Below are 65,475 nucleotides of genomic sequence, written 5' to 3'. Positions count from 1 at the left end.
ATGAGAAATTGTATGGCCTGTCGGCACACTCAGCAGTTGAACAGTAACACTCTTGTGACTGCGTTAGAAATAAGGCTTGGTGCGGCTCGAACCGCTTCTGACATAGACCAGATCCTAGCTTGGGATTAGTTAGGAATGATTGAGGCTTCTGCCTGCCTACACTTGGCCGAGGGTGAGTGAAGAGAAGCAGTCACTGAGTGGAAGCCTTCCCACTCTCGGGTTTACTATCCATTCAAACGTATATATTTTTTCTGGTTGACTCAATTGAAGAACACTTCAATTTGTGGGCTTAACTTTCGTGCAAGAAAATTGCAATAGCCACCGGAAAAGGTGAAAATAACATCTGACGTCTGATAAGAAATCTAGGAGTTTGATGAGAAACATTGGCTTCAGTGCATGTTTTTGGGGCATGGTGGCACAAAAGATACCTAATAAAAGAAAGGAACTGGACCTATATTGGAAATGGTCTCTAGGAGACCCTTTCTTATAGTATACTATACACTATATACTTTCTATGAGAACCAGCAACTAAACCGCCTTGCCACATTTACAACACAGTTTATTTTCCTTGATAAGCCATTTAACTAAATCCATCTTCCTCAACGGGTAATGTTTTTTTTTTGTGTGTGTGCATGTTTGTGTGTGTGTGAACGCAAGAGAAAGCAGACATGTGTATTTGTGCTTTTGGATGCGTGAAGCCAACACAAGCTTTTGAGATATCTAAACGGATACATCTTTAAGGTGTGAGACAGATTGGATGGATGACAACGTCTGAATAGGTTTATTGTGCATAATTGTGAACCAGTTCTGTAACAGTATCTTAATTTACAACCACAGTGGAAATGTTTCTAGTGGAGCAAAGCAGGCTGCTATTGTCAATATTCAACCCGATTTATTCAGATACAAATCCCAGACACCCTTTTTGAAATGCCATTTCTTACACTGTGCAGCTGTGGTCACGCAAGACTACCTGGAGGGAGTTAAAGGGTGGGCAGACCATTTCTTGACTGGACTGTCCTCATAACGGTTTGGCCAATGTCAACGTGCAAGTTTTCAGCAGGGTTTGTGTGTGGGTGTAAGAGTGTCAATGGGATAGGAAGTATCTGTTGCCATAGATAAATATCACAATGACTGTCAATATCAACGCATCCTGTGTTACGCGTTGTAATAGAGTAACGGTGAGTGTCCACTACAGCGGAGCGGCACGGAGCGGCGGCTTCCAATTCATTTTCAATGAAACCGGGCGTTGACGCTCGTGTAGGGCATTGTGGGAGCGTACGCGAGCATCAACGCCCGGTTTCATTGAAAATGGATTGGATGCCGCCGCTCCGCGCCACTGCAGCGACGCGAATCGCTTGCCATCGCTCGCCTTCCCACAGTTCAACACGCTCGGGGGCGTATTAAACAGAATTCTACTATTGTAGAATTGTAGTTCTCTTAAGTCCACTGTTGTAGTTGTAATGGCCAAGTGTGCAGACTTGGGTTTACGTACTCGCAACATCGATTAAAATACAACTTATATACAAAATACAAAAAAGTCTCTGCTAATCTGTCGATACGATAGGGAGTTCCAGCTGGGCTAGCTAGCTAGCTAGTTACCACAGAACGAAGTTACGTAATGTAATTAGACTGAATTTGAAAGTACAAGCACCAACAACTTCGGCAACCTTGCGCCATGCATCGTTTTTTTTTAATTAACATCTCTGTCCGAATACAGCTATGTATCATACAGGACTGGGTAAGCAGCCACACAAACAATTAGTTTCTCCTCCACCTTGAAACCTAGAAAGCTAGAACTGTTTACCATGGTTGCTACGTTACAAGAAACAAGAAAACACTCCGATTGGCCATCACTAGCGAAAATCGCTGCTCATTTGCATAAAGTTGTGAAACTCTCAACTCTGTCGCATCGCGTCTCTACACACAATGCACCACGCAAGCGATTCGCCTGGCTCCATAGAAAATGAATGGAAAACATGTTGTCGCTCGCATCGCGTCGCTCAATTGCTTGCCATCGCTCGCCTTCTCATAGTTCACCACGCTGGGGGGCGTTTCAAACAGATTAATGTATAATGTAGTTCTCTAAAGTCACTGTTGTAGTTGTCATGGCCAAGTGTGCAGACTTGGGTGTACGTACTCGCAACATCGATCAAAATACAACTTATATACAAAATACACAACTGTTTAACAAACATACACGTTGACATGTGTAAAAACGTTTTATGATATTACTCAAAGTCTCTGCTAATCTGCCGATACGACCAGGGAGTTCCAGCCGGGCTACTACTGTAACTAGCTAGAACAAAGTTACGTAGTGTGACGAGAGACTGAATTTGAAAGTACAAAAAACCCACCAGGAGCACTGACAATGTCGGCAAACCTGCACCAGGCCTCATTCTTTTTATTAATGTCTTTGTATAAATACAGGGACTTATCGTACAGGACTGGATATGCAGCTACACAGGCGATTAGCTTCTCCTCCATCTTAAAAACTGAAAGGAAGAAATGTTAACCATGGTTGCTACGTGACGAGAGACAAGAAAACAATGTGATTGGCCATTGCTAGCAAAAATCGCTCCTCATTTGCATAAAGTTGAGAAATTCTCAACTCAGTCGCCACCCACAATGCACCACGCAAGCAATTCGCCTGGCTCCATTTACTGTACAAAGAGAAAACCAGGCGACCGCACCGGAGACAAGCAGGGACAGAAAGCCCAGCCGGCAAACACACACGGCGCATGCGCCAATACAGTTAACAATAACATGCCAGCAGACTGGCGAAAGATCTTCTTCCTAAACTTCCTCACATTGATGATTTGAGAAATATAACAATACACAAACATTTAAAGACGATTGTCATATTGGCCAAAAATTCTGCTAAAAGAAGTGTCATGAGACACAGGTGTTTTTCCTCAGTCAGCTTGTTGGTTTACTTCTTTCGTACGGCCAAAAGATCTTGTATCCATGACCCATCCATGAAATTCTATGGCTAACAAGGTTTGCTACACATCACATTACTTGAAGCACCGCAAAATGTTGCTGATGCAATTCCACTCGTATTTTTGGAAACCACTTACTGTGCTGGACTGACACTTAATTGCCACTCAATAGAAACTCATCTCATAATTCTACTTGATTACTCAGAGACAGAACAAGTGGAACACAGTAGAAAGTAGGGACATTGGGAGCAAGCAAAATAGAGATTTGTTGAAGACTTTGTTGAGAGAGATGTGAACACTGCTGCTAAACTGTGGCAGTCATTGTCTGACTGTGTGAGAAAATGTTTGAGAATGCTTCTTCCCTTAAGGGAAGCCAAAAGAGACGAGTTATCTGAGCCAAAAACATAAGAACACACCACTACAGACATGGGGTTAAACTGTAGGTCAAATAAATTACTACTATAGCTCTTCTGAGTTATTTCATCATAAGTCAAGGCATCATGAGGTCAATACAGATCAAACAGATGCTGGTGGTGTATGATTGTAGTACAACAACATACATTCAGGTGAAATTACAACCAATAGACACAGACTTGCTGTAGGAGAGAAGAGACCAAACACATGAGCCAGGAGGGCTAGAGGAAGAGACCCTGGAAGAAGAACAAACACACCAACATAACTTGTTTGGTACCAAAAGGTGCTATTTAAAAACCCTTCGGCTTGCCTTCTCTCTTGGAGTCTTTCTCCGTGCTTCACAAAGGATGTCAAGGAGATGTAAATAATAGAGTATCATTTCAGCTGTCAGTAAATTACAATGTTTAAAATTTACTGTTGTCAATCATTGAGTCAGCAACATGCTGTTGTCAATCATTGAGTCAGCAACATGCTGAACAGAGATGTAAGAAACTTTTTGTGTGCAAAGAAGGATACATGGATGCATGCAGTGCTTAGAGAGAATACTAGGAATTAAAAAGAAGACTCAGCCTTGGAGGGAGGGTGGGAAGATTTTTATTGATGGCCTGGAGCAACATGATGGTGTTAAGTTCCCATTGAGTGTTGGCATGAGCACCCCAACACAGACGAGCCAACAGCAGCAGGCTGCAACAGATGACTCAGACAATCACACTACTATTCACAAGAGCTTTATAGTTCAAACTCCTTGTAACTGAACACTTCAAATACAATATTATCCCATGCCGGAGAAATGCTATTAGAATTAGGAAGAAATTGGATTTAGCTAGAAAAGGTTGAAAAGAAGAATAGGATTGACATGTAACATTGAATGTCCACTGGAAAATGTCTTGTTTAATGAATAGTCTGGAACTGTTATGAACTGTAGACAAATCTTTTATTAAACAATATTTTTATTAAAAAAGATTGACTTTAGACATAATTGATATAGAACTGTACAGGAGTGTAGTTCACATCCTGCATTAGATTAATCTTGGTGGATTTCACAGCACCACCTACACCTTGATGCTTTGTTGTTTTACTAGTAGAATTGCCATGTCAAATGTGGAACACACATTAAAAATATCATGATGATTTGCTAGATCTTCTTATACTAAGCTAAATCTGCCAAATGTATCAGGGATCTTGTGAGCCTGTTGTGGAATGTGTGGACTAATGTTTAGACTTACAGTAGTGTTTGAAGAAGGGGAACACCATTGAGAGAGACCAAACATCATACATGACTGTACTACAGTTGCTTTCCTACTAATTCCCTCTCAACATGTTCACTCAAAGGGTAATAATGTTGAGACCTGCAATAATTTCCACTACACTTGTATTTACAGCATTCTGATCTTTAAATGTATAAAAAATTACCAAGCTAGTTCATATCCTATCTGGGTAAAGGGTAGAGAGAAATCAATCAAGCATCTAGGACCGCTGATTCATGCCCTCTATCTCCCATGATCGCTCAATCACCCTGGGATCTGCGACGGTGACCCCTTCATCCTCTGCCAGGAACCTCGGGGTGACCATGGATGACGAGCTTTCCTTCACAGCCCACATTCCCTGCGTTTCCATGATGGTATCCATTCGAATCTAGCTTTATTCGGACAATGCTATTTTGGGGGGCAACTGCTATTATCCTAATATATATGGCAGCGAATAAACCGAATCATTGGCCGAAAGCATGTCATATCCCAGTACGAAACGTGGCGCTGTTTTCATTACAAGTGGTGATACAGCCCTTTCTGCTCAACCTCTTCACCACTACCAACAACAACAACATCAACATTTAGAGAAAGACGGCAAACAGAGAGCAAGGTGATTCGCCGTTTACAAGTATGCAATGTCCTTATTATCAACCGACTCGGACCGAGTTATCTCGGGGTGTCGATCGGATTGTAGTCGGACCACAATTATTTGAACAAAGGTGTTTACAAAAAAGGGATTATTCAATTTCAATCCAAATAAACCAGTAATTTGAATCCATGTAACCATGGTGATTGCTGCGGTCTCCCGGTCGTGTAACCTTTGATACTTGTACTGTAATGTACAATTTTACCTTTATCATGATATAAAACACTGACATATCCAATTCCATGGAAGCGTCGACTGCAAACCATGTAAGAGAGTACTACATATTTCTGTACAGTATATCACCATCTGGTGTCACCAGTATGCTGTACCCAAGTGTTTCATTGTTAGTTTTTTGAACATACATTTATGTGTCATGTTTATAATTTCCGTCGGTAGTTCCATGACTTCATGGCCCTGTATCCCACAGTTCGTTTAAGAAAATTGGTATTAGCTCTGGGGAGTGCGAACCTACCTTCTATTGCTCGTCTAGTGGCATAACTATGCGAGGTTACATTTGTATTTAGTTGCTTATAGACCAATTATCACCCTACGTCACACAACTGTCAAGCAGGCTCAACTGCGCATAAGGGGTTGCAAAAGACGAACTTCTCCCCGTTCTATTACTCTTGGAGTGTCGTTCAGGTCATCATATATCTCTGGCCACTGGTTGCAGGGCTTGATATTAACTTTTTGAGGCTCTTGGCCTTTGGACAAATACATTTACGTTCACTTGTCTATGCACAAAAGTCACTTGACCCCGATACCCTTAAATAGCCTGTCCAAGTGATCGGGCAAAACTAGCCTGGCTAACGGAGGTCGCTTTCTCAGGCAAATGACGAATGAAACAGACAGGTTAAAGAAATCCGAGATTCTGGCTATCTTCACCAGACTCGTATCTACATTAGGCAGTCCTCCCTGACGTTTCTGGTGTAGAATGGAGTGAAATACAACATTGTGCACACTGCCAGTGAGCGAGTCTGACTGAGGCTAACGTCAAAACAGTGTAACTGGGATGTAGTTTCACTCAGATTGCCAGTTTAAACAAATCAGAAAAATAATCGGACCAGCTGACTAAAAGCAGAATTCCCATATCTCTTGAAAGCTGCCCTGCTCGACTTTTTAAATATAGAATTGACTGTAAAAGTGTAAAATTATGAACTTTGTGACATGACGTGAAGACATGGTTGCCGCTCGACTATGCGGTCTGGACCGGGCGACATTGTCACTCAAATTTCAATACTTTCGTGACCCAAATCAAAATTCTGATGCGACAGATAATTGGGTAATCGCTTTCTCTCCTAAAGGCATGTCCTCCTTGACGCTTTTGGTCTTTTTAAATCGAACTATTTGTATTATCCGTGTGGTCCTTTTGCCATTTAAAATGCTATCCTTTCCCGGTTTTCTGCAGCCACAGTGCGCGCGCATCCCGATTGTTTACAAGCAAATAATTGGTCTATAGAGGGTTTTCACCGACGCGTCATCAGACCGGAAGTCGCCATCTTGGAGGCACTCCGCATAACAACAAAGCATTGGCACTGAAGTATATCCCGAACGTCGTCAAGGAAAATTGTGAATTATTACCGTGTTTCAGGTTGTACAAATAGGACAGATCGTGAAAAACATTTGGTATATTATCGACTTCCAAAAGTTTTTAAAAACCAGAGAATGGAATGCCAGAGATTGTCAGAGGAAAAGAGGCGCTTGTGGTTGGCAAAGCTCAACCAAGATCTACGAGGGAAAAATCTGGACAACATACGGATTTGTTCGGCACATTTCTTGTCAGGTATTGTGAAATGTTTATTTCAGTGGCTCAAAACAAATTTTCTATTGTAATGATAATATTTTAAATAGTAAAAACAATTACTGCTTTTATTGTTTTTACTGTGCGCTTATTTTACTGTAAAGCTGACATTGACATAATATAATTCATATCAAACTACTGCATGTGTATGGATTCGGCGAGAAAACCAGGTAGTTAACAATATCGGGATATCTAACTGAAGGCAGAATCACCGGGTCGTCACGGATCCAAGTAGACAGAGCTAACTGGTAGGGATCTGCACCGCCAATAAATCCTAATTTATCAAAATATCGACCCTTTTCTTGTGGTCCAAGTCCTTCCCTATATGCCTTTGGATCTTGGACGCGTTTTGATGACCATTTCGGTCGTTTAAACATGGCTACAGTTGTACCAAAGAGTCCAGAAATATACGTTATTTGGTTGTACTCCGTTCAGTTGTTTACACCGAGTGCCTCCAATATGTCCGCGCATCCGGGTTACCACCCAGAACGTGACGTTGGTGAAAACCCTCTATACTGGTCAGCTGGTGTTTTAGACTGCAAGAGGCGCGATGTTGACAAAAGTAGTGCAGCTATCATCCTGTCTTCAACTTTTAGCCAGTGGAGACTGGCATACATACTTTGTATGCTGGGTCTGTAAGGACACTGTAGAGCAAAGTGTGCAGCCCTGTTTTGTACAAGCTGTAATCTATTCAGGTCTTTCTTGGAGGCATTTGCGCATACTATCTGGCATTAATCCAGCTGTGACAGAACAAGAGAGCTAACTGCCAGTATTCTGAAATCAGGTGTAAGATGATTTCTACATCGTCTAACTGCAGCTAGTGCTTTGCCCATTTTATTGACAATAGTGTCAATATGCTTTGACCAGGACAGTTTATCATCCAGGGTGACTCCCAATAGCTTAGTTACCTTTACTTGTTTGATGGAAGTTCCATCTATGCACAGTCTAAGCTCTGGCTCTGCTCTAAGAGAATGATTAGACCCAAAGATGATGCTTTTTGTTTTAGCTAAGTTGAGAATCATCTTGTTATCAAGGACTCACTTTCCAATGGAACTTAGCTCCCTATTTAGGACAACTGTCAGTTCTTCTACTGTTTTTGCTGATGAACATACAATAGTGTCATCTGCGTACATACTTAGATTTGCACTTCTTAATACTAGAGATAGATCATTAGTGAAGAACGAGTACATTAGTGGGCCTAGACAGCTTCCCTGTGGAATTCCACTATCCACCAGCACGCTGTCCGAGTGACTTCCATTAAAGAAGACTCTTTGTGATCTATTTAATAGGTAACTTCCCATCCAGGTAGCTGCAGATGGTTTAAAGCCATAGCACACCAGTTTTTCCAGAAGAAGCTTATGTTCAAGGAGATCAAATGCTGCTGTAAAGTCCAAGAGGACTGCTCCACATAACATATTGTTGTCTAGATCTCTGTACCAGTCATCTGCCATTTGCGTCAGTGCTGTGCACGTGGAATATCCCTTTCTGTAAGCATGTTGGTACTTTGTTAACAGATTATTTACTGAGAAGTATTCCTGTATTTGCTCAAATACAGCCTTCTCAAGAGTCTTACTCAGTGCTGGTAACAGACTTATTGGACGACAATTTGGGCCACTAAATGATGATTTCTTATCTTTAGGCGAGGGAATGATTTTACCTTCTTTCCAGGCTTGAGGGAAGATTGACAGTATCAGACTGGTGTTTAATATATGACAGATTGGCTGTGCAACATCATCTACAGCCATTCCAATCAGTTTACCATCTATCCCATCCATCTCTGGTTGTTTGTCACCACATGCCACTTTCACCAGCCGAGCTACTTTTTCCACTGTTAGTTCACTAAACTCAAACTGGCAAAGTTTGTCCTTCATATAGTCTTGGATGTTGTATGGATCACACTATGGACCACAGTATGGACCACAGTATGGAAATACAGTATGGACCATAGTATGGACATACAGTAATTAGCATTATGCCCTCTTACCCTGTGTCTGTTATCTGTGTCATATCTACAATATACATTTTATTGACTCAAATCAAGGCTTGAGTGGATGGATGATTCGTTATAGACATGAATATGCAAGATATAAATAAGAAATGGGCAAAGTGTAGGGTTATGTCTCATCTATTTGTTAATCTTTTTGGTATGTGTTTACAGAGGACTGACATTGAATCATAGAGATTTGCAGTTCCAAATTTGAATCACCAAAACTTGAACATGCATATCAATTCAAGGTGCTCATGTAAACCTAGTGTTCATCACTAATGGCTCCATTGATTTTCAATAGACCCTGTTATGTTTGTCTCTTGGTATGCAAATTGAAGTTTGTGGATTTAGATAAGGGAGCTAGAGGGATGTGACCTCAGTGCACTGGCGCATGTGAACGTTTCCACTGTCATCAGTTCTTATCACACCCTATCTATTTGGCTACATTATAGAGAGCAGACCTTTATCCTTCACATGACCTTGGCACTAAAAGGGTCAATACCATTTAGATATTGACTGTTTTAGTAAAACAGAAATTATCTGAATCACATGAAGTTGACAACCAAACATAATGAAGAAGTTATTTTAAAGCAAGTGGCTTTTATTTTTGCCTCTTTTGAAGGTCTGGAAAATGTATTGTACATAAAAGTACAATGAGGACAATTAAATCTTAAGTCTCTAAATATTGCTAATGTAGCCTGCTACTTAAATTAACTTCACCAAAGGCATTTGGAAAGTGCATGCTGGGACTCTTTAGTGCCAAAACCGTCAAAAAGCAAACACTCCCATTGTTTAATGTTTTTCAAGGCCACCACGTGCGTTTTGCATCGCCTCCTTAAAGTTTGATGCAGCATGAGCGGAACAACTTATAGGAGTGTTGGGAATAAGGAAGATTATCGTAAGGACTGGGGGCATTTAAAAATAAGTATGACAATAGCATAGACAATTTGCAATGCAGAAGTTCACATATTTTGTCAGCTACCATGTGTTGACTGAATATTATAATTTCATAAGTCATAGCTTGTGATATATTTTTCTTATCATAAATGTGGATTTTTGAAGAAATACCTCTTTATGTCCATTTTGCCAGCACCCTTAGTCATGTGACAATAGTGCTTGTACCCCATTGCAGAGGTTTACTGTTTGAGGTGGGTGTCACCAGATGCCAGGGTGCATGCTGGGAAGTCAAACACATGCCAGGGTTCTTTCTCCCTATATTCTATTGATCACTGTTACGACTCATAGGTGCCCAGGCTCCTGGATGAATGGTCGTTAATATCCATGGGAGATGGCTGCTTTAGAGGGCCACAGCGAAGCTTAGGGGAAACACAACAATGCACAACACCACCATCCCAGCTGCTGCTGACTCTGCCTGGTAGTCTTGTGAGGGCTTTAAGAATTCCCTGGATTCACAACCCCACTAGGTGATGGGGAGCATTCAAAACCCCACTAGTGTGAGAAGGAGATAAGAAAGAGTCAGAGGATAAAAGACAGAGAAAGAATGAAGGAGTGATAATACACGTGAGAGACACACATGAAGAGTTTGTAGATTTTTAGGAGTATTTAGGAGTGATAGTGATAAGTAATTGCCCTGGCTTCACCACCTGAATACGTTTGCAGGTATTTGTTTTAGCTAAAGGCCGTTTTAGACACAAGCACTCTCTGTCATACTAGGCTTCAGAGTAAACGTTTCAAAGTGAACGTTTTTCCCTCAGGTACTTTTTACTTTATATTGTGCATGTAGTGGCCAGCCTGTCCCACAAGGCTTTGCTCCACGTTTACCAACCCTGAAGCACAGGGGAGGGAAATACAATGGCTGCAATGACAACGTCTCTGTTACGCCGCAAACTATTTACATGGAAGAAGAGCAGAAAAACTGCATCACAAGCAGTCGTCTTTCCCTCAACACCACATGGCCACACATGACCTGCTATGAAGTCCAGCGCACTCTGAGCATTAGGTTTGTCTCTTTTAAAGTTCTCAAAGGATGGACCACACAAATACACAGATCCACAGCAGCCACGCATAGTAGTTGTTAAACATATCAAACTTAAATTGAGATACATGCATGGCCAGTCTGTGAAAAAAATTTGGAAACTTTTTAAAAAGTTTGACAAAAGTAGGGGAATAAAGTGGACTCCAAAATTACAGGCACCTCTGACTGGCAATGCACAACCGATACTCAAACAAATATTAACAATATTATTAAAGAGAAAAAACTCAAAATACCAAAATGTGAGAAATACTGTACTATATTACTATTCTAATAGAGCACATACAAATTATGTGTTGATTTAATTTCAAAGTAAATTTCCCCCAAATTAAGGTTTCACATATAAAAATTATGACAACAAATAAAGATTATTGCAAATAACATTGACCAAAATTAAACCCTGAATTCAGTTCTACTTTTTGGCTGGAGCCCCCCCAAAAGTTTCATTTGCCCCCCCCAAAAAATCATAAAATATCTAAATTTTAATCTAAATGTGTTAATTTATCTTCCTAAAACCCACTAGAGGACACTATTTAAAAGGATATTTAAAAAAAAAAATTCTGGGGGAACATGCCCCCAGACCCCCATAGTTTTGCTGGGTCACAGGAAAAATAATAGGTTTTATAAAGGGGTTTAGCCCCCCCAAAAGTGGGAACCTAGATTCGCCCCTGGAGTCGTGACATCACTTCCTGTTTCACTGGAGTATAAAAATGTGTGCGTTAACCCTGTTAAGAATGAGGTTGATATATGATGTTGTTATATGACAACAGTCATACCAACTGACGAATGCATACCTCAGCGCCTCCAGTCTGAAAGAGCTTCGCCTATTTCTATGGCACTATAATACGACAAGTCGTCCATGACGACATGTAGTCCATGACTGTTGCACTTGCAGCCCATGATAATCTGCTGCTCTCCCTATAATATATACACTAAGTCTACGTTGCTCTGGATAAAATGTCCAAAAGATGAAACATTAACACAAACTGACTCCTTTTTCTGTTCTGTACTTTAGAACTTGACCACTGCCATTTACTTTGTGTCATAAATTTCTATTCACATTTTGTAGAGCCAATTTAACTATCATACTTTACAAATATACTAGTTTACTATCAGTAACTGTAGGATGGCCAACTTTGCGGCGGTGACAAAAACTTGGAGGCAGTGATTCAAGGTTTTAGAATCAATCCCAGAAAATTTTATTAATAAAATAATAATTACAGAGGTGTGGTCGGCTGTTCCACTTAACTAAAAATAAACACCTTCCCGAAGATACTACAGACAGGTATATACACCTACCATCCTGCTACACCATATTCTAGCCCGCTAAATAGCTCCCCAGCGCTCACCTTATACAAACACCACTGTCCTTCCACCACCCAAGTCTTACGTTCCATGCGCTCCCGTTTTAAAACAACCCCTCCGACTTTCGGTCGGGTCTTCCCTTCGTCCGGACACAGGATATCACCGTTCGCCAAGCGGTGCATGAACGGCTTCCCCTCGACGGTACGTCTCTTGCTAGCGGTAACGGGCAGCCGCACCGTTAGAGTAACATAACATTATTTAGTAAGTAGACCCAATATTTTATAACAGTTTATAAATAAAGCACACTGTTTTTGAAGGTTATTTTGCAGTTACATAAAGCTCAAGTTTGGAAATGTTTCCCTGGTTGCTATGGGAGTACCAGCTAACACATGACGTTGCGGCAACGTTGCCAGTAAGTGCTCAGTTGGTAACCCGCGACGTTACCTTCTGGCAACGTCGTGGCAACGTCGTGGCAACGTCGTGGCAACGTCGTGGCAACGTTATAAAGGGAATGTTGCCAGTTGGTCCCATGGGCAACGTTGCCACGACGTCGTACCTTGGTCGGCTGGTTACGTTATTTTTAGACCAGTGGGCAACGTTGCCGCGACGTCGTACCTTGGTCCGCTGGTTACGTTATTTTTAGACCAGTGGGCAACGTTGCCGCGACGTCGTACCTTGGTCCGCTGGTAACGTCATTTTTAGGTCCGTGGGCAACGTTGCCGCGACGTCGTACCTTGGTCGACTGGTTACGTTATTTTTTGGTCCCATGGACAACGTTGCCGCGACGTCGTACCTTGGTCGGCTGGTAACGTCATTTTTAGGTCCGTGGGCAACGTTGCCGCAACGTTGTAGGCCTACCTTGGTCAGCTGGTTACGTTATTTTTTGGTCCCATGGACAACGTTGCCGCGACGTTGTACCTTGGTCGGCTGGTTACGTTATTTTTTGGTCCCATGGACAACGTTGCCGCGACGTTGTACCTTGGTCGGCTGGTTACGTTAATTTTGGTCCTGTGGACAACGTTGCCGCGACGTTGTAGGCCTACCTTGGTCGGCTGGTTACCTTATTTTTAGACCCGTGGACAACGTTGCCGCGACGTCGTCCCTTGGTCGGCTGGTTACCTTATTTTTGTCGCAGGACAACGGATCTTGAGTGCAATAGTGGTTTATACATATAAATGTAGACACTGCATGTAATTCATGTGCTGCTCAGCCCCAGCAGGTCATTGGTCATCAATGTTCTCATATGCAGACACATAGCGTAAATTAAAAAAGACAGAATGTGGAATATAATTTAGTCTTTCATTCTTTACTATAAACATGTACAAAAGCAATCAATGTGTGATGAGTAACATGATTAAGCAAACATTATTTGTAGGCTATAGCACACCAAAGCTGTATGACACACAATGCAAATTTGTGCTCCAATAGTTTTGTAATACAAAATTGTTAAATGTGACCAAAAGGTAAGCGACTCTTAAGAGTTTCATTTTCAAAGACAAGTCATCACAGAATATTACAATTCTTCCTTAGCAAACCTGCCCCTCAGTCTGCCCCTGAGCAACAACTTTGCGCATGCCCATTTCAACGCATAGCTGAAACTGGGCTTCCTAAACAGTTTTTGCCGGGGTCCTACCGTCTTTCACACAATGGATTTTACCTGGAAATAAGTTACTTCAAAGGTGAGTTTCTTTACAGACATAATTTTAAATATATAAATATATTTTTAGAAATTGGATGGGGCATATAGGTTTAAAATTGAGTTCAGTGAATCAGTGAAAATAAACGTTCAGAACTCTTAGAAAACCTTGTCCCAAAATAGTTTATTTAGCTAGCTAGCCCTGAATTTTCAAAGACGCTAGCGCGTGGCTGATCACGTTCACAGTCGGTCATGGCATGCACAGCAATGGCGTCTGTAAAAGTATCATGTCACTAATTCTTCCAATTTGTACATGACATTTGTTTTTGGATAAATTTATTCGTTTTAACCTTTAGATGCGTGAGTTCTAAATATTTCAGACACTTTCACCAGAGTACGTGAGTTATTTTTCCAAAACGGAAGCTATGTAGCTTTAATTAGCTTCCGTTACCTAGCAACCTAAGATAATACTCGTACCAATGCTACTACTTGCTAGTGTTACTTGTTAGCCTACTAATTGTACATTTTGAAGCCATACTGTAGTGTTTATCATATAGTTTCTGCCCATCGGAAAATAGTTGGTTGGAATGTTAAGAATCACACATGTGCGACGCTACGCTGTGGGGCCTGCTTTCGAACGATCACATATGTGCGATGCTCCTTCAATATCAATATACTAATAGGCTACTATGTACGTAAACTACATTCCACTTTCATTTCTGTACAGGTGATCCGACCACCATCACAAGTACTGTGTCCCTTGGAAATTATGGTAAAGTAATGAATGACCGTTTATAACAGTGACAATAATTGTATGAGCCATGGCAACCCTAAAGGCTATGCTTTGAAGCAAAAGTATGACTTAAAACGTTTGCATCACCAGATGCCATACCTCTAGGTGTCAACTCTGGTCTAGTGGAGGAGAACCCATAGGGCGCCCCGGAAAACAGCTGGCAGCCAGGCAAGTGCAAATATAAGACACTCAAAAAAATACTCATACCATTGCCATTGTAAGGCATACCTAATTGTAAGGCATACATAAGTTGTTCGTGGGGGGAAACATATTTGTCAAAACAACAAATGTTGTCTTACTAATGCTTTGTATACCCCATTCAGCTGTACCATCTTGGGCAAAGACCAATCAAGGTAACATTTGTTATGTACATCAATGTTACAGCTAATCTAGAAGAACCACAGTGTATGCCAATCATGCAAACTCTTGTAAACTTGTTTTACTTGTCTTTAATTACAGACACATTACAGGTTATGCTCCGGAAGATGGAGACATTGGAAGAGAACCAGCGAGAGGCTCTCCTGTTCAGGCGACCACAGGGCAGACACACTGAAGAGGTGCCAGTGATGGACCTACAGGTGGCCCAAACACAGGCTGAACTTCAAGACCTTGAGGAGCGCCTTAAGGTGCTGGAGTTGCGAAAGAGAGCGGTAAGTGTTTGGAGATCCCACAAACTATGGCTTACACGCATTCAACGTTCACATTGGTGCTGACAATAAGTTCATGACTTCTAATTCCAGACGCTGTGATGAAGTAGAAGACGGGACTGGGAGAGAAAGCTGTGGAGCTCCGCATAGAGGAAACACTCAAACACACCCCGGCAGCCCATTCAAAACCAGCCAGGTGAATGAATCATGTTTGCAACTTCCATATCCAATCTTTCACATGGCTATGACACAAATCTAGAATCACATAATATTTTAATTGATGATGTATGTTATTTTAGATGTGATTTTTAAAGACTTGTATAGCCCCTTTTCACACGTGCGATTATGTTAATCTAACACTAACTTATTTTGTGCTTCCTTGTCAGGGCCAACAGACAGGACTCATAGCGGGGACTGGAAGAAGATTTTAATTCATTTTTTGCACTTTGTTTGTTTGGCACTTTTGTTTTGCAGTGTTTGTTTTGCAGTGTTTTTTTCTTTGCAGTGTTTGTTTTGCAGTGTTTGTTTTGCAGTGGCACTTTTTATCACTTATGTATATATTTTGGCCATTTTAGTTTTTATTGTAAATGTTACATGCATACTTTGTGCTTTGTCATTTTAGCAGACGCTCTTATTTACAGTAAGTACAGGGATATTCCCTGGAGGAAAGTAAGGTGAAGTGCCTTGCCCAAGGACACATCATTTGGCAACCTTCTGATTTAATAGCCTGATTCCCCAACCGATCAGCCATCTGACTCCCCTTTAGTATAGGTAGACCACATATTTAGGATTCCTATATGGTGAATGTATATACCTTCCTGCCAAAGTAAATTCCTTGTCTGTGCAAACTTTCATGGCGATTAAAACACTTTCTGATTCTGAAATGCTGCCTCGTTTATGATTTAGCTTGAGTCAGGCTACACATCACACAAACATATTCCTCCTAACTTGGCTATCTATTATACCAAAACAAGTAGCCTTCTGGGCAAATGAGGTCTGCATATGAAATATAGGTTACTTCATAATTAAGTAAATTGTTGACGTCGCAGTTACGGACTAGCAACGTCACAAAATAACGTTGCCACGACGTCGCGGTTACGAATTGGCAACGTCCCAAAACAACGTTGCTAGGAGGTTGCGGTTACCGACTGGCAACGTCGGAAAATAAGGTTGCCACGATGTCGCGGTTACGGACTGGCAACGTCAGAAAATTACGTTGCTAGGAGGTTGCGGTTACGGACTGGCAACGTCGGAAAATAACGTTGCCACGACGTCGCGGTTACGGACTGGCAACGTCGGAAAATTAACCTTGCCACGACGTCGCGGTTACGGACTGGCAACGTCACAAGATTACGTTGCGGCAACCTACTAGCGCCCCACAGATGCACGGTCCCGCAACGTCGCCAAAGACGTTGCGGCAACCTATGTTTGGTCATCGCGTGATGTTGCGACAACGTCAGGGCAACGTAAATGTGTTAGCTGCAATATTGCTTTTTATAAATGTGTTTTTATAAATGTGTGTTTATGTGTGTTGCTTTTTATAAATGCTAGTAGGTTTAAATCTTGTGATACAGTGCACGTTGAACACTGAAAACGTATCTGATGGGTAAAAAGTTAAGCGAAGGAGAACAGCTTAAACAGTCATTGGCCTCTTCAGTCCTCCTCTCCCTTTCTCTTTCTGGGTTCGTTCCAACCTGGGGGAGTGTTGACATCATGAGTCTCTCCCCTCTCTCTCTCGACTGTTGCAGTTCTCACAGGCTGAGTCATGTAAATGTACGCACATACAGACATACACGCACGTACACGCACGTTCATATCCAGCCGCACCCCTCATAGATCATGTGCTATGAAAACAATATGAGTTGGTAGTGTATGTGTGTACTGTATGCTTGTCTTCGCAGACAGACACAACAGTCTTGCTTAAATGGCACAGAACTTTGAGCTCTCTTTTTTCTCGTCATAAAAAAGGTATGCATTCAAGTATGAGAGCAGTTTTTTGTTCTTCAACAGGCAGGCAGAATCACGTTTCCAAGAAAGATGGATGTTTATTAATACAGCAACAAAACATTTGCATCCAACACAGTACAGTGTTGTGTCCTAACCATGGTTAATTATTTTTAGAGGAGCTTTGAAGCAGTTATAGCACATTGATATTGATTTCTTGACCTGAAACGATTTCTCCAGCTTTCCTATCAAACATGTAATCGTTTGGATGGTTTTGGACGCAGATACCAGGACAATATTGGAGTGTGTGTGTGTGTATGTGTGTGTGTATGTGTGGGGGGGGGTTACATAGGGAAGAGAAAACACTCTAATTTGTGAAAAGACATAGAAGAAAGAAGGCAGGAAGTCAGACATTCTGGAGTCAGCTGAGACCACAGCAGTGGAGAGTAGTGTGACTGGGTTTTACAAACATTATGGGGAAACATTGGCATGGGAATCTCTGCATCCCAAAGAATGACACAGAGCAAAAAAAAGAAAACAGGGCCATAAGCCCAAACGCCGATCCAACAGCCTACACCAAAAACATCCCAAGAGAGCATATTGAATTGCTTATCAACCACCATTTTTGTGATAAATGGTGCCACCCCAAAAAATCGTATTTACAAAAAAGTGCACATAAATAACGCCTTACTAATTTGAACCGCAGCATAAAACCTAGCATAGCATAGGACCCCAGTGCACTGGGTTCAAGGAACCATTTTCAAGTTTAGCAGACTATAGCAGAAAAGCTTGCTTGTTTTTCGTTTCGCAAGTGTCTCATGCTGTTTATTTGTGAGAAAGACAGGCTTGTTCCCACGCAGGTTCCACAGTGTACGGACCCTTTTAAATGCTCTCACATGTCTCAGGAGATGTGTGTGTGTGTGAGGACAGCGATGGTTCGGGGGCCACAGACAAAGTAACCTCTGTTTGGCTTCTCAGACAAACGCATCATTAGCCTTGTTGTCTGGGCTAAAGTGACTTGCATAACAACCCGGATTTTTGCCAAAGAAACCCCATTGAAAACACCACTTGTCAAAGTATTTTTTTGTACAAAATATTTAATAAATATTTTTCAAAACAAGACTTTATTGCCAGGATCCTCAAAACAAAATACTTTATTCTTAAGTTCTGAAATGCTAAAATCAAATGTACAATTTGTTTTGATTTATCCTCCATTATGAAAGATCCTAAAAAGGGCAAACTACTGAAATAAAACATCTTCACAGCCTCTTGATCTCCAATGAATTGAAGGCAATGTGTCACATGACAGTTTTACAGTGTTCTTATTGGACGACTCTCCTTCAAGTATTAACTTTATTCAAATGTATCTCCATTACGCTAATAAATGCAAATAGTAATTACAAATACATCAAAATAAGGTTTTTGGATTTGTCTTTGAAGGATTCAAGGACATTTATGAGTCCCATACTTTACACTTTGTTGTGTACTCACACTGTACATGCCGACTTGCTTGTTCCCTTAAATTATTTTTAGGGAGTGGCAAGCAATGTGTCTGCTCCTTTTTTACTTATAAGAACCCTGCAGCAGCAACATCATTCTATTATTATGTCATCTGTCACCTTGCTCCCATTTATATTTAAGTACTTACAATAAACATCCTGGCACATTTAACATAATATGGTATCCAACAACAAACTAAATGTACAAAATGTTTTTTTTCAGGCACAAAAATGCCCATCCTATTGTTAAAAAATAAACTATTCTTTCAAGAACACTTTTGGCATTTCTGAAACATACTGAAACAATATTTCAATCCACAAAAAAGGATGTTGGAAGCTTACAAAGCCGTCAAACCTTCAAATCAAAACAATGAATATAAATAAAAGGAATGATATTTTAAGGCTCTTTATTATTAAGTTAATAAACCAAATATACACAATGATTAATTAAAGATATGTACATATCTACATTGACACTTAAATTCTTCATATTGGCAGAAACTGCTGACAGACTCAACCTGCCCCAAAACAAAACATTTAATTGTAATAAATATTTTCTTTTTGATATTTGCTGTAGTATGGCACTGCACAAGCCTTTCAAAATACAAAACTAGTTCCAAGCTAGGATCCTACATAGATATTGCTTGCATAATATTATTGAGACAAAAACAAATTATTAGCTTTCAGAACAACGTAGAATTGCTTGTTAACCTACATTGCTTTGTCCCTTTACACAAAGCAATGCCTCAGAACTAGATTTGATTCAGACGTGAACCTGCAGCACCTGGAAATCCAGCCAACCACAGCCAATAGTTTTTTGCTAGTGTAAGCATATTTTGCTTGTCAAAACATAAATTAACCAGGGAAAGATAAAAAAATATTTTTAATTCAAAAACATAACCGTATGAACTATGGACTGTCCTCTGTATCGACTGTCTAGAGACAGTGAAACCATCTAATAAGACAGCTTTACGCTATACGATGTACTCCAATCGGTTTAAGCTCTGTGCTGACTCCAAATCCCTGTTGTCCTTTTTGTTTGTCCAGTTGTTTTTTTTTCCAGATGTGTGTTGCAGGCTTCTGTCCTCTCGGTCCACAAGTGTGTACGCTGGCTGCCTGGGAAACCTTGCCTTCTGAAGCCTTTTCTCCGACTCCTCATCTTCTGAATGCGTCCCGGCATCGGAGTTGTTCGTCTGAATCTTGGCGTTGACCGAGTTCTTGTCCTCAAAGAAGTGTGGGTGGTGGTGTTGGTCTTTGCCTGGAGGCAGGCTGCCAGAGGGGTTTTTCTCTATGGGGTTCTTGATCTGGTTGAGCTGCTCTCGGACATTGTTGACGGCATTGTTGTCCTCGGCGGTCACTGGCATGGCCTGGGTGTTGACCCCCGTGTGGGTGCTCTGCTTCCGCCGCCGCTTGAGGCACCATAGCAATGCAGAAGCCACGACCAGAACCCATATAACAATAATCAGGGAAACCAGAAGAGGCACCAGGTAATCTGCTGGGACAAGAGAGAGATACAGGGATGAGGGGGATGAGAAATCTAAAATGTTGTCTGAGCAAAGTTACAATTATCAAAACATGTCAATTACAATCCTGGGACAGAACGTCATCAAATGGTGGGTTGATATTGAAAACCCTCAACTGGTTGAGCAAAACTCAAAAACTAAGTCTGCTAGCTGGGGGAAATTCCATGTTTAATAACTAACAGATGCGCTTGAAAGGAAGATGTTTCTTACCGCTGGGAATGTGGCGTTGTCTCCTCTGGACGCGGACCTCAGCGATGGACGTGATGATAGTGTTGTTGCCGTTTCTCTTGCTGACCAAATCAATGATCTTGTCGGTGATCTCCTTGATGGGCGACTTGCCTCTCCTTGGATCTTCTGTTGACTTAAAATATCAGAGAAACTTGGATTACTCGTTTTTCCTGACTATAAAAATCACCTCATCCTACTAAGAGGAAACATAACCTCACCAATACTCGGCATAAACTACTTGGCTAAATTAACAACACGAAAAGCACAAATTCTCACACAAATTAAATTCTCACAATAATTCAGAGTGAACTTACGATGGTGACATGAATCTCGTTATTGGCGGTGAGTGCCGGCTCACAGGTCATGGAGACAGAGTACTCTGACGAGACGTTCCTCACCACGTACAGGCTCCTCAGCTCGTTGCAGATGTGCTCCACGGTAACGCCCTGGAACATGCAAAGATAGAAAGGTTGGAGGTTAAAGAGTTCAAGGAAACCAAAGCAAAGGCTCGTCCCTCATCATCAAGTAGAAATTGTTTAATCAAATTAGTTTGATTCTGTTGAAAAAATTGAAGATGTAACTGTTATCCTGTATAAGAATGATTCTGTGTTCAGCATTCCTTGTGTGTAGAGAAAGGCCTACCCCAAAATCTGAACTTTGGGTAACACGAGGCATAGGTAAACAAGGTGACCTGGGCTGACCACTGTCTTACTGGACAGGCCATAAAATATGTCTGGCCTTATCTGTGTTGGGTAAATCATATGGTCAAGCTTGCAGGGGTCAAAGAGCGCACAAACGCACACACTCAAACACGCACGCACACACGCGTGCCAGGTCTATGCAAGGAGCCAATGAAGAAGAGCCATGGAACATTTGCATGCCTTTGTCTTAACCAATGACTGCAAAGAGCGGGGCTGCTTAAATTGCTAGATAGCACAACATGCTAGCAGACAAACTTTGGAGCAAAATGACGTGTGATGTTTTTGTCTCCTTGTGGGCCGGCCGCAAGCAATAAAGCTTTCTTAAACTTGTTCACCGACTGACTGCAATGCTTGATAGATGAATATTTCTTACAGATTCCCTTAGACCACGTCTCAACCCATTTATTGTCTTTTCTAAGTGAATGAATGTATTGTTCATTATCCAATTCAGAAACCCATCGAGTGAACTGCTTTCTCCCCCAGGACTGTTCGAGGAAAATTAGGACTGAAATGTGTTTTCTTATCAACTCACTTGTGGCATTAGGTCCTTGTTGAAGGTAAATGTGACGTTGGCACAGTTGCCATCAGGTCGGCACTTGGCACGAACTGGGAAATGATGAGAGGGTGACCAGCACTCCCCCTGGTTAGGGCAGGGCTTGATGAAGCAACGCTCATCACGGATGGGCACGCAGGACTGGCCGGACGAGCAATCGCCTCCGCGGATTTTACCATGGAGTCTACATGGCTTGGGGCCGCACCAGATCTATAGGGAAACCATTGTAGAAACCGTTGAAGCCATTTACTATTTGGTCCGTTAACCAGCCACACCGTCTTGTTCTCAAATTGAAAAACCAAGAAAGCTTTAACGTTGTGCTGCTTTGTAGGTTAGGGTCGAAATGTATCACAGCCTGCTTTCAGTTTAATACAACTTGCAAAAACGTTTCACACCTTTGTACAAGACACCTTCCCATTGTTGCACTGGCAGGTGTTGCATTCATCATCCCACTTAGTCCCATCAGCAGCCACCAATCCATTGACAACACAGGGTCTCCCAGTGACTGCAAGGCATAGAAATAAATCAGAAATAAATAACAAGGAATCCACATCAACATTGCCTCAGACTTAACTGCTACTCAAAGGCTTAGTTTCTATACTTTGCCAAAAAAGTTGTACTCCATAGGTGAAGGTGCACCTTAAGAAGTGTAGTTCCTGACTCCATGTGGAGCGTGGACTGCTGGAAAGCGAAGGCTGCTTGGGCTCTTACCTTCTTGGCACCTGTGTCCGGTTCTGCCGGGTGGACACAGGCAACGGTAAGCGTTGATCTTGTCTACGCATGTAGAGCCGTAAGCGCAGGGTGAAGACTGGCACTCATTGATGTCTATGGACACATGCAGGCGAGAATGGCAACTGTTAGATTCCCAATCAGTTATGAACCTACCATAGACCCATCATCCTGAAATGCGTCTGTTCATCTGACCGACAAATGTGAGCAACTCAGGAGAGAGATGTAGAACAAGAATGACTTGTTTTTAACTTGTTCCAATCTAACTCAATACTCACTACGTTTACATGATGGTATCAATTCGAACCTAGCTTTATTTGGATAATGCTCATATTTGAGGCAACTGCTATTATCCTAATATATATGGCAGTGAATAAACCGAATGATTGGCCGAAAGCATGTCATATCCCAGTAGGGTTGCCAACCGTCCCGAATTGTCCGGGACATCCCAAATTGTCCGGGACATCTCGAATGATGGGTGATTTTGATTTGTCCCGTCAGGGACAGCTCCAGTCCCGTATTGCAATCACAGCCTCGCCGGCCAATAATAGGCTACTGTAAACGTGCCAAACCTCACGCAAACGTTGCTATGGAACACGGTTGTTGCTTATTGGTGACAATGGTTGGTTTAAGCCTAAAGCTTTTCAGTGTCTGTGGCATATGGTTTAAGTCTAATGCTTTTTCAAGAAATCAACATGAAATTTAAGAGAAACTTGTGATAATTGTCTTGACTATTACTATGAACAAAACATCCGAGCAAGTACAGTAGTGGTTTGCCAACATTACACTGAAATGAGTAGGTTTATGGTGACTAATGAAACCTTGCGATTTCCTTTATTGTTGGTTAGCTGTTGGCGCAGGCGCATAGAAAGTGTCCCTCATTTGGGGTTGAGGAAGTTGGCAACCCTATATCCCAGTATGATACGTGGCGCTGTTTTCATTACAACTAGTGGTGATACAGCCCTTTCCGCTTGACCTCTTCACCACTACCAACAACAACAACAACATCAACATTTTGAGAAAGACGGCGAACGGAGAGCAAGGTGAAGCTACGTCCCCTCTACATTTCGTGCATGATGACAATAGGAGTACTGCGAATGCAAACGGCGCTATTGGCTCGCGTTGTTTGTTTCCGCCGGGCCGGCTCCCGGCAAAGTCGACTTGTTGTCTTTTTTAACTTCCAGGTCACGACCTGGGAGGGAGGGCAGGGGGATCTCAAGCATGTGCAAAGACGCAGAGTCCAGTTTATATTCCAATTCACCCGTTTTCAAGCATGCGATGTCCGAATTATCAACTGACTCGGATCGAGTTATCTCGGGGTGTCGATCGGATTTTAGTCGGACTGCAGTTATTTGAACAAAGGTGTTTACAAGAAACGGATCATTCTATTTCAATCCAAATGTGATATGGGTGTGGCTCCAGAGGGTGTGACGGTAAGGCCGCACCTAAGGCTGGTGCCAATATAACTGGGTGTGAGCTTGTAGGGTCCGTATTTGAGGTGCACGCCGGCAGCATTGTTTGTCATGTAAGTTTGAGTCTTTTTAACCAGTGGCGGAACTATAGTTTTATACATGGGGTGGCCAAAGGGTGGCCAAGGCTACGTCAGGGGGTCCATAGTCCAGAGTCTTGGGTCACTGTTTTAATTAATATATACAGTATAATCTGCGTCTATAAGTGCTGGAACATATATCATATTTTTGGGGAAAAAAGCTCAAGCACCAGGGACTTATAATAGCATTTCTGTGTTACAGAAATAACACAGTACATAGTTTATTTACAAAACAAAGTGAATTTACAAACCCAAAAAAACACTGCAATTTGACTTGACAGGTACCAGAAATCAAGCAGAAATGGACTTGAAAAATATAAATAACTTGGTGCCCAACCACATTACATTCTTTCAACAAGAGGTCAAATGAAATGTCAATCAGCATCAAATTTCCAGTAGCGAATTACATTTTGGGGTGGCCATTCAGATGTCAGGGGTGTCCAGTGCCACCCCGGACACCCCTCTGGCTCCGCTACTGCTTTTAACGTGTCTTGAAAATGTTGTATGTTAGTCATCAAATGCATGCAAGACTTCGCAAGTAAATGTTGTATACTGGTGCGTGGGTTTGTTTGTAGCCGGGGCTGATTGCAGCGAGTGTCAGGAAGCTGATTTATGTCGTCTCATCGGCTTTCTGTGTTTTGGGTATGTGTTTGCCTATAATGATTTTAATAATGTATGGTTGCTATTTGTGCTATATTGTTGCCCTGTCTTATTTCATATTGTTTGTTTCCTAGATGTGGTCTATGTCACTGTTTCCTTGAGCGGTTAAACGCTGTTGGTAAATACCCGATCCACTACTGATCCTTATAATAAAAGCTCTATTTTTATACTAATTCTCAGAGCCTCTTTAGTGAGGGAAACCTGGGTGTACTGGGCATTACACAAATAAGCCAGTAATTCAACTCCATGTGAACGCAGTGACTGATTCGGGGTCTGGGAGTACAAGTAGTCAACAGTATCAAGATCTAAATATGCGGCAGGCTAACAGGGTCATGTTGCTCACATTTTCCATGACAATCTATAGAAGGGAACTAACTACACTAGGTTTCATAAGCCCTGGTTTGCGTGCTAACCATTGGTGTCCATTGCTAACTGGTTGGGGATGTCATCAGTGGTAAACAATACCTCAAAAAAAACAACCAAAGTATCTCAAAGCTCCTTTTAAAGGGATGGTTAGGGTATTAGACCCAAATCTGATTTAGGTTGACCTATGCCTTTAACAGGATCAAACCGCTTACTGAAGCATGAACACATCAAACCCATCAACCATAAGCCCTCAGCCACTGTGATGCCCTGTAGAACCATTGCATCCTTAATACAAAGTCCTGACCCAGCTCTGGTTTAGCCCTGACTTTTGTCACTGCTTAAGCATAGCAAACGGAGAAAGAGACAGACAATCAGAGAGAGAGAGAGAGAGAGAGAGAGGAGAGAGAGAGAGACAAACAGACAGTTTGCTCGGGTTACGGCTGCCATTTCACCAGGAGGAGGCATATGCGCATCCTGGTTTACGCCTGCTTTTAACAGGCGGAGAATTTTCAACGCAAAATAGAGGTGCGCTTTCACAGGCGGTTTTTGTAGGCCAACATACCGCCGAATACATACTTAAGCACACATTGAGCATTCCCTCCTATATCTTTATGGGAAACTCCCACTTTCCCCTGACCTTCCCGTGAATGCATATACATGACACGGAAAAGCGCAATTTGCCATTTTCAGTTCCCGCGACAGGCAATCTGCGCTTTTACCTCATTGCGGCATGTTTGTACATACCTCGCCATGCTTTTAGGCGCCTGAAGTGGGCGCAAAAGCGTTAGTACATGAGGCCCAGAGAGAGAGACGGAGAGAGAGAGAAAGAGACAGAGAGATACAGAGAAACAGAGAGATAGACACAGAGAGAGAAATGCAAAGAGTCAATTACTTACTAATCCTGCAGTCGGGCCCGGCAAATCCAGGAGCGCATTCGCACCGGTACCAGTTGTCCCCGTCCACACAGGTCCCACTGTTGTAGCTGGAGGAAGAAAGAAAAAAATATATCGAGTCATCTCCAAACCAATCACATAATAATTTATCAACAAGATCTAAGAAGGAATGTGTCAAGTCAGGGGAGTCAGGTGGCTGAACGGTGAGGGAATCTGGCTGGTAATCTGAAGGTCGCCAGTTCGATTCCCTGTTCAATGACGTTGTGTCATTGGGCAAGGCACTTCACCCTACTTGCCTCGGGGGGAATGTCCCTGTAGTTACTGTAAGTCGCTCTGGATAAGAGCGACTGCTAAATGACTAAATGTAAATGTAATGTAAATGTCAAGTCATCACAGTTAAATACGTGTATGCATGTAAATTGTAGTCATGTTGTTATGTTATCGTTAGGGTGCTGTGTGGTAGAATCAGAATGGGGAAATAAAAGGCATGATGGCCACCTAAAGTCTTAAGTCAGACGTGTGATTCCATCTACTGTTGACTGTGTACATCAGTATATAAGAACTGTGTGTATGTATGCACGTTTCAATGTGTGTATGTGGGAGTGTGTGTGTTTATCAGCAGTGGGACATTCCTAAGGAGAGATGTGTTTACTGAGGGTAATTTGGTTTGGGATTGACTTACCAAGGGTGGGGATGGCAGTCGTTGGAATCTGAAAAAAGGACAAATAAAAAAGGTGAGACACATTTGGGAGGTTCAGATACACTCAAAAAATTATTTGTAGGTGGGTTTTAGGTGAAAGCGAGCAATAAATCAAATGATCACTTATAAATAAATCTATAAAGAGAAACTATGTCTACTAAAACACATTTGTTCCTTCCACACTGCTACTCACTTTGCTTGCAGGTTAAGCCCTCCCACCCCTCCTTGCAGACACAAGTGAAGGAGTCTCTTTTGACCACGCAGGTGCCCCCGTTTTCACAGGGACTGGGTAGGCAGCTGCTGTTCTTCGCTAGGGAGACAAACATAACCTTTAGCCATCATGTCAGCTGGCAAACAGAACCTTTATCCAACAGGCTAGCATGTGAAAAACTCAGAAACAAACTCTGAAAACAAAGTGCAGAAAACCACAATGGAATTAGAATTGTCATACTGAAATGTGCACAGAAAATTACTACTGCAAATGTGTAAGCTAAGTTGTTGCGATGTAAAGGTTTTCTTGACGTTTAATAGTTTTGATGGTGTATATCTTGGTGAGGGCCGGTTTGCTAAATTCACCTATATTACAGGTGGCCCCCTCCCATCCAGCTGCACACATGCATTTGAAGGCATCCCCTTCGTCGTAGCATGTTCCGCCGTTGTTACACGTCGCCTCGTCACACTGACTTTGCCCTGGGTAAACAGCAGACTCGTGTTAGCGATAGCTAGCTAACATGCGGCAGTCAAGCTCACTTTTGGGTCAGTCATAGTTAAAACCTGCCGTTTAAACGGGAGTCAGATGGCTGAGCGGTGGGGGAGTCGGGCTAGTAATCAGGAGGTTGCCGGAAGGAATCCTCGCCGTGACAAATGACGTTGTGTCCTTGGGCAAGGCACTTCACCCTACTTGCCTCGGGGGGAATGTCCCTGTGCTTACTGTAAGTCGCTCTGGATAAGAGCGTCTGCTAAATGACTAAATGTAAACCTGAGCTGTCTCTGCCTTTGTGAACACAGCAGACGCACATATGGCGACAAGCACGCACATGCGCCACAACATCACACACATACGTGCGCAACTCAAGCACTTACATGACCACCAACATTACATTTGTGAATTGTCCTAAACACAATTTACACTGGAACCCACCTCCCCACCAAACCCCACCCCCTCACCCCCGGACTAAACACATATCTCGTGGAAGGAAACCTTGTGTATTAGTTGCTTACTTGAGTGGCAGGTTTTTCCCTTCCACCCGTTCTGACACTCGCAGTAGAAGTCATTCACCAAGTCTCGGCACGTGCCACGGTTGTGGCAGGGGCTCCTGCTGCAATCATCAATGTCTGAGCAAGGGAGAAGGGGGATTGAACATGAACACTTCTGACAGCGTGCAGGGCATCTTGAAAGACCCCCAGGTTAGACCAGTTTTAGAAGGGCATTCATCTGTAGCCCCCCCCCCCCCCCCCCAGAGCAAGATTGACACATTTAACTGTATATATTAACTATAGGGTTTAAAATATATATATAACACAAATATATATATATTCACATATATATATATATATATATATATATATTCACATATATATTTGTGTTTAGCTACACTATAAGGCTAATTGTAAGACATGTAATACCGTGTGGGAAAATACATGGAAGTCAGTTCATAAAGTGGAAAAACATTTATAAAAGGCATGTTATATACTATACATTATGGTAATTTCTAAAAAAGGAAACTGAATAGAAAGTGGGAGACAGACCCCCCAGAACAAAGACACTGGTAGAACTTACTGTTCTCACAGTTGGGTCCCTCCCAGCCCTCCGCACAGATGCACTGGTACAGGTTGACTTTGTCGATACATGTTCCCCCATTCTGACATGGCCCGCTCTCACAGTCATTTATATCTGGGATAAAGACAGAAAGACAAAACGAGAGAGATGGGGAGGGAGAGGGAGAACAAGAAATAGGGATAGAGAGGAAAACAAAGTAACAGGCAGAGTGAGAGGGAGGGAGAAAGAAAGCATGCAATAGAACCATGCAAACCACCAAACTCTTAGAACCTGTCAATCCCTAGGTTGTTCCCTATGAGTTTCGGGTTGTCCATAGTCCAGGAACAATGTTCAGGCACACCCACTTTCAGTAATTACCTGGATGATGAGCTGAATCAGGTTAGCTACAATAAGGGCTGAAGCAAAAAACGTATTGGACTGTAGCTCTCCAGGAACAAGGGTTTCACAGCTTAGCTCTACCCCATTTAAGGAGTCAGAACACTGCCTTTCAGTTGACTTGAAGCATTATCCCCTTGAGCCTCGTATACTGTACTTTGACCATCTCAGGTCAAACAACTAAGCACATAAACTCCCCCAGAGTGACTTATTTTCCTTGGTGTCACTCAAAAACAAAGCAGAGCAAGGTGGGTGGGTGGGTGGGGAGGGAGGGAGAGGAGTAGGAAAAGCACAAACAACCAGACTTCCTGGCGGTGGTAGTGCGGTGGGGGGGGGACTAATTTAACAACTTCTGGCCCCCGTCCCCTGCCTCCCGTTGGCCTGTGAAGGCTAGGGAGGTTGATTAATCTTACCCGCGGCCTGAGACAGGATAGGCCTTGCCTGGGGCCTGCCCCTCCCCTCCATCAAAACTGATAACCCCTGCTTACAGACAGGCTGGTTCGCGTGACTTCCTACAAGTTAGGCCGCTAGTCAGCTACCCTCACATCAATCAAATGGAGCGGGGCCACTGATGCCAAAAGTATGGCTGAGGGGGGGGTCTCCACTCCAAACCCAGGGTCTCTATTAAGAATGTGTCGAAGATAAGCGTCACCGGTTTGGATGGAGCTACCGGACATTCCGCACAGTATGTTTTGTGATGTGTAGCGACAGGGAAGAGGTAATTAGTCAGTAGTTGTTATGACAGCTTCTGAGATGCTTGTGTGACTGACTTTTGGCCTACTTTGGTTTGAGAAAGCACACACACATGGAAAATCAGTATTAAGGCCTGCCAGTGCCACCAGAGGGTCTTGAGGACTTAACAATCCTTCAAAACACCTCATTGCCCTCATATCTCTTTTTCTTTTGGGGGGGAAAACCCCTCTTATCTCTTGCAAATGGCACCATTTTCTACCCATTTATCCTTCGACCATTCACATGAATATCCATTTCTGGACTAAACACAGGTATAACTTACTCTCATGGCAGTAGGCGCCTGTGAATCCTTCTTCGCACTCGCAGCTGAACTGGCCACCAGCCTGGCTTCGGCAGCGCCCGTGGGGACCGCACACGTTGGATGAAATGAGACGTACCCCTCCAAGGGTGCTGTTGGACGCCACAGCAACTGTGCAGCTGTCAATCACTGCAGAGGAAGGAACAGCAAGGCGCAGGAAACGATTAGTGCTATTAAAAGGCGGTAACGGTAATGCTGATGTGTTTCGTGCGAGCAGATGTATATTTCGGATTATTTGGTTCGCTGTTATATCTGATAAAGCAATGAAAATCAGAAAATCCCAAAACACACATTTTCAATCGTTCTTTTATGTCTGTTTATGGGTTAGTTCTTGCACTAATCAAAGGCTGAAGCCTCTAACACACACACACACACACCTTCCATGGTACCAATCACCAAGGGGGGTAAACAGAGAATTTACCAGGAAGAACACACTGAACTTGGCAGCTTTTTTTCTGGGCCATTTTCGAGAGGTGAACAAAGGCGGGAGGAGGGAACATTTTCAGAAGCTTAGGCATTCTGTCAGAAGGTGGTGTTTGAAGGGAGTGTCCTTGTCAAAAGGAGTTTGGCAGTGGCAGGATAAAAACATGAAACCAAATCTTAACCCTTCCCATGGTAACAAGGCCCTGGGGGAGAGGGCAGAAAATGGGTTTGTGATGTGGCTCGCTAATGCTAGGCCTCCAAACAACAATGGGATGACACACTCAGCACAATGGCCTTGAGTTAGTGAAATTATCTTACAGCTCTTCTGTCCTCAAGATTGAAGATTCAGGGGTTAGCTTGTATTAGGTGTTAGCCTAGCCAGTTAGCTTAACCAGTTAGCCTACCCTTACAAAAAAGAAGTATACTTTATTTTGTAAGTATACTTAGTATAAAAAGTATCCTATTATCATGTTACTTAAAGTATACTAGCAGCGTACTTATTTATATACAATTTTTGTACTTATTTATATACTATTTTTGTACTAAGTAAACTGAATTGGCCCAATTTTTAGGTCACTTAGTACACTTTAAAGTACACTTAGTGTATTTCAAGGTTTACTTTTGAATACTGTACAGTAGACTGTGTAGTGCACTTTCAGTTCATAAAGTATACTTCCCAAAGTACTTAAAAGTATACATTGGAATACTCTAAAGTAACCTGTGTAGTGCACTTTCAGTTCATGAAGTATACTTCCTAAAGAGCCTCGAAGTATAATTTGCAATACTTTTTAGTGCACTTTCAATTAATGTAAGTACTTCAGGAAGTACACTTAATAAATACAATTTTACTATTATATTATAATGTTTAAGAGCCCCTCAAACGCTTCAGATTATAAATCACTTAGCGAGAACGGGGGCCCTTGCAAAGTTACACTGCCGTTTTTTGGCTGAAAGAAGCTATTCACTGCGCAAGCGTTGACATTTTAAGAATCCAGCTTTTCTTAAGAAACGTAACAGTAATTTAACTCATGGTTACAATGGTAAACCACCACAAGAATGAGCATGCAACAAAACACTACATTCTAAGCAGACACATTTAGAAAACGAAATTCATGAAGTTACATTTGTATTTTGAACAAACGGCAAACTTATAAGCAAATGTTAACACTATTCACCGCCTTGCATCATGGGAATATACCAGCCAATGAGCCACGTTATTTTCATTTTTTCACGTCGTTATTTTGTTCTTCAGTCAGTTTGACAGTATAACCTTCAAATGCATAATACAACCCTTCTGTCTGCTTCTTTCTCAAGTAGCTTTTTCTTTTTTTCCATTAATACTCCAATTGATAATTATTAGTATAAGATTATAGGGCATCAGAATGTTTTGGCAGTAATTAAGGTTACAGCTTCAGTACCAAAAAAGATTCAATGTGCAATGCATAATAGATTTTCATAGACATGAATAATTAGAATGAGATGGATCAAAAAAAATTGACCTGTAATGTACTTACTAATTATTTTGACTGTTTTTGCTGTTTAATAATAGAAAAGATACATCCTACTCCAGAAGAAATCTATACCATTTTCTGTTTCTAAGCATACTTCTTAAAAGTATATCAAAAGTGAACTATTTTCAAAGCATACTTAAAAGTACATCAAAAGTGAACTATTGTCTAAGTATACTTCTTACAAAAGTGAACTATTTTCAAAGCATACTTAAACGTATATCAAAAGTTAACTATTTTCTAAGTATACTTCTTACATAAGTGAACTATTTTCATAGCATACTTAAAAGTATATCAAAAGTGAACTATTTTCTAAGTATACTCCTTAAAAGTATATCAAAAGTGAACTATTTTCAAAGCATACTTTTAAGTATATCAAAAGTGAACTATTTTGTAAGTATACTTCTTAAAAGTAAATCAAACGTGAGCTATTTTCTACGCATTCTTCTTAAAAGTATATCAAAGGTGAACTAAAAGTGTACTATCCATATTTTAGTATACTTATAGTATACTTATTTTTTGTAAGGGTAAGAAATGCTTAGTCGACTCCTTACAACACTGAATACCAAAATAAAATTAGAAAAAGGAAATATCAGAATGCAATATAAACCTTTGCAGGGGGTGGTGCGACAATGGTCCTTAAGGCGGGAACAGTTCTTGCCCTCGTAGTCTTCGGGACATTTGCAGAAGTAATCTGTTGCCAGATTGAAACACTGGGCACCATTTTGACACAGGCTTGGCATGCAGTAATCAATATCCAGCTGAGAAGGTGAGATAAAGAAAAATATGACAATTAGACTCAAATAAGGACAGGCAAACCTATAATTTGGCATTGCCTATGGTAATACTCTCTACATTACCATGGAAACCAGATCAAGAACCAAAGGCCAAATCTCAACAAATGGTAAGGTCTGAAGGGGGGGTGGGGGGTTAGATTTGGCAGATAAAAGTTTGTTTGTTGTGCATCCAAGTGCTAACAAGCGAGACAAAGCCGTGGTTTCATGTTGCACCGATCCCTGAGTGAGACACGGGTGTGGGTACATTACAGCGGAAGAGATGGCGAAAAGAGAGAAAGGCGAGTGAAGGATAATAGCGACAACATTGAGGAGGGTATGAAAACAGATCATGGCCAAGAGATTAAGAGTTTGAGAGCTGCCCTGTAACAGATTAAAACATCCGATTACCTCACCTCCCACATCCTCCCATTAACCATTAACTCTATGGGTAAGCACTTATCTAAACTTGTATCCATGACTTGGGAAGATTATGCCTTCTCTGCTGAGGCAGAGCCTTGATCTAAAACCAGGTAGGGATGTTTTGATGTGAGGACACATTTGATTCTCTAAATCTGTTGTTGTTTGGGAAACGCCTACCCACCATGGAGATTCCTTGATGGTGGGAGTGTTCTGATGACTGCTCACCTGACATAGTTGGCCAGAGAAACCTGATGGACATAGGCAATGGAAGCCTTTTGTGTCATCCTGGCAACGACCGCCGTTCAAACAGGGGCCACTGGCACATTGGTCGATGTCCTTCTCACAGTGCTCGCCACCAAAGCTTGGTGGACATGTGCATCTGTACCCGTTCACCATGTCCTGCAAGAAAGAGAAGGAGACAGAGAGAGAGAGGGAGACAAAGAGGGAGAGAGAAGGACACAGAGAGAAAGAGAGAGAGGGAGACAGAGAGAGAAGGAGACAAAGAGAAAGAGAGAGAGGGAGACAGAGAAAAAAATCGGCGGTGAGGGTGGGTGGAATGGGTGTTATAGAAAACAAACAATTGTGAGTGGGACACACACACAACTGCAATTGAAAATGAAAAATTTCCGGGCAGGGGACAAGAATGTTTATGGTAATCTGATCTATTGTATGGAAGCCTTCCGTCTATCCACATCCCTTGTCTCTGTGTCTCTCTCTCTCTAACACACACAGATACTTCTGTCTGTGCTCTTAGAGCAGTATATACTATTGTCAGCATATACTATTTTTAAAACGTCTACAAAGAATGAAGGCAGAAAGGGGTAAAAAAATAAGTCAAAACTTTCTATCAATCTGATCAAACAGAAACACATACCTTACAGGTTCCACCATTCTGACATTGGCCCTGGCAGTTGTTGACATCTGATGGTACAGTAACATTATAATTCACATTGTAATAATTGAAATGATAAAATATTTGTCTAAAAAAGGGGGCATCACTTATTTTTTTATTAAAAAAACATTATGTACACCATTTGACTCCACTAAGGCATGGCCCTGATAAGAACTCTTGTCAAGATTTCCTGTGAGCTTTCCTCCAGATAAGATTGTTAAGAATGGGTGGGAAAAGCACAGTGATTCACGCTGCCTTGGTTAGCCAAGCCTTCACACAATTGTTTTGGGCGGACGTTATCTTAACGTTATCGTCTGCCTGGCAGTGCAAGCAAACCTAATGACTTGCGATAAAAGTGTGTTGTTCTTTTACTAAGTAATTGTTTTTCCCTCTTCTTCTGCACTAGGCCATTTCCACACTGACCACTCCCCTGGTCCATAAAACACTCAAGGGCTTGGCCAGGTCCTGAAGATGAACGATAGCCTCAACCTTTTACGTGGAGCAGCCATGAAAAACACTGCCCCCCCCCACACACACACACGTCACTCCCTGTTTGAAGTGAGTCTAATTACAATCAGTCGGTCTAACCTTGCTAGCTTCTAGTTCTAGATGGCTCTAGAAATAATTATTGTTTGGCCTCTGTGTAAGACGAGCCACCTTAAAAATAATGTGCTGTAGGAGTGAGGCTGGAACCAAAGCCTGCATTCTCTGAGCTGCCATCACGATACCTACAAGCGGTTGTTTCTCTGGTTACTTACTTGTGTCACAGTTCTGGCCCATCCAACCGGGAAGGCACTCGCAGAAGTAGCTACCAATCAGGTTGCGGCAAGAATTGGAGTTGACGCAAGGATCCATGTCACACTCGTTGGCGTCTAAAACCCCATGATGACAACACCAAAAAAAGAGAAAAGGAATTCCAGTGTCAGATTGAGAGGTCTGTGTAACCTAGCAATGGAATGTGTGTGTGTGGTGGGAGGTGGTGGTCAGCCCGCTTTCATTCTAGCGTTCTAGAAGAGTCTTGTCTGTTACCATGGAGAAAAAATATTGGGACAAACAAACAAACAGAACTATGCTGCCAGAGGTGGATGGTGAATTGGTGAAGGTTGTAGGGGGGGGGAGGTTAAAATAAAAGGCCAGAAGAAAGAAAGAGATTGTGGAGGAAAAGTGTGGGGCAGTTGGGGCCAGTTGTTAGTGGATTAACAGCAGTGAATAGAGTTTACGGCACCCACCAACATCTTCACAGCAACCCCCCGTCCCTGACCTCGTCCCAAAGGAGTCATTCCTTAAAGGATGATCCTGCCCCTACAGATTAGGAAATCCCACATTAATCCCTTGCCACCAAGGACTCCCAAAAGGAGCTATGGAATGGAATGCAATGCCCAAAAGACCTCAGCACCATCACAGAGGGCTCAATGTGTGAGAAATCAGGTTTTTAACCACCAGGCCAGGGACCTGCTGCGTGGGCACATTTCCATTCCATTCTTTTTCATTCTAAAACCCTCCAGAGCACTGTCCCATGATTGTCCCTGTCCACTGGTTGTCTAACACAGTGGTTCTCAACCCTGTCCTCAGGGACCCCCTGTCCTGCATGTTTTAGATGTTTCCCTGCTCCAACACACCTGATTCAAATGCATGTTCGTTACCAGGCTTCTACAGAGCTAGATAACGACCCTTTTATTTGAATCAGGTGTGTTGGAGCAGGGAAACATCTAAAACATGCAGGACAGGGGGTCCCTGAGGACAGGGTTGAGAACCACTGGTCTAACATATACATATTTGTGGGTTTTTGGGAAAATTAGGGATGCACCGAATCCAGGATTCGGTTTCGGCCAAATATTGGGCTTTTTGACGGGATTCGCATTCGGCCAAACCTTTTTTCGGTCAAACCAGATTTTTTTTTCACCCAATCCGAACCCTGCGCTTGGTCTACGCGCGCTACGCTGGTCAACATAATCAGTGTTTCCCACACATAGACTAATTTGTGGCGGTGCGCCACAGAATCGACACCAGCCGCCACATATTGCGTTTCGTAAAATTTTTTTTTTAACACTATTTAGGTTAAAACACGAAGTGTATTCGTTCAGCTTAATTTCCTTTCCCTGCTCTCCCTCCGTCTCTCTGTCACTCACGCGTCTTTCTCACATACGCACACAGTCACAACGTCAGCACACGTTAGCAACGATGCATATCTACGCCATTCTAGTAGACCGACAGCTATATCAACGAGCCTTCAGCATTAGTGCTGTAGCTAAAAGTCGAGTAAAATTTAGGCTACTCTTTGCTAGGTACCTACGAACATGTCTTAATCAAAGGTTCCCCTTCGTTCTTTTGGTGAGAAGTCTCAGGAGCTAGCTACTTATACCGGCGTCATGGAGCCGACTAGTTAAATAGTTATTTAGCACTAGCGTTGCTACCTGCATATGCAGAAATTATTTGTCTGTTGTTGATTTTGTGACGGTGTGAATTATTTTCACCCCCCCCCCCCCCCCCCCCCCCCCCCCGCCACAAATTGCATTTGAATCTGTGGGCAAAAACACTGATAATGACGCCGACGTTGATTACGGGATTCGGGAAGGTTTTTACGTAGGTGGACTGTTGAATGCAGTAGGCTGAGAGAAAGTGAAAATGGAACTTGTGAGCAGAAAAAGTGTTGTTTGGCAGTACTTTCAGTCAAAAGAAGGCGATTCGAGTCGAGCTACATATTCAATTTTGCAATACCGATTTGTCTCGTGGTCATACCTGTCAACATTGGAGTACCAAAATCCGGGAGATTTTTTTTTGGGGGGGGGGGGGGGCTTAATATAATGGGACTTATTCATGTTTTTTTTATTTCTTTTTATTGTAACATTGTGCCATTTTCAGTTCACTCTGTAACCCCAATTTTTTGTGGCTGATTTGAGCAAAAAAGTTTTTAAAGGCTTTATGTAAAACAAACAAACATAGCCGCCTTTTCAATTGGTAAAACATTGTCCAGTTAAGGTACTTACGTTTACGTTTCTTGGCCTGGTTTTCCATCTGTATATTGGCCGGGTTTCCCAGATTCGTTAAGAAGCTCTTAACTCTAAGATCTTCTTAAGAACGTTCTAAGAGCGTTCGAGAGCGCCCTTAGAACGTTCTTAAGACGCTCTTAGCGTTAAGAGCTTCTTAACGAATCTGGGAAACCCGGCCATTGTCTCCACTAGCTAGCTTTTGATCTGTCAGTGTCACTGTAGTGTGCATAGACGTTCATTTGGAATAGACCAACCGTCCTGGGGGAAAGGGGGGCCGGCCAACCATGTTGCTGGCCAACCGTGTCGCTCAATCTTCTGCCGAAATGTTATTAGTAGTAAAAAAAAATATATAAGGCAAGCAAATTATAAGGCAACCAGAAGTGCTTCGGCCCATCGGGAATTCTCCAGGTGCTCCCGATGGCCAGTCCGCTACTGTGTAGCCTACTGTTAATTTGCAGCAATATATATTTTTTTGCCGTAGCACCACCTGAGACTTTTGCCATTTCTACAAGTGATTCTGTATCAAAAATCAACCGTGTATTTTTCAAATTCTCCCACCTACCTGCGGAGATATCAACAGCGCAACTGGGTTGTAGGTTGCGGCATAGAATATAGTTAATATAGACGGGCTCTGGTTGCGGTCACAAATGGGTTGAAAATTGTATGATAGCCTATGTATTATGTGAGTAGGATGCGTTTCATACAAGATCTGGCAACTGGACAACATTGAAATCATATATTGATGTGAATAGTTATATAACAAGGTTTGGCCATACAAATTACGGGAGTTTCACGGGAGTAATGACAAAACGGGAGGGGGGCGGGAGATGGGTGTGAAATACGGGAGATTCCCGGGGAAAACGGGAGTGTTGACAGGTATGCTCGTGGTTATAAATACACTGCTGTGGACGTTGTTTACTTCATTAATGTGTTTACTGTGTTAATGGGCTGAGGATGGGAGTAGGTTTCGGTATTCGGTTTTGGATTTGGCCGAATCTTAACCAGTGGATTCGGTATTTGGCCGAACCCAAAAAATCTGGATTTGGTGCATCCATAGGGAAAATATATAAATATACTGAATAAATAGGTAAGAAACCAAACAGAGGAATGACTAGAGAGGTCACAGGTACTGAAGCAAGCTGGACTATTTTGGGATTGATGAGGACTGGAGGGTCAAGGACCAAGATGAGTTGTGGCTTTTAAAATGTTGGGAGAATGATGGGAAGAAGAAGAAGAAAAAGCTCAGTGGGATTCAGGTGAACTGAAGGGATTCAGGTGAAGCTACCGATGAGGCAGGTCTTGCCAGTCCACTGGGATGGACAGGTGCACTTGAAGCCGTTGACCTGGTCCTGACAAGTGCCCCCATGGCTGCAGGGATTGGGGAAACATTCATCCACATCTGACAAAAGGAGGAGGAGAGGACACGTTTAGCCTCCCTCCTGGGATTTCAGTACTAACTTTCTTATTACATTACATTTCATTTAGTCATTTAGCAGACACTCTTATCCAGAGCGACTTACAGCAAGTACAGGGACATTCCCCCCGAGGTAAGTAGGGTGAAGTGCCTTGCCCAAGGACACAACGTCATTTGGCATGGCCGGGAATCGATCTGGCAACCTTCAGATTACTAGTCCGATTTCCTAACCGCTCAGCCATCTGACATCTGATTATTAAATCATACATGTCTATATGAGCCTCCAAATGCATTTCTCATGCGACGTTGCAATTCTACAGGGGTGTCAACAATCCTCAGAATCCCACTCCCATTCGTCCCCCCGTGCACCCATCAGGTCTTACTGCTGGTGCAGTAGGGCCCACTCCAGCCGAGGGCGCACTGGCACTCGAAGCCCTGGCTGGTCTCCACACAGCTGCCCCCGTTGAAGCACGGCTCCGACAAACAGGCATGCTCCGCTGCATTGGAAGGAGAAGGAGACAAGAAAGGCTCTGGATAAGAGCGTCTGCTAAATGACTAAAACAAAGAAAGAAAAACTAACATTAAGGCCTGAAGTGGATGAGAAGGGGAGTTTAGAAAGAGAGGATCAGAGAGAGTGACAATATGAGTGAATGACAAAACAAGTTGGAAGAAGAAGGGGGGGCGCTGAGAGGAAGAAGGAGAGAAAGAGCGAAAGAGGGAGCGAGAGAGTTTTTCTCTGTGGTTCTCACATTGCAGGAGGGTGAGGTAGGTGCTGGGTTCCCCCCCATAGCTCATGTCAGTTCCCACCGGTTCTCAGTTCTCTCAATTGCTACCGCCAACGGAGTGGAAAGCCCCTTTGCTCTCTTGCTAACCAGCTCTGGACCACACCATGCGGAGGCTCAGTGTGTGTGTGTGTGTGTGTGTGTGTGCGCAAGTGGAACAAAATGAATTTTGAGAGAGAGAGAGAGAGAGAGAGAGAGAAGGTGATTGAGTCGAGGAGAAAAATGCTGATGCAGAGGTAACGAGAGGGAGAAAGTGACAGATCAGGAGAGAGACGGATGAAGAGAGAGACAAAGAGTGAGCGAGCATAATAATGGATGGGAGTGCGCAGCAAAAAGGCAGAGGCCAAACCAGATGGGAAAAGATAAGGCAATGGAATGCGATGGCAGAAATTGTCACCGCAAATGATGGAGTGAAAAAGAAACCCCATGTAAGGGGAGGAAAATAAGGAATTATGGTATTTAAGAAGCTCGTGTTTGCATAACAAAAACAAAATAAGAAAAGAAAATGGCCCAATATTCCTCTCACTAGCCCCTAACGGGGGTGTGGAGGGGACTAGCAGGAAGCCGTCTGTCACGCCGCACTGACCCACACGGCCACGCACCATGACTTCTATTTCAGTGCATATCATCCTCTCCCTCAACAACAAGAGGGGAGGAAATGGAGAGAAGAGACGGAAAGGGGTGAACGCCATGAGTCACTATGGATTTCTCCTCCACTAATCAATGAATGGTTTACATTCTTAGCTGGGATCGCTTGGAGGGGAGAATGAAGACTGTCGACTGGTGACAAGGCTTTAGGCGGCGAGGGAGGTAAATAGGAGGGACAGAAGACAAGGAAGAGGGAATATAGAGGGATAGACCATACGGAAGTGTCTCTCTCTCTCTCTGTCCCTCCTTCCCCTCTCTGAGATGACCGGCAGCGATAGCTTTCAGGAGGAGATAGAGAGAGTGACAGAGAGAGAAAACTGAAGGGGCAACTCTCCTAGACAAACACTAACCCCATACTTCCAACTGCCAAAGCCTACAAATGGGGCTTCATCCACAATTAGCTGAGTTATGCCTCAGATGACCCCATGCTTAAACAAGGCCTCCTGTCGACTTACTCACAACACACTATATACAAACTTTATTGACCAAGTTTAAGTTCAAACAAACATAGCTAATTTTACTTAAATCACAAACCCTTTTCCAGAAACTCATGTCCTTAAATAAATCATGTGTAACCATAATTGTTAGGATAGTATCCTAACCTAAGAGATATTCACACCCGAAACAACCTTCGGGTGTGGGACAAGTTATCTGGATAAATGTAAAAAAATATATACACATAATAATAAAGGGGCAGATTCATTCTCTGGTTCCCTTGGCAATGCCTTAACCAGGCAACATCCTCTTGGGTGGAGTGACCATGGGATGAGGACACTGAGCACCCCAAAGAATGCTGGCCAGGAACCTCCCTGCACGGATAGGTTAAGCTCAGAACTGACCCTTGACCCCTGAACTGCGACACAACTTCCCACAGAGTCTCAGGGACGATTGCGATCTGGTCCCGGCCAGGAGTTAAATCACGTGAAGAACTCATGAGCTAATCAACAAGCTACGTGAACGTTACACAAGTTTTGAGTTATGAGAATGAAGCAATCAAAGGTAAAAGTTGAAAGAAAGGAAGTGAGTAGAGTCTCTAAGACAAATAGTAAACAAGATTGATAGAGTGAGATAAAAGACAGTGTAAATTTAAGCAATAAGCCCCAAGAGGCCGTGGTTTACGCTGATTTTAGAACAGGTAAGGGGAGTTGTTAGGCGCGAAGCGGAGTGCCGAAAACCCCCTTACCTGTTCTAAAATCAGCGTAAACCACGGACTCGCGGGGCTTATTGCTTTTCTAAAACTGTTACTACAAATATTTGATATGGTTTCATCAATAAAAACAATTAGAAACAAAATAGTTTAATAATAAACCGTCATTCTACCGCTACTACAAAGTATAGTTCCTACATAAATCGTTGCCACGTAACAGCCAGATGGACATCTTTGCCGTCTTTTTCCATTTGAAATTTTCGATGCGCAGTAATATGGAATGTTAAAGAATGTTATGAGGACAACCTGTGAGGTTATGCTGGATTTTACAACGGCATGGAACGCGATATAGCCAATCACAATCAAGGATGGGAACAAACAGTTTTAGAAGACTAGATTATCACCACTGTGTTTACATCTACAGTGTATCATTTGATATCTTTCCAATGTGTGACGGCCAAGTTTGGCTGAGGGACACTCACCTCTCTCACAGTTGACCCCGGAGTAGCCTTCAGGGCAGGCACAGTGGTGCTTGTCAGGCCCTGTGTTACTGCAGGTCCCCCCATTCAGACAAGGCTGGCGTGTGCCACAGGAGTTCAGATCTGGATGACAGGATTGGACCATCATGAACAAAAATCAGGGGGGTGGGGGGAATGTTCAATTTTTCAGACATCGATATAGCTGCCTAAGCACCAGGGAGTGTCATCTGTGTGTGTATCCTACTACTGAACACACACATCTGGGTTCATGTCTTCCATAACATAATAGTTCCTCACACTCATCTGTGTGTTCTTTGTGTGTTAGTCCTTGTCCTCTTACCTTTGTCACAGAGTTGGCCTCCGAAGTTGGTGTCACACAGACACTGCCATGGTTCCACACAGGTGCCATAGACACACCCAGGGTGAGGGATGCACTTGTCGCAGTACTCCCCCTGCCATCCATACAGACACCTGAAGCATACACATACACAAAGGGATTTATAAACAGACTCAAAACATTTTGGATTGGACAGGGTCAAACACTGCTCCTTGTCTTGTCAGGAGAAGAGCTTGTCTGGACACGGCACCAGAAAGGGTGGCTGAGTCATAACAAAAACAGATGGAACTCAAGCACATAACCATACAATCTTTCCCCTTGTAGACATCACCACCCTCGCTCAGGGTAATCCATGATCCCAGTGTTTATAGCCAAAAAAGTGAGAATAAACTGCAAAACCAATTGACAATGTTGCACCAGTATAGAGTGAACTACAAACTATTGTATGCATATGGAGTGAGCCAAAACAAAGTATTCTACAATACCAATACACACTAGTTCTGTTTTCAGCTGGGAAGCTAAAAGGCGTAACAATAGTTAAAAAACTTGAAGTGCTTACTTGCAATCGCCTGGCACTTTACAGGATCCATGTTTTGTGCTACAGCCCTGCCGGCAGATAGCTGGGTAGCAGACAAAGCACAAGTGAGAGAGAGAAAGAGAGATAAAAGTGTAACATGATGACTAGGAATAAACAAGGGCATGAGAAAGAAAGTGATGTGGAGAATAACAATGATGATGTCAGCCCCCTCTCCAAAAACACTCCTAACACCCCCACCCGCTCCCACCATCATCATCATCACCAGCCCTCTGCCACCATCTCTCAAACTCGTGGGAATGTTCTAATCTCCAACTAGTCCAGTAATCCTACAAAATCCAAGATTTATCCCGGGTCCTGCCAGTGATCCCTTGCTGGAGGATACAGGGCCTGGGGGGGTGGGGGGGCTGCGCTGGCGCGTTGCAACAGCAAATTCCAAAAGGCAATGCTAACTATTTGTAGTACCCACTGCATGGGGCCCGAATCTGTGGCACTAATACCTCTGTTTTAATGAAAAAGCCATCTTGACTCCCTGTCCTGATATCAGTTATTCGAACTCTCTCTCTTTCTGTCACACTAGTCTGGCTCAGGTAAGCCTGATTCATCTAAACTTCTGTTTTATGACAGCTTCATCTGGCTGAAGGAAAAGTCTTTTTTGGGTTAACTATCACACTAACAACGCTGGCCTGCATGTCATTTCTCATCATCATCAGATTGACTGATGTACGCAATTACTTTTTGCATGGGATACCATACACAATGCAAATTCTTTTCAAACCCTTACCAGTGTTGCATTCTGGTCCGGACCAGCCCTCCAGGCAGGTTTTGTTGCCGTTGTGGTCGCACTCATAGTGACCAAAGAAGTCGTCCCGGGGACGGCAGAACTTGTTGCAACCGAAGCCATAGTAGTGCTCGTCGCAATTCACACGGATCTGGTATTCAAACTGGGCCACCGGCCCATTATGCTTCACGTTCTGCCACTGGCGGCTAGGGTTGATCATGCCCGACAGGACAGCTCTCTCGATCACCTCGCCTCCCACACCTGATTAGGGAATGTGGAAGGAAAGGTCAGAGAAGGGCACACATGATGGGAATAAAGAAACAATATGTTGCATATAAACCAAGCCAGACTGGACACATGCCTGCAAACATTTACATTTAGTCATTTAGCAGACGCTCTTGTCCAGAGCACATTCCCCCCGAGGCAAGTAGGGTGAAGTGCCTTGCCCAAGGACACAACGTCATTTTGGCACGGCGGGGAATCGATCCGGCAACCTTCTGATTACTAGCCCGACTCCCTCACCGCTCAGCCATCTGACTCCCTACCTAAACATAGTCAAATCCACACTTGCTAGTGAAAGTAACCTATTCATATCTACAATGAGGTTAGCCTTCCACTGCTGCCAACAAACACATGACGTCCAGTCGTGTCTTTGCACTGTCTGGCCATCGTTCTACCCACACAGTCTTTTTCTGACTGCTTTGCCACCCTCCGTGCCCTCTCACCCAAACAAACACAACCTTCGCTTAGGTTGCCACCCAAGCAGAGTTGGGCATTGCCCAGCCTTGGTCTGGAACACCAAGGTCACCAGCTGCACCAAGATCACAATTTCCATGGAAGACTCCTAAAGAACTTATATAAAAAGGTTCCATTGCCATCGCTTACTAATGTATTGAAAACACAGCAGCAATTCTGTAAAGCTTCACAAGAGAGCCTAAAAAGTATGTGAGTTTATTTACTTACTTTTGGGGAGGTGTTTTTTGTTACTTTAGTGTCATTTGTAGTGCCATAAGCCAGACATAGTCACATTTCAGACCATTCTAGAATCCTGAACTGGACTGTGGTATTTCTCCGGAGGGGTGTAAAGTGTGGTTGGGGTGAGGTGACACTCTTGCTCTACCCAAGGCTGGAGCAAGAGGGTCTTCGCCAAAAAACAGACAAAATGAAACTGAAGCCCGACCTGGAAGCAAACTGCAACCAGTCACATCAAACAGGAAAAGGCCAAGATGAAAATGGTGCAAGAACTAGCACTGAGGGAGCAGATGAAAAATTGTTTTTCACATCAAAGAAGTTTACTGTACCACCTGAGAAATTCTTTACAAATATTTAAACCTCTCAGTTCAATGGTGAATATTGCTTGGGCAGCCAAGGTAACACTAGCCTGACGGTTGGTACTGAACCAATGGGTCAAGATTATTGAAGCAAAATGTAAGGCATTTTAAACAAGTTAGTGTTAGCTGTACTTGTTAGGTTGGTTTAACATTAGCTTTAAATCATCATGGAACAGATTTTAATCAGCCTGCTTATTCTCATTCACCTGCCTTATCCTGTTGAAGTTTACCATCGACATTTGACCAGTCCTTGTTTGGCCCTCTTCCTTTATAGCTCTTTTCAGATGATCTAGTTCTATGTGTCAGCAGGAGGGCAACAACATTTAAGATTTGTCATTCTCATGAAACCTTAGTTTGTGGCAAACCATGTGGCAGAAAAGTACAATTCAGTTTCAAGCCCAAAGCAATATTGTCTGGGCCTTTCTCCCTGTCCTCCCTCTTTCCTTCCAAAGCACACCTGGACAGAGGTCAACGTACTCAGGGGCCGACTTCACACTGGCCCTATAATAGCTCCCTGGGGGACGCTAAATGCAACACACAGCCAGTGCTCCCACTGACCACCTAAGGACTGACGGTCCAGCCGAAAAACAAACAAACCTCAGCTCCAGCATGCTCCCTCCCTCCTCCGCTAATCGCACTTGCGGTCGGCCTTTTCTGAATGGGCCAATTGCATCATTCTATAGCAGCATAAATAACCAGCAACAGTTAAGAAAGGGTTAAGAGACAATTGAATTTGGCAACATCTAGTTTGTCATCCAGTTGTACACTGCTTAACGGTATGGGACTTTCCAACTGGAAGCGGAAGTGCATGCACACCAGTGTTTCCGCTATGTTGATTTGGCCGTGGCGGCCCGCTACGGCTAAATGTCTGCCGCCATGGTATCAGAAATATGGTCATACAAAAGGCCGTCTATTAGCAGAGTGCATGTTGGAGAATAGCACGGACAGGTGCTTCACACCGCGAGCGGGCACGTGCGCCGCTTGGCGTTAAAGGGAGAGAAAGAATAAAGAGACTGCCGCTGTCCGAAGGATAACTAGTCAGTTGAGATCGCATGTGGGCGTCCTTGAGAACTTTAAGTCGTATAACTTATGTTGTCAGTTCATTTAAGCCTGTTGTTGTGTTAGTCTATAGTTCGTACAAATGTCAATTACTTTACGTAATTTTAAGTTAACTGGTGATTTTCGTTGTTTGTATTCTTCACCTGCTAGCTAAATTGCACTTTGCTATTGATTCGATAGCGATTGCTGAACGCCCTTGCTCACGTTTGTATTTTAGGTGCCTTATTATGCTCAAGTAATTAATAGGGTTCAATGTTATTATTTGCTACAGAATGTTAGCCATCTGGGGGGTGTGCCATCAACGTCGATTAAGGGAAAGCAAGACTTATTTCGCCAAGTCTCACTAACTTTAGCGAGAGTTCCGTTCCAAGAAGGTGGATTATTCTAGTTCTAGCTACGTAATCAAGGTTCGAAACTAGCCTGATCCGTGTCAGGCTAGAAGTCAAGCTAAACTAAAATGTGTTGCAAATAATTTCAAACCGGCGGAAACAGAATCTCAAAAGACAGTTCCGTCGAGTAAATTCCTACGCGCAATGCACTTTAGTCCGTGTTCGGAAACGTAAATTCTGACTTGTGCAGACATGAATGATTCACGTGTTTAGGCATACTTCATCTCCAAAAAATATATTAATTTAAATTAACATGTTAAGAAATAATGTCACTTTAGCTGTTTTCAAAAGCCATTGGTTAATTGACATAAAATAAGGCCTTACAGTGCGATCACACTGCAGCGACGCGATGCGAGCGACAACATGTTTTCCATTCATTTTCTATGGAGCCAGGCGAATCGCTTGCGTGGTGCATTGTGGGTAGCAACGCGACAGAGTTGAGATTGTCTCAACTTTATGCAAATGAGGAGCGATTTTCGCTAGCGATGGCCAATTGGAGTGTTTTCTTGTTTCTCGTAACGTAACAACCATGGCAAACATTTCTAGCTTTCTAGGTTTCAAGGTGGAGGAGAAACTAATCGTTTGTGTGGCTGCTTACCCAGTCCTGTAAGATACATAGCTGTATTTGTACAGAGATATTAATAAAAAAAAAACAATGCATGGCGCAAGGTTTGCCGAAGTTGTGGGTGCTTGTACTTTCAAATTCAGTTTAGTCACATTACATAACTTTGTTCTGTGTTAACTAGCTAGCTAGCCCGGCTGGAACTCCCTATCGTATCGACAGATTAGCAGAGACTGAGGAATATATTAAAACGTTTTTTACACATGTCAACGTGTATGTCTATTAAACAGTTTTGTATGTTGTATACAAGTTGTATTTGATCGATGTTGCAACTACGTAAACCCAAGTCTGCACACTTGGCCATGACAACTACAATAGTGACTTTAGAGAACTACATTCTACATGTATCCGTTTGAAACGCCCCCGAGCGTGGTGAACTGTGGGAAGGCAAGCGATGGCAAGCGATTCGCGTCGCTGCAGTGTGAACGCACTGTTAGAAACTAAGCAGAGCCTCAAGACAAGTTACAATCAATTATGGCGTATCCGTTCTTTGACAAGCCTGTGGTGGACGAAGGTGCTCAGATTATACAAAGAGTGTTTATCCCACCAGCCCCAAGGGTCTTCAAAGACAGTAATGCTTCCCTGACCAGTATCTGTGGAAGAAGTATAGGTTCAGCAGGCCCAGCATACTTCATCTAGATTAGAATTAAGAATTGTCATTCTTAAAAATATAAAACATAAATAATATATATATAAAATAACACTTTAGCAACTCTTAAGGATAGCAATGAACACATAAGAGCAGCCTACCATCCTTTGTAGAAAGTAATAGAAAGGAGAGTAGACTATAATAGTAGAAAGGAGGGTAGTAGACTACAGTTTATGTAGGTATGCCTAGACTATGTAGTCTGCAGGAATCACACACAAGGAAGCAAATGACCCACTGTAGCCAAGCCTTGACACTGTTCAGTCTGTCTGCATCTGTCTATGTCTTTGCATGTGGGACGTTCTTGAACAATGCATGCATATGAAGGGTATACTTTGCTCCAAGCAGTTCCTGAATATTATCATCAGTTTTTCAGGTAATCTTGAAACACAAAGAATCAAGGAGACTCTTTATTCAATTGGATAAAGTATTTTCATTGTTTAAAGTAGCCTATACGTTGACAAGCCTCTATATTACCTCTCCTCTGGCTTCCCCAATATTATAGGTGCAATATACTGTCCCCATGGGTGTATCCAGGCCCAGTGGAAGACTCAGGGGGTGACTGCCTGGTGCCCCCATGGTTGAAAGTGTTTCTAAAATGCCTTCGAGTGGCAAACATTAGACCAAGTGCCCTACTGTCTGCCATTCACATTGTGAAATATGCTTGAGTGCCCAGGATGCCCCACGCAATAAATGACAGTTTGCCCTCTGTAAGTGTAAAAACATGTCTTAATGAGTTCCTTTATAGTATAGAAAATGTGATGCAGTACCCTATAAGGTGCCCTTATAATGGCCTAAATTGGACTGTTCCCATGCCCTTACTTCCAATGGAAAAGGGTGCTGTTATGAAGTGCCCTTTATGCTGCCACTACATGACATTGTCCCAAATGTTGCCCTTTCCCAAAAAGACAATTAGATGCTGTGCCCAACAGTCTCCCCTAATGTTCCCAGTAGGGCATGCTTTCCCAAAGTGAGTCTGTCACTGTCCAAGCCCCCTCTGGATCTGTGGAGGCAGACTATGTTAATTGGAAATACTCATTATATAATAATGATAGTCATGCTAAGCAATTTTAAATGACTGTTCTTCCAAACAAAGTGTGCAGTTTGGGTCACCTTTTGATCTAAAAAGTCAATGCTGGATCTGTGCAATACTAGTCATTTCAGTGAATCCCTATTTTAGTCATGGTTATCTTTCCCTTTTACCTTAAATCTCATCATTTAGCCTATCAGTTAATAAATGCGTGTGGCAAAGTTATTTTGAAGTAATTTAAAACATTATTAGCCCACATCAAGTGCAATTAACCATGGCTTTCTTCAGTGTTTTGAATTTTATCCTACAATTTTCAATTGCTGCCACGTTCTCTTTTGGGCAAATATTATTTTCAATCTCCTGTTGAGAATATTGGCCATAGGCTAGCCTACGGTCAGAACGGTTTCAGACAGCTCATCAAATTACGCTAATTATTAGTAGGCCTAAATGCATATATAGGCTATATATATGTTAAGTCAATTTGGTAGGTCTACAATTTACGCATGTTAACGGTCGTAATGGTTTGACAAGTTGTCTCCCTTGCCATGGTAATTGCGGCAACATTGCTCTTTTTGGGGACAACTCCCCAAAAACTAAAAAAAACAATTTACGCTGCTGAAACAACACCTCTCTGCTGCTTTTTGCTTTGCGACATAACTCCTCTTTTCGACTATCACCTGATCTGGGCTGCAGAGTCTAAGCTTATTGAGGTCTAGCTTGAATTAGCGTTGCTTGTTAGTGGAACGGAACGTTAGTGGAACGGCTTGAGGCTTAAGTCTAAGTTGACGTTTACCCAAGTGATACTTATTTGTGTTAGCACGACTTGCGTTAGCGACGTTGATGGAACACCCCCCTGGGCATTTCTGATCGATTTATGATCAACATTTAGGATTCACGATCGCGGCGCCTCCGACGTAGCCTGGTCCTAACCAGACCCTCGTACATTTCATTTGTACAGAGGGTCTGGGATCTCTCGATTGACAAACGTTAACTTCCTTGAAGGCGGGTCCTCTGTTTTTTTTTACAATATTTAGTTTGAAAGGTAAAAAGTTAAAGCATAACGTAAAATCAGTAAATCAGCTGAAAACGTGATACAATCATTTTTATCAATATTTGAAGTGGCATTTTCTCAGAATGTTAGCTATAAACCGGTCGGGATTGGACACAGTGACGTTAACGCAAAGGTCCTTGCATCACCAGTGCAGACCACTATCAGAAGCTGAAAGCACTTCTGGCCTCTGCGATTTACTTGACTGAATTTGGTGAATGATGGTTTCAATCATTTTTATATTTTTATGGACATGAATTCAACAGATATTTATACAGATCATAACACGTCATACAGATAATATTAGACTTCCTGTTGACAATCAGTCTTGGTTAATGATTACCAGATGGAAGTTTGTTGTGTGTTTGTTTCTCTCGTTGCTATGCCCCGACGGTCAGGTTTTACAGCGGACCGCCTGTGTCAGCATGACCTGGCATCCTGTCCTGTACACAACTCCGAGAACATTACGTTAAAGATAACGTTCCCGAGGACACAGAAGGGGTAGCCTGGTCCTAACCAGACCCTCGTACATTTTATTTGTACAGAGGGTCTGGGATCTCTCGATTGACAAACGTTAACTTCCTTGAAGGCGGGTCCTCTGTTGAAGTTTAAAACTATTGGATCCGCCCAGAGCCACTCTGATTTGCCATTACCAATAGCAAGCGTTCGCCTTAGCCAACCCGCCTTCGACCCGCCTTCAAGGAAGTTAACGTTTGTCAATCGAGAGATCCCAGACCCTCTGTACAAATAAAATGTACGAGGGTCTGGTTAGGACCAGGCTACCCCTTCTGTGTCCTCGGGAACGTTATCTTTAACGTAATGTTCTCGGAGTTGTGTACAGGACAGGATGCCAGGTCATGCTGACACAGGCGGTCCGCTGTAAAACCTGACCGTCGGGGCATAGCAACGAGAGAAACAAACACACAACAAACTTCCATCTGGTAATCATTAACCAACTTCTTCACCACTACTGTAACGGAGCTAGCTGCCGTAGCTGGAAAATCAAACTTTTCCCGAACCCCGTGGGGAGGAGGGCCACAACATCATGGCCACCAACAAAACTCAGCAAGGAATGTTCTTGCTCCGGCTTTAACCTATATTCGGCAGCGTTGCCACAACCGCAGAATAGTTTCGCTCGCATCTTTCTCCGCCGCCATTACTGAACTACTCAAACAAGTGCACGATATTAACGTAATCGTTCTCAGCCACTCCCTCTGTTCGCTGATTGGACCTACAAAAAATGTGTTTCTGGAAACCGACTTCAGAGCCAAGCTCCCAGACCTAGTACAGAAGCAAAATCCAAATTGAGCGGAAGTACGTAGGAGGGCAGAGCCAGGCTACCTCCGACGTCCTTCAGAGCAGATTCGGTCACTGTTGACACACCTCACACCAAGGGAACATCAAATAATCTGTAGAACCATCAAGATAATCGGGACGTTACCTAGGATTGTCCGAAGGGGCGAAATCGGCCCGATTATCCTGTAGTGTCCCCAGCATTAGTTATACGCTGGGAGACGATTTTAAATTTGCGATTTGATGTGCTTTAATTCCCTGATGAATACCTAAGTTAACGTTACCATTTCCCGTCACAATCTGTAATTTATTTTAGCAACATTCTTAGCCCGTGGGCCTTCGTCGCTAGTGTTACATGCGTGGACATGCACTCAGAATTGACCAAATGCTTTTGGGCACTGAAATAAATACAAATAATTGAAATTGTATTTGGTGTTCTTCATTGCCTACAAATAGACATCACAATGAGTAGCCTAGCCTATTTCTATCGGCTATTGTTCCTACAAATTACATGATTCATATGATTCCTACAATTTACATGATGTAGCTACCATCCTGAAACTGGTGTTTCAGCAAATCTATTTCAACATTGTAGGGGGTCAATTTTGTCCAAACAACCGAAACTAATTCCCACATGGTTTGAAAGAAGATGGGAAACTGAACAGTGTATTAACATTAACCAAATAATGCCAATACCAATGGAATTTCAGTTATTTGTCTATTTTAATTTTTGAGTTAAATCAGAGCAAGAAAAGTCAAATTAAGATTAAATAACTTTCATCATATTGCAAATTAATGATATCAATGAAGGTTAACTCTTATGCCTACTCTACCATGATTATTGTAAACCAGAGATAGAAAGCAAGAGTGAGGAAGAAGGAGTAGGACAAGCTAGAGCTGAGGAGAACGTTTCAGGAGATCAATAATCCACAGAACAATGCTTCTCAATTCCTTAAGAACAACTACAATCACACCAGAATCTTGACCCTTACTTATCAACATGACTAGCATGCTACAGTAAGTTACACAATGAGATGTGAGAGCCATCAAGTTGAGACTCCATCCAGTAACTCCATATTTTACCATATGAGAGGTGGGGGCAGGTTGATAGCCTTACAAGATCAGCCTTTATTCTTCTGCCCCAAGTACACCATCTCTTGGTCAAAATAGAAATTCAGAAAAATTCAACTATTAATATTCATATAGGTTATTGTTCCTACAATTAACATCACCTGTGACCATGCATCCTCTCGTAACTGGTGTTCCAGTAAATCTTTTTTGAGATTAGTCTTTATTCTTCTACCCTAAGTAGGCCTACATCATCTCTTGGTAAGTTTTTGGCACTTTCTTCACGAGGTGCAGTTTGTACAACAAATTTACTTGTAACTGGGAATACATGAGATTACATTAGCTACATTTCACTGTTCCACATGCAAAATTCACCTGCCATTAAATGAACATCTCACTGTATACAGCATGCCCTGTTGTCAGAATGTGCAAATCGTTTTTATATTCATTATTCTCATAATGTCAGTGTAACTGACAATTACAAAAAAAGCCTGTAAATAGTAGGCTACATGGAGAGAACTACCAGTAGCTACCATACATAATTCTCTGCATCCATTTCTGCGGCAGCAGTCATTGTTTTTCAACAATGACAATGACAGTCATACATTAATGTATCTTCGTCATCATAATCATCCTTAGATAAAAAGCATTCTGTTGAGGGAAACTGCTACTACAAGTTGAAATAGGCACCAATTGATATTTAAACTTTGTATCATGTTGAATATGATTAAAACCATGGTGATGTCGAGGCTACCATCACAAGCGTAGCCTATAAGCAACATATGCATTACCTGTTCGTAATATGTTTTTATATGTAATGTAACATTGAACATGCTATTTTATTAAGTCCACCACTTTTTCTCCTGTAATATTAACGGACAGTGGGGTTAAATGTTCAATGTATGGACTGGCTATTGCTTTCAAATAGTAAATGCATTGACTCGGCAGCAATTGTCTCCCACGCCAATTGTAGCTATAGGCTACGCTGCTACAGCCGTGTTCGTTTTTCTGGAATATGTGCTCAAATTGACCATGAACACGAAATAAAACTTATATCTAAAGTATGGTGAAGTATGACAACGTTTTTTGTGGTTGGTTGCCATGGTGAATCCTAGTATCGGAGCTCCATAGATGTTGGCTTTTGGTAGTATTCATGCACGCGCTAAACTCAGAGTTGCCGTACTCCGAGTTGAGTTAACAAATTCATATCAGCTTTTCTGGAACCGAATTTTTTGAGTTTCCTATGTTAGAGTAACTCAACTCAGAGTTCAGGGTTAATCTTAGAGTTTGTTAAACCCGCTACCTGGAATACCCCCCTGATGTGGAGTGGAGAGAGAGAGAGTTAATGGGAATACTTACTGCCCGTGGACGAGTCGTTGTTGAAGTCCAAGGCCTCCACGATCAGTGTATACGACCTCTGCAGGGAAAGGGACAGAAGTCAGGTCACAAACAAGTTCCAGCTGCTTTGACCCCCTTCACCCCTGGTGTGCCAACCAAAACTGCAGTATACTTGAATTCCTATAGGCATAGTTAGTCAGCAGTTTTGCATTGTTTTCAAACAACTCACTTAAAAGTAAACAAATACATGTTTACAATTCTATCTAAATAATTTCACGCTAATTGAATTAACCTTGAATGCCTCAAGTACTTTCTTAGATTTCATCATCCAGTTACATGTCAAAATGTGGGCTTTACTCCAATACCCTGAATTGAAGAGAGAGGATAGCGACTCGCTAAGCTGATCTGTCTTTCCCCAAGCCACCCCATAACAAATAGACAGCTCTCTCCATCTCTTCCCTGGATGGTGAGCTCAAGATCACCATTGATTGCGATAAAGAGAGCAAACTGCTGGCATTGTTTAAAAACATCCTGAATGCTTTTTTCTTTTTTCCCCACTCCCCCTACTTCATCTTCCCTCATTCCCCATTCCTTACTTCTGTTTGTCCCTGCATACATGCACATGTGTGTGTGTGTGTTTAGTCAGTGAGTGTTAAAGGGTAGAAAAGGCAGTACCATACACAAGGTAAATGTGTGGGGTGTATGTGTGTGCGTTGCGGGGAGGTAGAGGATCCATTATTTTGGCACCTCTTTGAAACTCTGTCTCTCTTAAGGCCACCATCGCTCTCACCGGTATCGGATGATGGACAGGGGAGAGCTGAGGGAGGAGAGGGAGGTGTGTGTGCAGAGAGGAGAGTGTGCGCATATTTTAAAGTGTTAGACGCTCTAGGTGACAGTTTACAAATGTGTGTATCTAATATACATCAGATATTTGGTGTTTGTTTGTTCCGATGCTCATGTGCATACGACCTTGTCCGCACTTGGCTCCCGTCCAAAGCCGTGGGCCTCTCTCCACTTGTGACACTCACTTGTCAACATTCACACTCGCTCTCTTCGTAACACGTCAATGAAGCTCCAGAAATTTGGAGGGGGGGGGGGGGGGGTAGTGGTGGGAACACATCACGCAGACACGACTTGGGCTCAATGTTCTGCTTTCCCCCACTCCCCAAACATCTCTCTGTCTCTCTGCTTTCTCCTCTAACCTGTCTGCTTTTGATTGGAGTCTTGTCCAGTCCCTTGTGTTGGACTTATGTGGCCTTGATACTTTGTCCCATTTAAACAAATGTTTGGCTGAAATAGATAAGGCAGGGAAGTTGCTCTGACTTATATTATCCTTTACAGACAAGGAAGTCATTAGTGGTTGAATCCTTGGGCAATTCAGATTAAGTGTTGATTAACTGTAAACCAATCAGATGCCCTTAAAAAACATACAATTTGTCTAAAGACCCCAAAAACTAAACAAGATATAACATGTGTGATCATACATTACTGAAGAGATTCACAAGATTGCACATTCAATATATGCCATCACCACTTCACCATGTCAATGAGATGGTTACCCAAATGCCCTTATGGAATATCTGCCAGGTAGCACATACTTCTTCTCCAAGGAATAATGCCTATCCTAACATCGCCTGGTCGCCGAGCCACCCCCCCAACCCCCTACCAATGCCATCAATGCAATATCATTTGGGTGGTTGGCATAGAGCCCAACTACATGGTTCAGTATTTACGTTTTGGTTTCCTTGGCAGGAGATTAAGTGTGGGAAAATAGTTCAAAAGCAAGTGAAAGGATAGAACAAGTCAGGGCAAGTCTAGAAAGGGAAGGGAGGCATCAATGTGAGCCGCAAGAAGGGCAGAGCTCACACGACCATAGCCGAGTGAAAGGTAAACAGAGGATGACAAATGATGAAATGGTATAATGTCTAGCTTCAAGGCTAACATCTTCTGCTTTCAAACTTTAAACATATAAAATGACATCATCTTGACGACTTTCAAAGGTTGACTTTGCTTACAGAAAGTCAATTGAGTTTTTAAGTAAGTATGTTTCCCTTTCAATAAAACACGACTACCTTTTTCTAAAGAAAAAGTCTCTGTGCCGGCTGATGTCACATTTGAGATGCGTTTGGTGGTTTAGCATTGGACATTGTTCCTCAGGTTGAACCCTAGGCCACAGTTTGACCCAGGCCCCTGCCTGACAAGCCAGCAGGCCAATCCAACCTCTGGACTTCTGGCTTTAGGACAGGGAATGGCTTGCATATAACAGCCGCTTGGTTTTGGGAGATGATGGAGCCCCGGTTCGCAGTTGCAATAGGACCACCGGACTTCTAATAATCGCACATTCAGCAGAACGCCACACAAATGGGGGCTTGTTGGCGAGCGGCAGTACTCACTAACCTTTCTCTCTGCTGAGATCACTGCTGTTTCCTGTTACCTCCCCCATATCCACAATATCCCGCCTGCCCCCCATTATGTCCCATAATCCTTGCTGTGGCCCAGTCGGGGCCCAAGCTATTGTGTCATCGCACTCCAAGCCCCCTCCCGGTTAATACAAGCATCACTGCCTCCCTGTCTGTCTGGGGCAGAATGAAATACGGAGAATGAGGGATAAAGAGAGGGGTCCTCCCAACTCAGTAAAAATTGAATTGGGGCCAGAGCTTAACTCTCGCATGTTAAGGTTTCAGGGAGTGGGAGAGAAAGACAGACCCTGTGGGGATGAAACATTACTTGTAACTTCAGAGCTGCTATTGTAGGGCCCAATAAAGTGACTGACGCACAAAATTATGTTGTTTTGGTCGGACGTGCCAGTTTGCAACACCGAAAGGAAAGAAGAAAAATAAGCTGTTTGGCCCACTACAGTTCAGTTAGGGCATGATGATGGCTTCATTTAGCATGCCAGTTACTATGGGTGGCAGGGTTAAAAAGATGGAATGTCTTGGGGCCAGTCAAGCGCAGCAACCCAGGTTCACAAAGACCAAGCAAAGACAACAGGCCTTTTATACTTGTCTGTGTTTTAAGGTCAGGAAAAAACAATGCCCAGAACCTTCGTGAAGAAGGTGATAGACAGTCTCCACAGTGACATGCTTGGCCCATGCTTGGCCCGTGGCGGCCCGCCACGGTTAAATTTCTGCCGCCACGGTATCAGAATTAGAGCTGTACAAAATTTTAGGCCGTCTATCAGCCGTGATTGTTGGAGCGCATGTCGGAGAATAGCACAGACGCGCTTTACAGCGCAGTTGAGATTGCGAATTGAGATTGAAAGTCGTATAATTTATGTTGTCAGTTCATTTAAGCCTGTTAATGTATTAGTCTATAGTTCTTGCAAATTTAAATTAAGTTAACTGGTGATTTTCGTTGTTTGTATTCTTCCCCTGCTAGCGAAATTGCACGTCTGTTGATTCGATAGCGATTGCTGCCCTTGCTCACGTTTGTATTTTAGGTGCATTATTATGCTTAAGTAGCCTAGTTTTAATGAATAAATAGTGGGTATATTGTTATTATTTGCTACAGAATGCTTAGCCTATCAGGATCAAATGAAGCAGACAGTGTACATGCTTCCGAGTGGCCTACCTTAATCTGTAGGCTAGGCCACTGCATTTACAATAAGTTGTTACGTCAATTATTAATTGGCAGCATTTATGCCATTTAGAACATACTGTAAGGTGTCTTTAAGTATGCTAATTGTATTTATTTAGGGGAAATAGGACGAAAATATGTGCAATATTACATTAGCTATTAGACTATTAGATTAAGCTCCAAAATATAGGGTTAGCACTTTGTTTTGGCCGGGGGGGGGTTGTTAGACCTGACCTGCCCCCACTGCAAAAAAAAACTCCTAGGGGAAACACTGAGATATCTGATTTGAGTCTTCTAAAACCACTAAAAACGTGGTTTTGCAAGTGCAACCCCCTTCCCATTCTTCAATTCAGTTCTCTTTCACCCCATGTGAGGCCGTTTCCTAGCAACTACTCCAAACATCCAATCACTTTGTTCTATTTGTGATGTGGAACCCTCTAACAAACAAAAAGTTGTAAACCAATCGGTGTTTGGGTGAAAAAATAAGCTATAGTTAGACATATTATGCATTGGCTACAAACTGGAAATATGTATAAAGACCATTTTAATCTGATTTTCAAAGAATAGCCTCCTAACTCTGAAATCTCATTTTACTCATGTCGAACAATACACAATTCGCTGAATAAAACTCGACATTCCATTTGAAATTTGAACACGAATCAACAGGAACGATTCGAATGCATCGATTACTGTGTCATTACAGCTTCCCGAGGGCATTGTGTGTAAACGCGCTGGGGAGATAACACAGGTGCTTATTGCTTGTTATTGCAGAAGCCATTGTCTAACATTCTGCCAGGGGCGTTCTAATGAAGACAGCCCTTGTTTTAAGCCTGGGGGGTATCATGTCAACTCAGTGTAGGCAGAGATAACTCGGATTTCCTGACAGGGACTTCACGTAAGGCTGCTGCTGATACAAATGAATAACACTTACAGTTTATCACGTCAAAATCAGGACATAATATGAGGAAAAATACACGTTTAACTAGCCTTGTCATAAGTATTTTAAGAAGATTTTAACTGAAGCAGCCCACGGTAGTGGGAAGCGAGTGCGAGATACAACATGACAAGTAAACATATATATTATCATTGATTGCTTTTACAACTAAGCAATTAACTCACCGGCCAAGCAAAGCTAAAAGGCAATACAATCCTCGACTCGTCACTCCTCGGGTTCCGCAAAGAAAAGTTATTCCCACCGACGACGGAAGTAGACGCCGATCCAAAACTGCAGGGGCCCGCTGAATAGACCTTTAACTGGTACTCCTTCAGACACACTTTAAAATAAGTATCACACTCGTCCCTCGTGCACTTGTGATCCGCAGCGTTACGAGACCCATCGCAACACAAACCAGTCTGGAGTTCGCCATTCACGTTTTGCATAGATATGATTTGCAACTCGAAGTGTCCTGATCCCACAGACACCTGTTCGGAGAAAAAGTATGAACGGTTATGACCATGTTGACAGAGAGACACTAACAAACAAAATTATGCCAACCGGACAATATCCAATTGATGTTCTGCTCTGGGCTACGGGTATATTTAGTTGCTGGAGATTTCTACAACGCCAATATTGTCAAAACACGTGTAAAAACTATTTCCAGACACAAACTTTGTGAACTTTTTATTATTATTAAGCCCCACGTAGCCATATGACTAAATTATAATAATTGCACTTATGTGAAGCCTTTATAAAGTTATCTAAAATCACTTAAGTATTAGCCAACTTTTTTTTTATTATCTCAAATTCATAATGGAATTTAATTGTCCACATGAAATTACCATCTTCCAAAATCACAACCTGTAAAAGCAGTTTTACTCAATATATTGTGCGATTGTGTAGCAAATAAAAATACGTAAATCAGTAAATCCACATACCTTAATCCATATGCACTGCAGTAAGACATTTATAGAAAATGCAGCACAGAATAATGAACTCCGTCTCAAAATCATGTCTTCTTTTTGACAGTGCCGTTTGCAGCAGAACTAAACGTCCGGCCGACCCACGGCTCGATCTATATACTCCTCCCCGATTTTAACATGCACGAGTGGAGAACAACACCTTTTCAAACCAGCATTGATTTCGAATGGCAAAAAATGGCCTGCCGCCTTCTCTCACCCCTTTGTCCGTTTCACTATTGTTATTGTCCTTTTTCTTTATATATTTCTGCTCCTGTGATACAACAATACCCACGAGCTAAGAAGACGCAGTCTGTGGCAGGACTGCTCCAGCTTTACAACAAGTTCAGGGGATCAAGGGGCGTGAGCAGCAGCTTAATATTCATCAGTAGGAGAGGCACTGAGCTCGAAGCCGCACCTTTTTGTGCATATATGCATGTCGTGCGACCCAATGTTTACAGTTGCTTCACAGGCAACTGTGTAAGTGCCCCCACACATGGGTGCTATTCAAATAGGTCAACAAAACACACAGTGAGATGTCTTTAGCGTTTCCTTCTTAATTTTAACTGGAAATGGAACCACAGTTAGTTTACTCTCTATGGTTGATCAGACATGTCACCGAAAAAGAAAACACAGTAAAAGTTAATATATTATTCAATGTGTAGAAATGGCTTTACATCATTATACCAACGTGATATAATATAAATATATATATGTAAGTATAGTGCATTAATTCGCCTCACTACCTCTACCAAACAACAGTAAATGATGGATGCTTGCATATGATGTCCCTCAGTAATGTAGCCTGTACCCAACAAATTCCTTCAAGATTTGTGAAAAAGCCACCTGATGATGTCAACACAGTAGCAGCATCATGATTCAAATGCATTGTTTAGTTAAACATACAACATGCAAGTGTCCTTGTCTGTGTATAGAACTAGCTGAGAAAATAGTTAAAAACCCATATGATATGTATTAAAATTGTATAATGTTTCAAATACCCCTGTAGTTGACCCCTGTTAAATCATTATGAGGAACCCTCACAGAGAGTATACAGACGTTTTACCCCTAAAGCGGTAACCTGTAACCTTTGGAAAATGTGGGGTGTCGTTGCACGGTGCCATAAATTGTGATTTACAAAATAACTAAAGGTGGGGCCGACTTTAGAATGAGACTTAAGTATTCAGTTATTAGAAAAGAGGACTTTCTTTTGAAAAAGTCACTAGTACCCCATCCCAAGTTTGAGCTTTGATGGAGAACGGGGGAGGGTCGTTCCCTTATGAAATAGAGACTCTGCGACAATTAAGGGACAAAGGCACCCCTCAGTCTTTATTCTCAAATTAGAACAGCTGGACTCTTCCCCCTTCAAGAGCCCCCAATGAATAGATGATGTCCCTTTTTTCTGAAAAGAAGCCCTTCCCTCCCCCTTGCCTTACACTGAGGGGAAAGTGTCGCCTGAATAACTGCGTGACACTCATGGGTGACAACAGAGCTAGGGTGTAACGGGCCCAACAATAGGGGCCTATAAATTTGAATGGATTATTTCAATGCCGTAGCAGGGTACAGACTTGTCTGCTCGTGCCTGTGTGTGTGTGTTTTATGTTCTGAAAAGGGCCACAGGAGGGCCCCGCAGGATTCTGTCCTCTGAAACGGTTGTCGCTCGTTCCCGACACCAATTGACTTAATGGGAAAAGGCAATGACAGCACGGCACCCTACAGTATGATACTTATGAAAGCGAGCCTTGCTCCTACTGGGATGGAAGAAAACGTGGGATGAAAGAGCATGCACTGGAGAAGATGTGCATAAACAAGCTGTATGAACCAATGGTTCTCTGTGGTTCTCTGAAGATTTTTTCTGGATCAATGCCTTTTAAATTCTTGATTAGGGTTAGGACTGGTATCCTTTTTAAATTTAGTGGAAAATGTAAAAACATTTTTCCTTTACTCGTGGTTTGCTTTGGTATTGCTCACACACTTTTTAAAAGTTGTCATCATTACCTTGATACAGTATAATTCTTTACCGGTTCTTCCTAAATACATTAGCTCTTTCATTCATATCAAATATATTCACTTTTGCAACTCTTCTCATATAAATTGTAAACATAAATTGACATATACAAAACGCTACTATAAACATGTTTATTGCCCCGGTGATATTACTCTCATGGACTGACTCTTTAGCCAATTAAAAAACCATTAGGCAATGAATGACTCACAGTCTGCCTTTCACCATCCACAAATTAAAAGAACTCTCGTCACCTTTCATGTTATTGTCCCGACTTCCCTCTTCTCATGATTGAGTGGGGAGGGATGAGTAACTGAGTAAAGAATATGCTGCTGGGAAGTTCACATTCACCAGAAATTCATCATTTTTGTCTCTCTAGGTGTGGCAAGCACAACTCTTCAGCTCAGCAGAACACATTTTTCAAAAAGGGTAATGACAGTGTCATTTGTGATTTCCACTACAGAGAATACTTTTTCCCCCACAACCACTGCAACCTCTGAACTCTTTAATAGTATTCCGCTATACCATACGTTTCTGTGTACACTTTGTATTTATTTGATTCATTAATTTACAATTCTCCACCTCCTGTAACCGTACACCTCACATTTTTCTTCTTCAACACACCCCTCCCATCCCTCCCGCCCTTCCGCTCCGCTCCTCTCCACTCCCACTTTCTTTTTGGTTCTCAGGCGAGACAGCATAGTGTCCCAATAATCAAAAGAGCTTATACCCACACCGTCTGATTCTATACTGAGGTCAAAGCCTTGTAGCTGTTTGAAAAGTTCCCACGCTATAACTCCCCGACAGCCTCAGGACAGCCTCTGTGTCCTTCCCTGTTGGTGCGCAGCGCATTGCGAAAGTCGACCTAGTACAGTGAGGTTAATCAACTATTGATGTCATGTATACGCCTCTGCATTAATGATTAATCGGTTGGTCATGCGCCATGGGAGAATGGCTTGCCCAAGTACAATCTTGGTCACAAATTCAGTTGCAAGGCCTAGTCTCAATGTGAAATCTGTGATTGGCCAAGTGATTTATCGGGAGTAGGTATTTTGATTATTGTAATGTATGTGCAACATAGTCTGGACTATTATTGTGAGGATAATTCACCACCGTTTTGAGTTTAATAGGAAGGGGTATACATAGGATTTCGAAACTTTTACGTGTTGACTTGGGTCCCATGTGGCCTACCACTACAACCTGAGGTCTGGTTCATGAGTCATGACAGGACAATAGCCCTTGGTTATGGATTGACCATTAGGTTGACAGTGAGTAACTCAAAGGTTAACGTCTGTGCACTAGGGATAAAACCATAGTCTCATTTACCTTTTCCCTTTCAAACTGCCAAACACTTCGTACTAATATTACTATTACTTATTATTCATACATGTAAATAATACATAATGATACTTCACTTTGAAATGCACTTCAGCTGCTATGAGGAGTTATATACATTATTTACGAGGAATCAAATGGCTGAGCAGTTAGGGAATCAGGCTATTAATCAGAAGGTTGCTGGTTCGATTCCCGGCCAAGACAAATGATGTTGTGTCCTTGGGCAAGGCACTTCACCCTGCTTCCCTCGGGGAAATATCCCCTGTACTTACTGTAAGTCGCTCTGGATAAGAGTGTCTGCTAAATGAATACCTTTAGGACAGTAAGTCTGAGTACATAGTGAATTGATTCTGAAAACAACTTTGCTTCATGTTTGCCGACTTTAAATCCTTCCCCCATTGGGCCGCAAGGTGAACCATGAAAAGTATTTTAGAAAATGATTCCTGCTCCACAGTCTGGCATCTACACAATCTTTAGCTCATAACAAAGAACGAGTCGTGCTAAGCTACCAAAAAAGTTTGTCGCTAAAATTCCAGGCAATTGTCGATGCGTCTATGTTTTATGCAGAACTAGTTTCTTCAGAGCGTAATAGGATGTTGGTGGCACGGTTCGACACATGATCGTTCTACACCAATAAGGTAACTGCTTTTTGTCAACATGGATGAATATGGTTGGCAAATAGATGATGGGACCTTGCACGTCACCTGGATGACCAGAAATTTGGCCCCTGACAGTGTTTTGCATGTGATACACTGCGGCTGCAAAAGTGCGTATGAGACAGGCAGATGTTCCTGTTTTTCGCTAGGACTGTGTTGCACAGACTTAAGTCGTTGTTGTAATTGTGCCAACACAAAATAAACTGAGGAACTGGAACATAACTGTCCTGACACGGAGGACTGTGTGTCCTCAATCTGTTATTCCTTATTCTGTTTTGTACAGTTTTATATATCATATTTCATACTTTTCATAAAGATTGTTTTTATGGTTGAATAGTGTTGTTTTCATTTGTGGAAGAATGAATGAGTGAATTGAATGTTACATCAACGACCTACAGTACTGTGCAGAAGTTTAAGGCAGGTGTCAAAAAATGCTGTAAAGTAAGAATGCTTTCAAAAATAGACGTGTCAATAGATTATATTTATCAATTAACTAAATGCAAAGTGAGTGAACAGAAAAAATATCTGAATCAAATCCATATTTGGTGTGACCACCCTTTGCCTTTAAAACAGCATCAATTCTTCTAGGTACACTTGCACAAAGTCAGGCATTTTGTAGGCATATAGTCAGGTGTATGATTAAACAATTGCAACAGGTGCTAATAGATAGATAGATAGATACTTTATTAATCCGTGGGGAAGGTATCTCCACAGCTCTCATACCAACAACAACCACAGACAATATGTACAGACAACACGATACAATACAAACAGACAACACAACACAACAAGGTTAATGGTAATGATCATCATTAATGGTAATGATCATCAATTCAATATGTAGGTTGAAACATATTGGAAACAAGGCCAAGTGACTCAACTATGCACGAAAACACAGGAACTGGGGTGCAGAAAAATGGCAGCAGGTGCTCTGGACTGATGAGTCAAAATGTGAAATATTTGGCTGTAGCAGAAGGCAGTTTGTTCGCTGAAGGGCTGGAGAGCGGTACACGAATGTATGTCTGCAGGCAACAGTGAAGCATGGTGGAGGTTCCTTGCAAGTTTGGGGCTGCATTTCTGCAAATGGAGTTGGGGATTTGGTCAGAATTAATGGTATCCTCAATGCTGAGAAGTACAGGCAGATACTTATCCATCATACAATACCATCTGGGAGGCATCTGAATGGCCCCAAATGTATTCTGCAGCATGACAACGACCCCAAACATACAGCGAAAGTCATTAAGAACTATCTTCAGTGTAAAGAAGAACAAGGAGTCCTGGAAGTGATGGTATGGCTCTTACAGAGCCCTGATCTCAAAATCATCGAGTCTGTCTGGGATTACACAAAGTGAGAGAGAAGCAACTGAGGTTGCCTAAATCCACAGAAGAACTGTGGTTAGTTCTCCAAGATGTTTGGGCCAACCTACCTTGCCGAGTTCCTTCAAGGAACTGTGGAAAACTGTGTGCAAGTGTACCTACAAGAATTGATGCTGTTTTTAAGGCAAAGGGTGGTCACACCAAATATTTATTTGATGTAAATTTTTCTTCTGTTCACTCACTTTGCATTTAGTTAGTTGATAAATATAATCGATTACAATTTCTATTTTTGAAAGCATCCTTACTTTACAGCATTTTTTCACACCTGCCTAAAACGTTTGCACAGTATTTATGTTGTTGTTGTAACATTCAATTCATTCATTCATTCATTCTTCCACAAATGAACACAACACTGATCAACCATTAAAAAAAAAATCCGAAAAGTATGAAATATGATATATAAAACTGTACAAAACAGAATAAGGAATAACAGATTAAGGACACACAGTCCTAAATCAGTGTCAGGACAGTTATTTTCCAGTTCCTCAGTTTCTTTTGTGCAGTCCTAGCAAAAAACAGGAACATCAGCCTGTCTCACATACACTTTTGCAGCCGCAGTGTATCACAGGTTGTTAGCTTCCCACCTGACAGGGACGAGTCTGATTATAGGTGGGAAGTTGACAACCTGGTGACCTGGTGCAGCCAGAACAACTTACAGCTCAATGCTCTTAAGACAGTGGAGATGGTTGTGGACTTCAGGAAGAATACAGCCCCACTCACCCCCATCACCCTGTGTGACTACCCAGTCAACACTGTGGAGTCCTTGCGCTTCCTGGGCACCATCCTCTCCCAGAACCTTAAGTGGGAACTGAACATCAGCTCCCTCACCAAGAAAGCACAACAGAGGATGTCCTTCATACGGCAGCTGAAAAAATTCAACCTGCCAAAGACAATGATGGTGCACTTCTACACAGCCATCATTGAGTCCATCCTCAACTCTTCCATCACCATCTGGTACGCTAATGCCACTGCCAAGGACAAGAGCAGACTGCAGCGTATTATCCGCACTGCTGAGAAGGTGATCGGCTGCAATCTGCCTACCCTCAAGGACCTGCACACCTCGAGGTCCCTGAGGCGAGCGAGGAAGATTGTGGCCGACCCCTCCCACCCTGGACACTCCCTGTTCCAGCTACTCCCCTCCGGCAGAAGGCTGCGGTCCATCAGGACCAAAACCTCACACCACAAGAACAGTTTCTTTCCATCTGCTGCTGGCCTTTTCAACAAGGCCATGGACTCCCGCTGACATTCATTAATTATTTTACCCAGTATCTGATTGCACTATGTTGAACACTCATGCCGCTCATTCTTAGTCTTATTCTAAACTCTTATTTTTTTATATTTTTTATTTAGTTTGTTTTATTCTTAGATTGTTTAGTTCTTAGGAATAGTAAAACTCTTGTACCTTTACTTAATTCAAGATTAGTATATGTTTACTGTTTGCACCTCCCTGCCACAGTAAATTCCATGTTTGTATTACATACATGGCGAATAAACAGAATTCTGATTCTGACATGCAAAACACTGTCGGGCCGAATTTCTGGTCATCCAGGGGGGTATTCCAAGTAGCGGGTTTATTGAAAACTTTGAGTTGTTTAACCCTGAAAAGAGGCATACTCCGAGTTCCGCGTTCCAGAAAGAGAGGTAACGAAACCTTTTGGTAAGTTTCCATGGTAACTTACTCCTTGAAACTAACCTGCTCGAAAGCAGGTTAT

General features: G+C 42.5%; 1 protein-coding gene across 2 annotated transcripts; it reads right to left on the bottom strand.

The window, feature by feature from the left end:
- Window positions 1-18,491: 18,491 nt before the first annotated feature.
- On the bottom strand, window positions 18,492-58,734 carry jag1a (jagged canonical Notch ligand 1a). 2 transcript variants are annotated; one of them, XM_047044297.1, is made up of 26 exons: window positions 58,370-58,734; window positions 57,614-57,916; window positions 52,940-52,997; window positions 43,098-43,355; window positions 42,338-42,398; window positions 41,782-41,912; window positions 41,445-41,564; window positions 38,769-38,882; window positions 38,257-38,370; window positions 34,740-34,853; window positions 33,964-34,010; window positions 33,315-33,488; window positions 32,504-32,654; window positions 29,927-30,091; window positions 28,537-28,650; window positions 27,978-28,091; window positions 27,333-27,446; window positions 26,950-27,066; window positions 26,739-26,766; window positions 26,060-26,145; window positions 22,571-22,684; window positions 22,255-22,364; window positions 21,839-22,069; window positions 20,920-21,051; window positions 20,588-20,738; window positions 18,492-20,346 (listed from the first exon to the last, which is right to left on the bottom strand). In XM_047044297.1, the coding sequence occupies exons 1-26, from the start codon at window positions 58,442-58,444 to the stop codon at window positions 19,829-19,831; spliced, it is 3,714 nt and encodes a 1,237-aa protein (XP_046900253.1). In that variant the 5' UTR covers window positions 58,445-58,734; the 3' UTR covers window positions 18,492-19,828. The 2 variants fall into 2 exon arrangements, with proteins under 2 accessions (XP_046900253.1, XP_046900254.1); XM_047044298.1 differs by lacking the exon at window positions 38,769-38,882.
- Window positions 58,735-65,475: the final 6,741 nt, after the last annotated feature.

Source organism: Hypomesus transpacificus, chromosome 21 (genome assembly GCF_021917145.1).
Source record: "Hypomesus transpacificus isolate Combined female chromosome 21, fHypTra1, whole genome shotgun sequence".
NCBI lineage: Eukaryota > Metazoa > Chordata > Actinopteri > Osmeriformes > Osmeridae > Hypomesus > Hypomesus transpacificus.
This window is presented reverse-complemented; position numbering and strand designations above follow the sequence as displayed.

What these genes read in the sequence shown, in the direction of transcription:
- jag1a (XM_047044297.1), bottom strand. Translation starts at nt 58,444, where the DNA reads ATGATTTTGAGACGGAGTTCATTATTCTGTGCTGCATTTTCTATAAAT. An exon ending in AGGCCAACTCTGTGACAAAG is followed by an intron (nt 41,565 to 41,781) that starts GTAAGAGGACAA and finishes CCTGTCATCCAG; the next exon opens with ATCTGAACTCCTGTGGCACA. An exon ending in ACAACGCCACATTCCCAGCG is followed by an intron (nt 20,347 to 20,587) that starts GTAAGAAACATC and finishes TTGTCCCAGCAG; the next exon opens with ATTACCTGGTGCCTCTTCTG.